The following is a 72,089-nucleotide window of genomic DNA, read 5'->3' as shown; positions in this document are numbered from 1 at the left end:
GCTGTCAACATGGAGTTGCTTTCATTTCATACTGACTTGCTAGCTGGAAGGGTTGGCTTCGGTCCAGCTGTTCACCAGGCTAACACAGGCTGCCATTAACTTGTGTTCTTTGGCTGAAACCAATGGAATAATTTCATGAGCAAATGCAGGTGACTGTTTATAAATGTGATTTTTATTTAAAGAAATAAGGAACCCCTATCCTCAACCCAATGCTTATTCATTCATCTATCTAAAGTTCCAAATCTTGGACAAGTCCGTTGGGGGAAGTGTATGTGGCTCAACAGAGTGTCCACCTACCATATAAGAGGTCCAAAGGTTTGATACGCAGGGCCTCCTGGCTCATGTGGTCAGCTGGCCCATGTGCAGTGCTGCTGCACGCAAGGAGTGCTAGCCCATGTAGGGGTACCCCCTCACAAGGAGTGGCCCTGTTCAAGGAGAGCCACCCCATGCATAACTGCAGCCTACCCAGGAGTGGTGCCACACACACAGAGAGCTGACACAGCAAGATGATGCAACAAAAAGAAACACACATCTCCAGTGCCACCTGATGAGAATACAAGAGAACACAGAAGAACAGACAGTGAATGGATACAGAGAACAGACAACAGAGAGAGGAGGAATAAATAAATAAATCTTTTTTTTTTAAAAAAAGAGTCCATTGGAAATATGGGAGAGGGAGAGGCATGGTTCTAGAAGTTAGGGCATCTAGATGTTAGTTCATTCTATACAGTGGGTTAAACATAGGATTTGGAGCAAATCATTGGAATTGGTGCCTCAGTTTCCTCACTTGACAAAACATCAGTACAAACACTAATATGGCCTGCCTCACAGCATTGTAAACATCCAATGAAACATTGGTTCAGTCAGGTAGAGCCTCCACTTTCACATACGGTGACTTTGAAATTAAAATCCCAACAGTCTAACCCCACTGCCTTGTTACAGGATACAAATCATACTACCTTGACCAACATCCTTACCAATATCCTTTCTGTCATCTTTATTAACAGAACCCTACTATTTATTTAACCTTATCCTCAGAAAGGCATGCTTGGCTCTGGGGAATGACTGGTAATTGCCCTGATATGATCATGTGGCCTCCCATCCTTGCTCATGATTCCTTTAAACACAAACATCATCTCTCCTGGCTTGGATGAGACCTGATTGGTTGTCTTCTCAAGGCTTCTAGGAAGGGTATTCCTTCATCTTAAAAAAGACATCTAGAAAGAAATTTATCTCATTCTGCAATCTATTGCCAACTGCAAAAGCTTCCTTACTTGATAGAAATCTTGCAAGCATAAGAGAACTGGGAGAAGGCAATTTGAAATCATGACAATGACATTCTTGTTCCTGGGATACAGAATCTTTACAAGAATGACAGAGTTGCCTAATTTTCTTCAAAGACTATCTATCATACTAGGTCACCAAACATGTTTTTATGAGTCATTTGTATCCCATTTTTGCTTTTATGCATTGTTTACACAAAACAACACTCAAGAGTACAGTGAAAACATTTTCTGGCTTGAGAGTTTCTAGGAAATTCAAGTTTCTAGAACAAAAATTGATAGGTGAAATAAGAAATGCGATCAGTAAAATACCTCATCAGGGCCAAGGAATCTAAAGAGTAGCTGTATTTCTCTAAGTAAATTCTTTTGCATGCTTGTTATATTAGGTACTAGTAAGTTTTCAACACATTAAAAGAGGTACATTCTCTCATAGAGTGGCAAGAATCCCCTGAGTACATGGGCAGTGGCTAGCAAAGGAGGAGAGACCATTATTCCAGACCCTTGATATTGATGGTTATACTTAGGAACCTTGTTCTTCTGAAATTGAAACATAGTCTAGTATTATATATTGCCTAAGAGTTACTTCCTGAAAGTCCCCTTGTTGTTTAAATGTGACTTCTTTCTAAGCCAAACTCAACTTACAAACATACTACCTTTCCCCTGGCATGGGACATGACTCCTGGGGATGAGCCTCCCTGGCACTGAGGGATTAATACCAAACATCAATGAGCAATGCATATAGAAAAAGACCTTGACCTAAAGGGGAAACTATTAAATACAAATGAGTTTTTATGACTAAGAGATTTCAAAGTGAGTCAGGAAGTCATTCCAGAGGTTTTGCTTATGCATGTGTCAGCAGGATCTCATTGACTGCCACAAAAAAACAGTGCCTGAAATAGTGGAGCTCTTGAGCGCTCTAGAGGAATCTAGATGTGATAAACAGGGTAGATAATCTCATTCAGCCTCCTGTCAATCGGCCCTACTTTGGAATATATGCTCTCCAATGTAACAGAGTTAAACTCATTTATAATTTCCCTACACATGACTCTTCTACTGCTTTTATTTGAATCTATAATTAGCATTATACTTGTTAAATATATGTCCCAGAAACTCAAATCTTTGGTCTTTTCACATGCCAGTTGAGCCCTGAATCTCAGGAGAGTTGCAACACCTACTCTTCAGTACATTGGACTCACCCAGAACAACTTACAAAAGGATGATGATGAACAACACCCATCCCAAATAACAGCATATTAATGACTGCAAGCAAAATAGTTCCATCCATCTGCCCCCTGGGGTCTAATCCTCCTCTCAATCATAAACAGTGGATTTAGGAGTGAACAAACATAACGGAGAGGGGTGGGGATGCAACTATGGACTAAATATTTATCCCAAGTAATGAAAGTACTTGCATCATTAATATAAAGACAGTGGCCACCAGAGGTTCTAAAGAGAGGGAGAGGTAAGAATATGTATAATATGGGGCATTTTGGGGACATTAGAATTGTCCTGCATGACATTTCAATGATGGATCCAGTCCATTATACATTTTGTCAAAACCTGCAAAATTGTGCAGTGCAAAGTATAAACTATAATGTAAACTATAGACCATGGTTAGCAGCAATTCTTTAATATGTGTTCATCAATTGCAACAAATGTACCATATTAATGAAAGATGTTGTTAATGTGAGAAAGTGGGGTGAGGGAATGGGATGTGAAAATACATATATATATATTTTTTAAGGTACTGGGGTCAGGGATTGAACTCAGAACCTCATATATGGGAAGCCAGTGCTCAACCACTGAGCCACATTGCTTCCTTTAATTGTTTTTTCATTTGTTTTGCTTGTTTGTTTTTGCTTCTTCAGGAAGCACTGGGAACCAAACCCAGAACCTCCCGTGTGGGAGGGGGGAGCTCAACTGCTTGAGCCCCATTTGTTCCCATCCCCTATATTTTTGATGTAACATTTATGTAATCTAAAGTTTCTTTAAAAATAAAAAAAAAATTAAAAGTTTAAAAAAGAGGTACATATGGAAATTGTAGCTTTAAAAAGTAAAAAGTTCATTTGATATTAGGGCTCTTATTATTGTTATTGATTTTATTGATTATTTAAACACAGAAATTCTCAGAGATTTTAAGATAAAAATGTGCATTTTATATGTCCAATAGGCAGGAACAATAAGCAATGTTTAACAATTTAATTTATTTTATTTCTGCATTTAACTTGATCATTTTACATTTGTAGTGCTCATCAGAAATATAAAATAAAAAGTACAAAACAATAAAAAAAAAAACTAACACAAATTGGGTACCGCTGTTTCCCAGATGTACAGATGACAATATAGCTTCAGTTTTACTAAACTCAAGTACAAGAGAGCCTATCACGTGGTCATCACATGGTCATGAAATGCCACTAAATGGCAGTGCCACAAGAGTGAAGACTTGTCTGCCTCATATTCCTGCTGTAACCCTAAGTGCCTAGAGCAGTGCCTGGTGTAGTAGGAGTGCAATGCATTTTCTTTGAATGAATGAATGATCAGCACAGATAGCTTCTTCTGCCCTGCCTTAAAACAAAGAACACCATTATAGAAATAAAGTAAATCTTTCAAGCAAAATATTAAGTATTCTTCATTGATGGTAAGAGCAGTGCCTGGCACATAGTAGGATTGCAATACATTCTCAATGAATGAATGAATGGTCAGCACAGATAGCCTTCTTCTGTGTTGCCTTAATACAAAGAACATGATTACAGAAACAGTAAATTTTCAAGCAAAATAATGAGTATTCTTGATTGATGGTGGAGATGAGTGTGAGGATGAAAAGTGATTTACCTACTTTGGATGATAGAAAAAAAGATATATTCTTAATAACTGGTTTATGAACCCGTATTAAAAAATAATTTCCTCGATGCTTGGTTTCATTTGGAACCATCACACCAAACATAGTAAATGAATTATGCTAAAAAATAAGTTCCAAACCAAATAAATGTACATACACCTGCAGGCATTCCAATTGGATTTTTTAAAATTCAAAAAGTAATTATGCCATTATCTATTACTGGACCTACTGAGCTGTGAAGAAATAGTGGAATTCATGTCTACTATTACTGAATCATTTTTTTTCCTGCTAAGAACTAATATGTCAGAAAAGTAGCCAAGAATGAAAAAAACATTAGAGATATTGAGATTAATAACTATCATGGCCATATAACAGAAATAAGGAATAAGATATATTGATAATAAGTAAAAATCTGCTATCAACTGTCACTTTTGTGCTCAGATCCTAAAAATTACCCTAACAGATATTAATATACTTATGAATTACATTTTGTTTGAGCATGTTAAATATGCACTGGCTACTAGCAGGATTAATGACATATGAGATTTAAAGGAAATAACTTTTTACTGGACTCCAAGGTGCTGATGTTATGATTGTCTTTTAAGGTTTCTGGCCATGGAAAAATATGTGAAAAATGTGCTAATTTGCCAGGGATTAAACAATTCCATTCACTTCATTTTTTTGTAAGAGTCTCCCTTTTAGAGTTAAAGAGTGGGAATAGGAAAGTGCAGGTGCAAGATGGCAGAGAAGGAAGTTTTACAAATAGTTCATTCCACTAGAAAAATGAAAGAGCTGGAAAAGAGACTAGAATTAACTAGGGGGTAACCCTTGAACCAGAATGGACATTTAGGAAAACTACAGGGGTGTAAGAGGAAGTGAGAGGCTGCCAGGAGTTTAGCTTCTGTAAGTGAAAGCATGAATCAATAACCAGACCCCATTGCTCAGCTGTGGAAGCGGCTGCAACTCAGGCAAGACAGCCCAGACTCTGGGAGTGGCCAGTTGGGACCAGAGCTGGCAGAGGAAATCACTGCCTATAAAATTGTGGTTATGGCTGAGGTCAGTTTGGGGGATCCATGAGGGACCAGTATGGAAACTGGCCTCAGTTTTCATCCTTTGGACAGCAGTGCTTCCAATTCCCCACTACCAACCACTTGTAGGTAAAGAGCTAGTGTTTTGTTGTTGTTTGGTTGATTTTGTTATTGTTGTTGTTTTTATCACTTCTGTTTTTGGGCATTCAGTGGTCTGGTAGCCCCTGAAGGCACAACATAGACACTGGCTTTGGTTTCAGTAACAGCTTCTGGCCCCACACTAACATCTACCAGGGCCTAAAGACCTAGTGCAATCTTCCCTGAGTAACTTTTTTCTCTTCCTTGTGTTGTTTGCTTTGTTGGATCCAGCACAGGTGGTTTGTTTTGGAAGCAGCATCTTCTATCCTTACACCAGAATCTACAGGGCCATTGCACCTCTTTCTTTTACTCATTTTAATTCCTTTTCTTTTGGTTTCATTCTCTGTTTTATATTTTTGGGACTGGTGAATCCCTGAAGGAGGAACAGAGATGCTGGCCTAGGTTTCAGCCTTGAAAACAACAGCTTCCTGCTTCCCAAAAGTACAAAAGACTTGGATAGGCAGTGCTATTCATTATGTTGTACATTATTTTTCTTGTTTTGTTTTTGTGCATGGAAAGGAAAACATGGATAAAGAGCCAAAGGAAATCAGGAAAACAACATACCAACAAAATGAGAATGAGATAGAAATTATAGAGAAGAACCAAATGTAAATTCTGTAAATCAAAAGTATGATAACCTGGGAAGCAGACTTGGCTCAACAAATAGAGAATCCGCCTACCACAGGGGAAGTCCACAGTTCAAACCCAGGGCCTCCTTGACCTGTGTGGAGCTGGCCCATGTGCAGTACCATGCCACACATGGGTAACCCCATATAGGGGAGCCCCACTTGCAAGGAGTGTGCCCCATAAGGAAAGCCACTCAGTGTAAAAGAAAGTTCAGCCTGCCCAGGAGTGGTGGCCGCACACACGGAGACCTGATGCAGCAAGATGCCACAACAAAAGAGACAGATTCCCAGTGCCACGACAAGAATGCAAGCAGTAACAGAAGAACACACAGCAAATGGACACAGAGAACAGACAACTGGGGATGGGTGGGAGGGGGGAAGGGGAGAGAAATAAATAAAAAGAAATTTTTAAAAAAGTATGATAACCTAAGTAAAAAAGTCAATATAGAAAGAATGGATTGGAGAAGGTAAAAGAAAGCATCAGTGAACTTGAAAGGAAAACAATTGAAGTTGTCTAGGTTGAGGGAAGAAAGAAAAAAGAATGCAAATTAATGAACAGAGACTTAGGAACTTGATGGGCACCATCAATAATTCTAATTTTTGCATCATAGGAGTCCCAGGAGGAAGAGAGAGAGACAAAGGTCCAGAAAAAATATTTGAAGATATAATGGCAGAAGTCTTTCCAAATCTGGTGAAAAACATGAACATACAATTTCAAGATATTCAACAAACAGCAAACAGAGTGAACCAAAACATTATGACCAAAATTTCCAATGCCAAGGAAAAACACAGATTCTTAAAAACAGCAAGAGAGAAGCAATGTGTCACATATTAGTCATTCTTAATAAGATTAACATCTGATTTCTCAAGAGAAACTGTGGAGGATAGAAGGCATTTGGAGGACATATTCAAAATGCTGAAAGAAAGAAAAAAAAAAAAAAAACTATTACCCAAGAATAATATACCAAGCAAAATTCTCCTTCAAAAATAAGGGAGAAATTAAGATATTTTCAGGCAAAAACTAAGGGAGGTCATTACCAACAGAACTGCCTTAAAGAAAATGCTAGTACTAGTCCTTCATGTTAAAAGGAAAGGACACTATACAATAGCTCAATGCTGGGTGAATAAATAAAGACCTCTAATATAAGTATGGGTAAATATATATGCCTGTATCATTCTATTTTGCATTTGTAATGCTATCTTTTATGTCTTTTAGGGCTGAAAATTCAATTGTAAAAAAAAAACAAGCATAAACCTTTGTGACTAGGCACACAATGCATAAAGATTTTATCTATTACATTAACAATAAAAAAGGAGGTAAGGAGGGATACTGGTACTATGTGTGTGTAGACTGTTAAAGTAATCCTGTGGCAACCATAAACTAAATATCTAAAGTATGTATACAATAGGAAGAATAAATGATTTAAAATGGATCATTATAAAAGATCATCTAAAGCAAAGGGAAGGGAAGCAGATGTGTCTCAACAGATAGCATGTCCACCTACCAAATAGGATGTCCAAGGGTTTGATACCCAGGGCCTCCTGGCTCATGTGGTGAGCTGGTCCATGTGCAGTGCTGCTGAACTCAAGGAGTGCTGGCCCACACAAAGATGCCCCCACGTAAGTGTGCCCCCTGCACAAGGAGTGGCCCCTGTGCAAGGAGAGCCACCACACATGAAACCACAGCCTGCCCAGGAGTGGTGTCACACACATGGAGAGCTGACACAGCAAGATGATGCAACAAAAAAAGACATAGATCCCCAGTGTTGCCTGATGAGAATACAAGTGGACACAGAAGAACACCCAGTGAATGGACACAGAGAGAAGACAAAAAGGAGAACGGGGTGGGGTGGGGAGAGAAATAAATAAATCTTAAAAAAAAAAAAAAAGCAAAGGGAAGACAGTAATGGTGGAAAGGAAGAACAAAAAAGTTATAAGACTTACAAAAGTGAATTAGCAAAGTGGCAGAAGTAAATCCTGTCTAATCAATAGAAAGCCCTGAGAAATCTACAACAAAGCTTCTAGAACTTTTAAGTGAATTCAGTAAAGTTGCAGGGTATAAGATCAATGTGCAAAATCAGTAGCATTTCTGTACACCAATAATGAGCAGTCTGAGGAGGAAATCAAGAAAAAAATTGCATTTACAATAGTAACTAAAAAATCAAATACCTAAGAATAAATTTCGCTGAAGATGTAAATGACTTATACACAGAAAACTACACAATACTGTTAAAAGAATTCAAAGAAGACTTAAATAAATGGAAGAATATTCCCTGATCATGGATAGGAAGACTAAATATCATTAAGATATCTATCCTACCCAAACTAATCTACAGATTTAATGTGATCCCAATAAAAATCAACACAAAAAGTTTTACTGAATTGGAAAAACTAAGAAATTTAATTGGAAGGGCAAGAGGACTGAAAAGCCAAAGACATATTGAGAAAGAAAAGTGAAATTGGAGGAATCACACTACTTGACTGAAAATATTCTACAAAGCTACAGTGGTCAAAACTGCATGGTATTGGCACAAGGATAGGCATAATGACAAATGGAACTGAACTGAGAGTTCTGATATAGATCCTCAAATATACAGTCATTTGATATTCAACAAGGCCACCAAGCCCATTCAACTGGGAGAGAATGCCCTCTTCAACAAATGGTGCTTGGAGAACTCGATATCCATATCCAAAAGAATGAGAGAGTAACATCATCTCACACCTTATATAAAAATCAACTCAAGATGGATCAAAGATCTAAATATAAGAGCCAAGACCATAAAAACCTTGGAAGATATTATAGGAAAGCATTTATTAAGACCTTGTAATAGGAAATGGATTCATGAACTTCATACCCACAGCACAAGCAGTGAAAAAAAAAATAGATAAATGGGACTTCCTCAAAATTAAAACCTTTCGCACTTTAAAGAAGTTTGTCAAGAAAGTGAAAAGGTAGCCTGTTCGATGGAGTTTGTCAAGAAAGTGAAAAGACAGCCTATTCAATGGAGGAAAATATTTGTTAACCATATATCTGATAGGAGCCTAATATCCAGCATATATAAAGAAATCCTATATCTTGAAAATAAAAAGACAAACAATGCATTTAGAAAGCGGGCTAGTGTTTTGAACAGGCACTTCTCTAAAGAAGAAATACACATGGCTGAAAAGCACATGAAAAGATGTTCAACATGACTAGCTATTAGGGAACTGCAAATCAAAACTACAATGAGATACCATCCTATACCCTTTAGACTGGTAGCCATTAAAAAAAACAGGACTACAAGTGTTGGAGAGGATGTGGAGGAATCAGAACCCTACCTCCACTGCTGGTGAGAATGTATAATGGTCCAGCCTTTGTGGAGGACAGTTTGGCGGTACTTCAAAAACTAACTATAGGTGGCGGACTTGGCCCAGTGATTAGGGCATCTGTCTACCGCATGGGAGGTCCGTGGTTCAAACCTTGGGCCTCCTTAACCAGTGTGGAGCTAACCTATGCGCAGTGCTGATGCGCGCAAGGAGTGCTGTGTCACGCAGAGGTGTCCCCCACATAGGGGAGCCCCAGGTGCAAGGAGTGCACCCTGTAAGGAGAGCCGCCCAGCGCGAAAGAAAGTGCAGCCTGCCCAGGAATGGCACTGCAAACACGGAGCGCTGACACAGCAAGATGACGCAACAAAAAGAGACACAGATCCCTGTGCCACTGACAACAACAGAAGCAGACAAAGAAGACGACGCAGCAAATAAACACAGAGAACAGACAACCGGGGTGGGGGGGAGGGGAGAGAAATAAATAAATAAATAAATGTTAAAAACAAAACAAAACAAAAAACTAACTATAGATCTGCTATATGACCCAGCAATTCCTCTGCTGGGTATATAACCAGAAGAATGGAAAGAAAGGCCGCAAACAGATACATGCACACCAATGTTCATAGCAGCATTATCACTCTTGTCAAAAGTTGGAATCAACCCAAATGCTCATAAATAGATGAATGGATAAATAAAATGTGGTATATACATACAATAGAATGTTACTCAGCTATACAAAGGAATACAATACTAACACATGGGATAACATGGATGAACCTTGAGGACCTTATGTTGAGTGAAGCAAGCCAGGCATTGAAGGACAAATATTGCATGACCTCTCTGATAAGAATTAAGTAAATCAAGCCAGCTCAGAGAGCTAGAGTCTGGAAGATATGTTTATAACAAATAGAAAGGGAGAAGAAGGTTGTGAGCCAATGCCCATGCAGGCAAAATCTATGATAAGGTGGAAGTGAATAATTGTACAGTGAAGGGATATGACAGGGGTGTAGAGATACCATTGGGTTGGGTGGTGCAAGCTTGACAGGGGGTAGGGTAGGGTGAGTGGGCTGGACTGTCCATAGAACTAGGGTAGGGTTGGGGGAGGGAGCAGGTAAACACTGGGATTGGTGGGTACATGGTTGAGAAAACTCTTTTGGCAATATAACAAGGAAGAGTTACTGGTTTAGGGTGTTGGGGGGAGGGGGGGGGCATTTGGGACAGAGCTCACCTGTGTAGTCTTCTAGAGAATGTGCAAGTGATCATTTTGTCAAAGTATGTTGTATCAGTGGGTGTGAGACCACATAATGAGCGGGAAGGAGTTGGACTCCCACACTGGGGAGGCCCGATATGTTCTCAAACAGAGGGGTGGGTGTCTCTCTAGAGCATGGGGGGTTCCTAATAGGGGAGGACAAACTAGTGTGTCAAGACCTCAGTGTTTGCAACTATCTATGTATCTTGTCCTTCATGGAGTGAAGCCTGTTGGTTGCTGTGGGCCCCAAGGGGAGGAGAAGGGAGGAATAAAGTAGAAGGAAGAGGGGGTATTTAGGGGGCAATGAAAGTGTTCTGCATGGTCTTACAATGATGGATACAGACCATGTTAAATTTCATTAAAAATTTATAAAAGTGTATGGTCTAAAATGTAAACCATAATGTGAACCATTGACCATGGTTGTTAGCTATGTTTCAATATTTGTACATCAGTTGTAACAAATGTGAAATACACATGTAAAAATATTATTAATAGGGAAGGGGGGGTAAAGGGGGAAGATGTTGGGTATGGGAGCCCCTATATTCTGTATGTGACTTTACCGTGACTTAAAACTTCCTTGGAAACAAAATGGAAAAAAAGACACTGGGAAAGAAATGGAAGAAAATGCCACTGTACATATAGGACAACAGACACCACAGTGATGAAAGCAAAACATCAAAAAATTTAAAAATATACATTTTTCATCTTTTTTAATGCCCCAATTCTTTTAACTTTATTTTAGTCTTAGTTTTTCTAAATTATTATGTATTTTATTTCTTATGTTTAAAGCTATCATTATTATTTCATTTTCCTATTAATCAAATTTGGAAATATTCTTGGCTCCATTTTTTAAGAAGTTTTGGATCACAGAAAGTTACAACTATGGCACGGAAGGATCATTGATGTGGGATGTCAGTGATGGTGGATACATGGGAGTAAGTTCACCTGGGCATACATATAAGGTATATAAATATGTTCAAATGTTCATGGGGCATTGTCACAGTGGGTAGAGATTCACTCAACAACCAAAAGAATATTGAATTCCCATCCTGGGGAGCTCTGCCACATTCTATATTGAACTGCAACAATCCCCCAAGTATAGGGGCAATGACTAGTGAAGAAGGATGGTCCTTTGATGGACCCTGATATTGATGACTATGCTTTTTAATTTTTGCTCTTAAATTTGCAACTTAGCCTAGTATTATAGGGTGCCTAAGAGTTACCTCCTGAAAACCTCCATGTTGCTCAAATGTTGCCTCTCTCTAAGCCAAACTTGGCATATAAATGCATTACCTTTCCCACAGCATAGGACATGACTCCTGGGGATGACCCTCCCTGGTACTTAGGGATACTACCAAGCCCCAGCCAGTGATGCCACTGAAAAAAGACCTTGAATAAAAGGGGGAGAAGGTAAAGGGAAATGAATTTATATGGCTAAGAGACCTCAAAGTGAGTCAGGAAGTCATCCCAGAGGTAATACTTGTGCACATCTTAGCAGGACCTCATAAATAACCAAAGTAGATAATACCACAAATAGTGGGACTCCTAAAGGCTCTGGAGACACCCACATCCTTTGGTCATGACAGATAGCTCTGGAATTTGATGCCCTGATAGTGGGCCCTACTTTGGAGTCTGTACACCCAAGTTGACAGAGTTGGACTCAGTTGCGAATTCTCTACATGTACCTCTTCTGTCCATTTTATTTGAACCAACAGTTGGTGCTGGAGTTGGTAGGTGTACATTCAAGAGACTGAATCTCTGGGCTGTCCATGTGCCAGCTGGGCTCTGAGCCTCAGCAGAGTTGCAACAACTACTGTGCAGTTCACTGGACTCACCCAGGACAACTGACAAGAGGTGAGGATGGTCAACCATCATGCCAAGGAACCGAGAGAGTCTACAGCTATAAGCAAGTCAGTCCCATCCATCAGCCACATGGAATCAAAGCTCCCTTTCAATTAGAGGTGGAGTGGGCATCACCTTCCAGAATCCTCAGGATTAGGGAATAAAATATGGAGTAGAGTGGACTTACTGGTATTCTACTATACATTTATTGTGATTCTAACAATGGAAGAAATTATATCGTTGATGTGGAGACAGTGGCCACTGGAGGTGCTGAAGTCAGGGCAAGGGAAAAAGAGGTGTAATATGGGGGCATTTTCAGGACTCAGAATTGATCTGAATAAAATTGCAATGACAGATACAAGCCATTATATATCCTGCCATAACCTCCAGAATTGAGTGGGAAAGAGTGTAAACTACAATGTAAACTATAATCCATGCTTAGTGGCAATGCTCCAAAATGTGTTCATCAATTGCAATGAATGTACCACACTAATGAAAGAAGTTATTAAGGTGGGGAAAAGTGGGAAGTGTGGGGAGTGGGGCAAATGGGAATCCCTTATGTATTTTTTATGGAACATTTTATGCAATCTAAGTATCTTTTAAAAATAAATAAATGTATATTTTTAAAAATCTGTTACAAGAGAAAAAGAAGAAATTTATCAACAAAAGATTTAATTCAATAAGAAGATTTAACAATCACAAAGATATATGCATCTAAGAGCAGAGCATCAAAATATATGAAGCAAACATTGACAGAATTGAAGGAAGAAATAGACAGTTCTGCAATATTAGTTGGAGATTTCAATATACTACTTTCAACACTGGATAAAACATCTAAATAGAATCTCAATGAGAGAGAAATAGAGGACCAGAATAATCCTATAAACCATCAAGATTCAACCAAGATATACAGAATGCTTCATCAAACAATGGCACATTCTTTCAAGTACACACAGATCATTCCCTAGGACAGGTCATATGTTAGGACACAAAAGAAGTCTAAATAAAATTTAAAATATTGAAATCATAAAAAGTGACATCTCTAATCACAATGAAATGAAACTAGAAATCAAACACAACAGAAAAACTGGAAAATTTGCAAATGTGGAAATTAAATAGCATACTCGTAAACAACCAATGGGCTAAAAAGGAAATTTCAAGGGAAATAAAATACTTAGAGACAAATGAAAACAAAGACACAGAATGCCTAAAATTATGGTATGCTACAAAGGCAGTGCTCAGGGGAAAATTTATAGGTATGAATACTTGTTTTAAAAAATAAAAAATATTTAAAATTGATAGCCTAACTTTACATCTTGAAGAATTAGAAAAGCAATTAAATTCAAAGTTAGCATAAGAAAGGAAAGTGGAGATAAATGAAATAAAGAGCAGAAAACAAGAGAATAAAATAAATAAATAGTTGGCTCCTTAAAAAAAATCAATAAAATTCCTTTAGCTAGACTAACAAAGGAAAAAGAAAAGATGCAAATAACTGAAATCGGAAAAGGAAAATGGTAATACCACTAATGACTTTTTAGAAATATAAAGTATTATAAGAAAATTTTATGAACAATTGGATAATCTAGAAGAAATGGAAAACTTCCTAGCAATACATCGATTACCCAAATTGACAGAAGAAGAAGTAGAAAATATTAGCAAAGCTATAACAAGTACTTATATTGAATCAGAATCAAAATACTTCCACCTAAGAAAGTTCAGGACTAGATGGCTTTACTGGTGAAATCTGCCAATCATTTAAATAATTAATACCAATCCTTCTGAAATTATTCCAAAGAATTTCATAGAAGGGAATGCTTCCTAATTCTTTCTATGTGGCATTTTACCAAAGCCTGGTAAAGACATAACAAGAAAAAAAAAATTATGGAAGAATGTCTCTTATGAATGTAGATGCAAAAGTCCTTAACAAAATGCTAGCAAACAAAATGAAATGGTGTAGTAAAAATATTATTCACTATGACCAAGTAGGATTCTTCCCAAGAATGCAAGTATGGTTCAACATATGAAAATCAACGTAATTCACTATGTAAATGGAATGAAGGTAAAGACAAATATCTGATTACCTGATGCAAACAAAAGCATTTAACAAAATCCTGCATCCTTTCTTGATAAAAACACTCAGAAAAGTAGGGAAAAAAAGGAACTTTTTCATCACAATGGAGGCCATTTATGAAAAATCCACAGCTAATATCCTACTCAATACTGAAAGAATAAAGTTTTCCCTCTAAGACCATGTACAAAACAAGGATGACTACTGTTACCATGCTATTTAATATTGTACTAGACGTTCTTGTCAGCTCAACTAGGCATGAAAAATAAATATAAGGTATCTAAATTGGAAAGGAAGATGTAAAACTATCTCTATTTGCAGATGACATGATCTTATATATAGAAAATTCAAAGGATTCTACATGAAAACTATCGGTACAAAAAATTAGTTCAGGAAAGTGTCAAGACCAACACACACAAAAAACAGTTGTAGTATTATACATTACCAGTGAACATTCTGTAAAGGAAATTAAGAAAACAAGTCCACTTATAAAATCATCTAAAATAATAAAATACATAGGAATAAATTTAACTAAGTTATAACTAAGGATGCAAAAGACTGCTGAAAAAGATTAAAGAAGACCTAAATAAATAGCAAGACATCCCAGGCTCATGGATTATATGAGTTAACATTGTTAATATGTTAATATTACCAAAGGTAATATGCAAATTCAATGCAATTCCTATTAAAATTCCAGCAACCATTTATATAGAAATGGAAAACAGATCCTCAAATGTATGTAGAACTGCAAGGGGCCCCAAATAACCAAAACAATCTTAAAGATGGAGAACAATGTTGGAGGACTCACACTTCCCAATTTCAAATTGTTCTACAAAGCAACAGTAATTAAGACAGTATGGTACTAGCACAAAGATAGACAAAAAGAGATTAGTAGGACAGAATTGAAAGTCCAGAAAGAGACCCACATATCTAGGACCAATTAATTTTTGGCAAGGGTGCTAAGTACAAACCTGAATTTATTGTGAGCCTATAAATTGCTTTGTAAAGTCAACTCATTGCTTGGTATTTGTCATAGCAGGCCAGCAAACAAAGATATCCAAGATGATGAAAACAGTATTGAAGAAACCAGGATTCAAATCTAGGCAGTAGGATCCATGGTCTTCAATGGAAGTACCTGGTTAATGGAAAGTCTTAATTACATGATCCCTTAGTTCCATGATTTCTAAGCTCTTCTAGTGAACACAAATGATTTCTAAACTCTTTTAGTGAAACCAAAAATAAAAGTTATATATTCCCCTATTCAGTGTTAAAGGGAAATAAAGTCAGGCAATGAATGAGCATGTAGTAGGGTGTCTGCTTTATGCAGCCAATTCTGAACCTGTTTGAAACCTGGCTTTGTACCATCAGTGATGCAAAATCTGAAGATGATCAAAGGCAGGAAGAGTTTACCATCTGATTCTTGAACCAACCAGAGACTAGAACTCAGAATTTATCTTATTTGCTGTGTTCCTCCTTTTTGCCCTTTATCTAATATTTTGATTTCTGTTAGGCGATCCAAACCAGCATGACATTTAGGCAAACAAAAACCTAACTTCACTTCAGTCACGCTTTGGTAGTCTGTATTTGTTTTAAGGACAGCTGTGAAAACCATTTATTATTGTACTCTTCCTAAAATCTTACTGGAATAGCTGAATAATTTTCAATGATGTGCTTAGAAGTCAGGTATTTGGAAATACTCTGGCATTAATACCTCTCCAGTTTAGCTATTCCTCTACTAGAGATGAAAATAGAGAGTCATGGCTGTACTTGATCATGAGCCAATTTTTCAAGCAATTCAGAACCGTCTTATAAGAGTAAGAATGGGAGAATGGATGCATAGCATAGGAAAGATCTGGGAAGCCCTTCTATAAAGAAGAAAACTGCCTATTTATTATAACCCACTGTTTCCAAATTGGAATTTATCATAGAACATCTTCTTCACAGAAAATCTATCAACAATATGCAGAACAGAGATTGGAAAAAATTCATTTAACATAAAATACACAGTCATGATACCATCCATGGGAAAATATTTTGAGAGAATCATGAGCTAAATAAATATTTCTGTTTTGATTATGAAACTTCTGTATAAAGTTGGAAACTGAGGAGGGTCACTGATTTTAACAAACTGGGGATGGTAAAGATTCTAATGGTCTAAAATAATGACTGTACTTCCCTAATATTAATTTATTTAATGTTTTAATACAATTATTAAGTTGTAATAAAATCCCTGGAAGGTTGCAATTCTATAAATAGTAAGTTGCCAATATGACTGAATGTCTTAGTTTGTTCTACTGCTATGACAAATATCATACAATAGGTTGGCTTACATAACTAGCATTGTTAGTTCACAGTTTTGGAAGCTAGAAGTCCAAAGTCAAGGTGCCATCACAGACATGCTTTCCCTGAATTCTGCAGCATTTCGATGCTGGCTTACTGTAATCCTTGGGATTCCTTGCCTTGTAGCTCTGCCTCTCATACATGGTGATCTCTCCCTTCTTTGTCTGCTTTTCTAGTTTCTGAAGATTTCTGGCTCCTGATTCCTCTGTATGGCTTTCTCTCTGACTTCTGACTTTTTATAAGTACTCCAATAATATGGATTAAGGCTCACCCTGATTCCATTGGGCCACACCTTAACTAATAATAATATCTTCAAAAGGTCCTATTGATAATAAAGATTAAGATTAAGAACATGCCTTTGGCGGGGGTGGGGAGGCACATAAGTCAATTTGCCATGCTGGTCAATAGTGACCATTTCTAGAAGACCCAGCTCATCTTTAAACAGGAATTTTCCCTCAGATGAGTGTATTGTCCACTTTAAAATAATTTCAACCTGGTTTAATACATTCTGGATGAGGTGATCTAGGACTTGGGGGCTACCAGAGCTGAAGGTCAGGCTTGAATATAGGTCCCTCAGCTAAAGAACTGCCCTAGAAGGGTTTCTTGTAAAGAAGTTAGATGTTCATTCTCTTCATGTCACTTATTTGTCTATAGACTTGGCTACCATAGATTTGTTGTACAGGAAGTTAGAACTCAAATAATTAATGTTTACAATGATTTGGATGAAAGAAATAGCTTCTAGGACTAGCTTTGAAAGGTATAGAGGTTAGGAACACAACTTTTGGGTCATATGTACCTAGGATAAAATCTAAGCTCTGACTTTTATTACCGTGACTTTGAGTCAATTGTTTCACCTCTAAGGAACATCAGCTGTTTGAAAAAAGGTTGCTATAAGCTCTAATTGAGATAGTATGTGCAACAGCTTACCTAACATTAATACCATTTCTATTGCTACCTCTATTAATTCTCATACTACTATTTTCTTAAATTTATACGAAAAAAGGGAGTCATTTAGTAGACCTGATGATATTGCTAATCTGCTAGTTACCAGGGCTGTACTAAATTTGAATGATGTAGTAAAGAGCAAGACATAGCCCCTATATTTAAGAGCTCAGTATCTTATGGAAAGGCAGACAAGTAAACCAAAAATTTAAATACACTCTAATAAGTATTCTAAGTGAGTGCACTCAAGCTATCTTGGGAACACCATGCAAGAAAACTCAGCAGAGTAGGGGTCAGGATGGTAGTCTGAGACAGAAGCACTCAAACCCAGTCTTCAAGGTAAGTAGACATTAGTCAGATGGGCAAAGCTAGAGATTGGTGGGAGGAGGAGAGGAAAAGAGCAGAACAGTCTGGCCAAAAGCCTGGAACATTTGAGAAATTGTAAGTCATTTTTGTAAAACCAAGATTACCCTGAAGGTGTCAACTGGGAAGAATATCAAGAGAAATGTTCACATACACAAGACAGCTGGACCTCTTTCATGCCCTTTATCATGTGAGCAGAGAGAAATGCTCTATTGCATGGTTCTAATCCAAAGGGTAAAAATTAGATTTGGGCAGATGAAGCAACAATCAGGGTTGGACGAAAGACCTAGTAGCCAGCCTCTGGAATAGTCTAGGTCAGACACTCTCAACATAACTGCAGTCAACTAGCAGTCCACTCATTCTTGGTGAAGTGAAATGACCAAGGTTGTAAAATAGTCCTTATATCCGTTCCTGTCTCTATAGGATGGAGGGCAGTTATTAGCATAGAAGGATGGAGAAATTAATGATGTCCATCTTTTTTCTTGGTTTTTGGCCCACCCTGCTCAGGACGGCCTTAGTTTAGGGTCTTGAACAGCTAGATTTTCCCATTGTAATAGAAGTAAGAACTTTTTTTCAGGGTTCTTAAGGAAGAGACCTTACCCACCAAGTGTGAGGTTGCATTTCTCACCAAATCCAAGTGAGAAGGAGAGGTTGGAGGGAGAAGGAGAAGCCCACTTTAATTTATTTAGTGAGTTAGTGGTAATCAAAATTTGTTATTGGTAGTCTAAAATTAGAAGATGATTAGTGTCTACAGGTTACTCTCATATTGTTGGCCTTCCACACCGCTGGAGCCTGCCAATGTTGCACAGAGCACATGGCGCATGTCTCTGAGTGTATAGTTGGAATTCTCAGGAAGGACATTCATTTGTAATTCATCATCAAAGCAGACTTGATTTGGCTGTGGTTTTCATTGTTCTTGTTCTTTGTTTTTAATGATAAATTATGGTTAATTTAATCATTATTGATAAAGTTTACTATGGATTGATTGGCTAAACCTAAAGAGTATAGTTTACATATTTACATTAAAAGTATTTTAGCCTATAATTTTTTCAATAGTCAGACTTACAACATGTATATATTCAAAGATAAATCACTCATACTGTTAAATAGTTATGTTGGATTGGTGATATGCCACTCATGCATTTGTGACACTTAAAATAACTTGCAACATGATACGAAAGTGAGTGTATATTTTTAAGTTTATACGACATTGGTTTCCAATTGTTGTATAAGCTTACATACCTAGGACATTGCATTTATGAATAAACTCATACTTTCTTATCAAGTAAATAATACCTGAATCACATATGTTGCTTGCAAAACTGTCCTGCCACTGTTTATTTAGTCCCTTTGAACTAACTTTTCATCAACAAGTTTATTTGCCATTGAAAGTTACCCTGGGGTAGGATTAGGGAATTGGATCATGATGCCCCTTGTCCCACCTAGAAATGGATTGTGATCTAAAAGGTTTGAGAACCACTAGCCTAAATATGATGTGAAGAGAGCTTGAAGAGAAGCAGGTAGTCTTCTGAAGAAGCGGTAAATTACATCATTACTGGGGGCCCAGAAGCTGTCAGCAAATATATTAACCTTTCAGGTTAACTTGCAGCCTAAGCAGAAAGGAAGAATGTAGGATAAAATTGGATAAGCTACTCAATATCACTCATTTAGTGTCCAACATTTTTTGTGTCTGGATTTAACGGACAATACCCTTTTCAATTTGTACCCTACTTCCCATATGCGCTTAACTTGTAATTACACTCTAGGTAATGTCCCTTTCATTTTCCCTTAAACATCTAAACATGATTTAAGGGCCAATAATATTAATAATCTATGGATCAGAAATGTCAGAACCTCAATCAAAAGTCATGCTGTAGATATAGTAGATATTAAATATGTTAGTATGTGTCTGGAAATTTTTTTTCTGGAGGGACATATACCAAATTATTAACAGTGGATAATTTGGGAAGAACAATTATTGGGAGCTTTCATTTTCTCTTCTATACATATGTTTAAGAATATTTTATTTTTTCAATAGAGAGCATCTTTTATTTATAATCTTGTTGTATGAAAATGTGTTTCTTTTTGTTTTATGTTTTAAGATATAGGTATAATTTTATCCTACCCCTCACAATTTTGAACAAATGGAAGGAAAAAAGATTGGACTATAATCTTTGATTTTTAAGCTACACCTGTTTCCAAACCATCTTAATGCTTTCTAACATATTCACTATCACTGGCACTATCATTTACTCACAACTTTAGCTTCATCCCAAACAGTAAAGTCTTGAACTCATGTGGTTTGGTATGTTAGTTTATTAAAATAAAAACCTGTTCTTTCAGATACCACTGCAATCATTTTGCACAATCTCATTTGGGAACTGAATTTTGGTGAATCTTGAATTCTATTCCTCCCAATATTCCTTTCAATCCCAAGATTTTACTAGACCAAGAAAGAAAGCAATAACCATCCTGGTGCTTTCTACTGCATTAACATTTTCTGCTTTCTAGGCTCTTTGTGTAGCATTTCGTTTTTCAAAGACTGTACTATTTTCCAGGCTCATTTTCTGATTCTTGTCTATTACATAGGGCAACATTAGGACATTTATTTCTGCAAAGGATCAGAGAGTGAATATATTATAGGTTTTGGGGGTCATATTCTGCATGTATTGTATGTTTTTCTCCTCTTCTTCCCCCTTCTTTGCCAACATGTAATAAAGTACAAACATCATTTTGAGCTCCTAGGCTGTTCAAAAGCAGACTATGGCTGGGTTTGGCCTTGGGGCTAGAGTTGCTGACCCCTGGGACATCTCATTGGTGTGCCCAGCAGAGGTTAGCAAAAAGTAGGGTATAAGTCATAGTTTTCATGCAATTGATATCTGTTAGTTTGATTTAGAGAGATAGTGGTATGCATACCTCCATTTTCTTCTCCTTGATGACAGCTTTAGAGGGGGTTTTGATGGTAGAGAATGGCTAAAATGAAATGGCTCAGTTTTCTATGGATTTTAGTTATCCATGTCATGTCTGTTCCCCTCTAATATGACAGGTTCCTCACAACTCTTTCTGGTTCATTGCTTCTGTTGGTGCCCAGAAGTTCAGAATTCCTTCATGAGGCCCACTGGGACGATGGAGGAGACACCTTTACAGAGGCCACATTTAGCTTTTAAAACACGCTTGAGTTTTAACATTTTCACATACATTTCTATTAATGATTGGGGAAGTGAAGCTTACTTTTTAGTCACCTTTCCTCTTCTATAAGAGCATCTGCATTTCACCTTTAAGGGAAGCTCTGGGCTTAGTGCTTCATCCCACATCAAAACCCACCTCTGGGATTTCTACCTTCAAACAACTGAAACAAATGCTTTCCTGCAGAGGGGCATGCTGTCAGAGAGGAGTGAATGTATCCAGATATCAGAACCATTCAGATAGCCTTGCCTCCTTAGAGGAAGTCAGTGGCTAATAGAAAATACGTTCAGTGGGGGACCACTTGGCACTCCCTCCCACGTGCTTCCAGTTTCTTTAGAGAGGAAGAAAAAAAAAGTCCCTTCCACATTACCTGACCCAAGAAAGGGTGTGATAGATGATACAACTCAGCATGTACTAAGCAATATGTTGTGATTACTTTTCTCTTAACCGTCCCAAATTAATGGCCTCTTTCCTACAAATCAGATACTTACTGGAATGAAGACTGCCTTCTTTCTAAACTTTTCCCATTTTAACAGTTACCTAGAAGAAAAAAATGGATGATAGATGCTTTGTGAGAAAGAATGAAAGAAGGAAAGAAAGAAGAAAGAAAAGAAAGAAAAGAGTAGTTCCATTAGTAACTTTAGTAAGAAATTGCTCCACATTGTTCCTCTGACAAGTAATTTTTCCCAGCATGTGTGCATCTTAAAAGTATTGCAAAACAATATCTTAAAATGAACTGATTAGTATGCATGCTCTGTGGTCACATTTAAGTTCTATTTATAAAATCTATTCTGTTCCAGGCTCAGACAAACAAAACTGAAATGCAGCTGTGTAACACATTGATAATTTTCATTAGTTCTAAAAGCCTCAATAGAATTTGCAATTTTATTCATTACATCTAAATAATCCTGAAAAATCCATTGTGATGGTGACCTTTCACTTTTTCCCCCCCTAGCCTTTGTGACTTGGCTGTGTCTGTGTGTGTGTATTTGTGTGTTTGTGTGTGTGTGAATTATGAAGGGCCCATTAGGAGAAAGAGACTTTTGCAAGAGTGAAGCACAAAACAGAACAAGAAATCAAGAAAGGCAAAGATGAAAAAACGAGGAAGAGGGAATCAAAATCACCCATGTAGAATCTGAAAGCTGTTCTAACTAGGGGCATCCTGTCATCATTTCCCAGATGTGTACAAGCTCAGATTTCTGAAACCACTGTGTGATATTGTGGGTAAATGTGGACTGTATTCTAATTCATTTGGGAGGCAGTTCTCTTTTTTTATCTGAAGAGATGAGGATTTTCCCAGAAAAGAGCCAAAGCACAGGCCTACGAGAAGTAAATAGTGCTGCTTCTTTCAACTCAAACTTGTTCTTGAAAAGTAAAACAATGCCAATTTAGGAGACGCCTTTTCTTACTGTGAACATTTGTGTGCATGGATTTTTTTAAAATAATTAAAACATGCACTTTCCAGAATGCTGGCCGTCAGCCATGAAACCACAAAGAAGTCTTTAGAAAATTAAGATAACAAAAATAAAATAAGAGGCATAACATGAAAGGTGAAAAACGAAACGACTTGCAATTTTGAAGCTACTGAGATGGTGCTTCAATAGTGACCTTACAATTAAAATGATAAAACTTCTTGTGTAGAGAATGTGAGACACCTGTCTTCAATAAATATATAGGCATAGATACAAATGCTCACACTCTAGAGTTTATCTGATAATTGCTAATTTGGGACTAAAGATAGTGACAGTTATAAATTGCCCATTATGTGCAAGTATAACCTTAAATATTCCATCCTCCTTGCTGAAGCTAGCCAATGTCTTAGCAGGGATTACTTTAACTCATGTCCTATTTTATAAAGGTGGAAGAGGAGAAGTGGTGGCAAGGTGAAAATCTGGTAAATGTGGTAAGCAAAGTTAAGCAGGTTTCTGTACTTTTACAACTTCTAATATAAAAATAGCCATTTTCTATCTCTAAGAAAGGTTGGAGTCTAAAGCATTTTCCTTACTGCTGGAATCACAAGTCTTTCCCATCCCCCCAACTCCCACCCCAACACACACACAGAGCATCTTGTGGAAATACTGTTCTGGGGAACATATTTTGGAAAATGCTGTTTATCTGAATAATTGCTTTACCAGTCATTGCCAAATACCGGGAATTAAGGTTCAGAGGGAACAAAGAACATTGTAGAATGATTATATTTGAGTGGGGAGGAAGAGATTCAAAGCATAGAGTATTGTACAGGCCAGCTGTGCACCTCCGAGAGGTAAATCTGGATTTTTAAGGGATTCAGTGTGACATACAGTGGGAGAAAGAGAGGGATGAGATGAGCAAAACTGCTCTTTACTTAAATTCACAATTTCTCCAATTTTAATCCTTAGACATGGCAATTTAAGGCAGAAATTTACCAACACACTTGAAAGATTCTTGAAGTGTCTTTGTCAGTTCTTAGGTAAACACACACCTTATCATTACTGCAGTCCAGGTGTACTAAAATCATGTAATTATATAAAAATGTGAAATCCTATCACCCTTCAAACTGACTGTATTGAATGTTTCCCAGGGTACTGGTCAGACTATATTGTTAGGTTTTTAGGCAATAGGCTGATAGCAGGTGTATTAGTCAGGGTTCTCCAGGGAAACAGAACCAACAGGATACACACACACACTGTAAATTTTATTAGATTTTTAAATAGGAATTGTTTCATGTAGCAGTAGGGATGGGCAAGGCCAAATTTCATAGGTCAGGCCTACCAAGCTGGGAACTCTGATGACATTTTCAGTGAATTCTCCAGAACGTGCTGGCTGGCTGACATAGAGATGGAAATTCTCTCTTCTCACTGCTGAAATCACTTCTCCTTTTAAAGCTTTTAACTGATGAATGAGTCTTCTCTCATTGTTGAAAGCATTCTCCTCAGTTGATTGTAGAGGTATTCAGTCATAGATGAAATCAACTGACAGATGATTTAAGTTCATGAAATATAGTAAAATCAGGCCAGTGCTTGCTTGACCAAACAACTGGACACCATAACCTGGCCAAGGTGACATATGAACTTAACTATCACACCAAGGGAATTTGTTGTACAGAGATCTCCCATCAATATTTGAGTGAGTAAGGAAAGAATATCTCACCAGGTATGTGTGCATCCATCCTTTAACACTAAGGGCTATAGAACTCAGTACTAGAGGGAGGTTTCACTGACACACCTACATATAAACGGAGAAGTAGAGGGGTCTTGAAACAAGACCAATAAAGTGGAAAATATATTGGAGACATAGCCATAGAACCAACCCATATGCTATAGTGGTTATAGCTTTCAAAACCTTAGGAATGTATGCCCAAGATCAAAGTTTCTAAGTGAAAAGTGACCAGATTCAAACTTAGGTTCCCAAGTCTAGAGCCTCTACTCTTAGTCATGCAATATATTACGACAGAGTAAAAACGTGAGTACCTGTGAGTTTGTCTCCATTGAACTCGCCTTCATTCAACAAAGCTTGTTTTTGATGTGTTTATAACACCAAAAAAAATTGTAAATTACTGTGCACACTGTTATTTCTTTAATTCCGTAAGAGGAAGATAATAAGGATAATGAGAACTGTTCCTTTGTAATTCCAGTGTGATATTTTTGTGGGTGTTTTTCAAAGCACATGGTATGCAATTAGAGATAATGTGGATAGGTCCTTGCTTTCCAGGCATGTGCCATCCACTGGGCATTTTCTGAAAGTGCTTGATGTGCATGCCACAGGAATTGATGTGGACATTTCATTTGCCTCTCAAGGTTGAGAGCCCTCAGGATTTTGGCAATGGCATATACCCTCAGATGCCTTCTAATGGAGATCTACAAGGAGGAGTCTCTACTACAGTTTAAACATTGTTTTTTCTTCTAACGGTATTTCTTCCTTTTCTTGGATATTTTCCCTGTACTTAAAATTGCCATAGTAATCAGGAAAGTGGCTCTTGAAATTGTGGCCTACCAGCTTTCTTTATTTTTGCCTGTGCTATGACTTTCATCACAGCATTTCAGAAGGTGCAACCAAAAAAGTTATTCTCCCTGCCAAGGCATCTAAACTCAGCAAATGTCCAAGAGTGTGATTTCTGCCCAAGTTTCACTGATATATTATTGAGGAAGCATCAAATCAGATTAGTGAAAAATTAAAGCCTCCCCCACAGCCTCTCTGCCTGATCAATGCAATGTACAGCAAACTTCCAACTCTAAGAACCCTTACCCTTGACCCATGTTGTATGGAAAAAACTTTTATCCAGTGTGCTGTTTAACAATGCTTTAGATTTTCATGTTTTCTAAAACTGCGCAATTTCTCCTTTCTTGTCTTTCCCATCCTACCTTCTAACTCCTATCCCTGCCAATGTAACCTGACATGTATCTTTCTAAACTTTTCTCCATAGCTGAAGTTTTACTCATTGTTTGCTTTACCCAAAATTAGGCCATATTTCACTCACTGGTCTTCATCTTGCTTTACTCAATTAACTAGAACTCTACTCACACATGAAGATGCTTGTTATTAAGCACCTCACACATCACCTGTTCTTGGGCCCTTTATTATAGATGTCCATTTCTTAAATAGGTGATGGACACTAATGGCAATAGTCTATAGATCAGAGTTTATTCATAACATTCAACTAGCCATTTTGGACTCAACTAATATTGACTGAGTGAGAAGGAGAAGATGAATAAGATAATGTATGTGTTCTTAAAGTGCATATAATATAATAGTTTATTCATTCATTCAGTCTTTACTATGTTCCTAGCACTTTTCTGCAGTTTGAAAATTAGAAAAGTTATCCTTTTATGGACTGTTTATTTTAGTAGTGTTGTAGAAGATCTGATTATAAAAAAGTAAACAAAGAAAGTGTCAGAGACTAATAGGTGCTCTTAGGAAAATAAAAACAATAATGTTACAGAGAGCAAAAAGGATAATCAGGGCGATGGACTTGGCCCAGTGGTTAGGGCATCCATCTACCACATGGGAGGTCCATGGTTCAAACCCCAGGCCTCCTTGACCCGTGTGGAGCTGGCCCATGCGCAGTGCTGATGCGCGCAAGGAGTGCCATGCCATGCAGGGTGTCCCCCATGTAGGGGAGCCCCACGTGCAAGGAGTGCGCCCCGTAAGGAAAGCTGCCCAGTGTGAAAGAAAGTGTAGCATTCCCAGGTATGGTGCCTCACACACGGAGAGCTGATACAACAAGATGACGCAACAAAATAGAAACACAGATTCCCGTGCTGCTGACAACAACAGAAGCGGACAAAGAAGACACAGCAAATAGAGACAGAGAACAGACAACCAGGGTGGGGGGGGGGGGGAAGGGGAGAGAAATAAATAAATACATAAAAATCTAAAAAAAAAAAAAAGGATAATCAGAGGAAGGAATATTTAACTAAGATATGTGTGATGAAAAAAAAGTCAGGCATGCAAAGTCTAGACTTGAAGAAGAGCATTAGCTCCAGAGGGAATTTCAAGGCCCTGAGACAGGAATGAGCCCAATGTATTTGAGAAACCAAACAGAGGCCAAAATAGAAGAAACTAAACAGGAGAAGGGATGGTACATGACATGAAATAGTTGAGAGGGGCAGAGGTCAGATGATGACAAGGTAAAAAAAAAAAAAAAATCCCAGAAAACTGATGTTTGTTAAATACTATGAAGATAGGGGAAATGGATGTGGCTCAAGTGATTGAGCTCCCCCTATTATGTGGGAGGTCCCTGGTTCAGTTTCCAGTGTCCCCTAAAGTAGACAGTAAGCTGGCATGATGGGCAGGCATGGCAAGCTGATGGAACAAGAGACTCAAGAACAAAAACACAACGAAAGACAGAGCAAAGCAGGGAACACAGGTGGCTCAAGTGACTATATGCCTCCCTCATATATTGGAGGTCCCAGGTTTGGTTTCTGGTGTCTTCTAAAGAAACAAAGACGACCAAGTGTAAACAAGGAAGGAGTGGGAAGAAATATTATAAATAAAAAAAATAAATAAATAAAAATAAATGCTATGAAGATAGTGCAAAATGCTATGGGAGAAAAAAAGGGTCATGTGTGTCTAAATAATACCCACCTTCATGGATGAAGCAATAATGAAATGGACTTTGAAAAATGGCTAGGATATATAGACAGATTGAAAGCAGATGTGGAAGGGGATGAATGGGCATTTCCAAAAGTGGGAAGAACCTGTGCTTGGGAAAATAGATGAGGGAGTATAAGCTGGTTTTGAAAATAGCAAGTGGTTCAGTGTAATTGCTTAAAGAACATTAGGGAATATGAAACTGAAATGGCTGGGAAGGGGTTGAATCCTAGAATAAGAAAAACATTAACCAAGAGCCATTGAATGTGTTGGAACATGGCAACGACATAATCAGATCTGTGATTGTAGAAGATTTCTCTGAAATCTGTTGAGTCGGGTTGAGTTAACGAGACTAGAAATTAAAGGTCTAGGTAAGAGGCTTTTTGAAAAGTTAAGAAGGGGCAAATGGCTTTAACTAAGAGATAACTGGGTAGAATGTAAAATGAAGGTGGTAAGAAAATTCTTAGACATGGATTTTGCTCCAGATTCAACAAAGAATTTCCTTTTCTGTGATACCCATCAGACAGGTACAGTTTCTCCAAGATACCTCAAACAACAGCAAAAGCTTTACCTCCTGGAGAAACCAGCACCGTATTGCACAAGTCCAGTAACTAAGGAGGATTTTCTCAGGTTGAATTGAAATCTGTTTCCCTGTAACTTCCACTCATGGATCCTAATTTTGTCTCCTGCAGGAAAACAGGCTATGTAGCTTCCTTCATTAATATATAAATCAATCTTTCATATATTTGAAACCAGCTATCATTTTTTAATCAGTTGTCATCTCCACATCGATACTCCTCCAGTTCCTTCAACCATATATTTTATATATAAGCATAGAAATTGTACTGTGTTTTAATAAGTAATTGACATTTAATGATTTTTTACATGCTATTAATGGGAACATTTTTTTTCCTGAAGTCTTTTTTGTTTGTTTGCTTTTGAAAAATTTTATTTTTAGAATATTTTCTCCTGTGTAAATAGTTGGTTCCTTGCTAGGCACAGAATATACAATGGGGAAACAAGAACACTTTAAAGCCTTTCACTATATAACTTTATTCTAGGCCAGGGGTCAGCAAACTACAGCCTTTGAACTAAGAATGGTTTTTACAGTTTTAACGGATTGGGAAAAGTTCAAAATTATAATAATATTTCTAGATGCATGAAAACTTTATGAAATTCTAATTTGTGTCCTTAAAGCTTTACTGGAACATGATTATCTGATTACCTATTGCCTACCACTGCTTTCATGCCACAGTGTTGTGATAGAAACTATATGACCCATAAAGCCTAAAATATTAGCCTTTGCAGAAAATCATTGACCTTTCACAGGAGTTGACTGACCTCCGTTGCTAGGCCGTTTTGTGTAGTCTGAGGAATACACACAGTCTGAGGCCTGTCTGCCTTGCCTTGGAATAAGTTAGAAATGTAGACTCTCTGACCCCACCCCAGACCTACTGAAAGAGAATCTGTACTTTAATGCAACGCCAGGGAATGTGCCTGCAAATTTTAGTTTGGTAAGAGTGCTAGAGCCTCGCTTCTCACAGTTAGTATGCCTAAGAATGGGAGCTTGATGGAGTAGGGCTTCCTGGGCTGTACCCTTGAAGTAGACTTGGAATGGGGTCTGAACTTCTGACAAGCTCCAAGGAGATGTTGACGCTGCTCTTCCTTGATCATACTTTGAGTATCAAGGCACCAGGGGGACTCTCTCACGTTTAACTCTTTTCTCATTTATAAGGTTTTCACTGACTTTTTGGGCCACAGCAACTTCATTGAACGCCTGTACTACAAACTGGGCTCATTTCACATTTATATAAAATCTTTGGCATTAGTAACTATCTCAACTGGAAAGGACTTTCTCTCTTACTAATTTAATGGCCTCTTGCTGTTCCCCAAAACTGCCAAACACATTGCCACCTCAGAGCTCTTGCATTTTGCTTCCTGCGCCTGGCAGGCACTTATCTGCTTCGCTTGCTCCTCAGGTCATTCCTGTCTTCTTAAATATCCCCTCTTGGGTGATGCATCTTCTGACCTCCCTTTCCAAAACAGCCTCCAATGCCCACCCTACCACTCTTCCCACATCTTTCTTTATTTTGCTTAAGACTTAATTGCACATGGCATTATGAGTTTATTCATTCAATGTCTGTTTCCACCAACAAGATTTTAAGCTCTGTGACTGTGGGGACTTTGTTTTCGTTCATTGAACAATGATTTATTGAACACCTATGTGCTGGGTATATTTTTAGGACTGGAAGACAAATGATAGGAAAATGTCTATCACTTACTTGGCACTTGATGAATAACTCTTGAATAAATAAGTGAGATCCCTTTTAAGCCACTTGGAGCAGAGACTGATTTGTACTTCTAAATATTTATATATTCTTTGTTGGACACCATAGTAAGTGTGCAAAAATATCTAATGAACATTAATGTTCATTGACTACTTATGTGACAAGCACTAGAAGTTGCTGTAACTTTTACTCTCATTTTAAATTTAGGAAAACTGAGGCCTATGGTGGTTATATAATTTTTTTAAAAAAGTTAGATATGTACATGAATCCATATAGTCTAATTCCAGAACCTAAAATTATAACCATAACAATATTCTCCATCCTCAAAATGAACCGTGATAGATTGGCAAGTTTGTGTGGCAACTGAGCAGTACTGTAAAATTGACTTCCATCATTTTAAAATAACCATTCACTGACTGCATCATTCCACAAAAGATTAAAGGTGGGTCTAACAAAGGCATACACACACAAATATATGATAAGTATTAATATAAATAATTAATTAGGCATATATAAAATATAATGATGAGCTAGTAAGTAAGGATGAAGGAAAAAACCACAGCTCTGGAAATCATAGTTGCTATCATTAAGCATCATAGTTAACCCTGAACTTCATGGTATCCAAAGCCAAAAGAGAGTATAGTCAGTCTCTCTCTCCTGCTCTTCATTAGAAAAATGAGGAAAAAAAGTAGGCAGGCATGACTTAAATAGGAAGGGGAAAATGATGATATGGAATATCACAACAAAAGACAGAATTATTCTAGGGAAAGGACACCTGTGCATTTGTTATTTAGTGGTGTAAAGAAAGAAAAAGAATTTGCTATGAGTTGGAAGAAGAAAGTCACTCTGGTATGGTAATTCCCTACCAGCTCCTTCAAGAGGCATTATAAAGCTATAGTGGGTGTGAGCTTCATTGAAGTGCCACCTGCCTAGTCACATGGGGCTTCTGGCTTAGAAGGGACTTATGTTTGGTCTCATGCTCTGCTGCTGCTATTGTGAAATGCTTAATAATTCCTTAACAAAGGGCTCTGCATTTTCATATCTCACTGGGCCCTGAAAATTATGTAGCTGACCCTGGCTCTAGTGGTAAAGACAGTGTTATTAGTACAGGAATTGACAAATAGACTAATGGAACAGTATATAGAGCCTAGCAATATATGACAGAGATAGTATTTCAGTTTAGTGGGGGAAAGGATGGACATTTCCATAAATGCTGCGGAGACAGTTGGTTATCCATATGGAAAAAGAGAAATAATTTGGAAGCCAAATTCAAACCATAGTAAAAAAAAAATCAATTCCAGGAACATTAAAAGACTTAAACTTGAAAGGCATAGATATAAAATTTAGAAGACAATATTTGAGAATATTTTAATGTTCTTGGGAATAGGAGAAGATTTCTTAAATAAGGTGTAAAAAGCAGAAGGCATAAAAGAAAATACTGACAAAATTTGCCTACTTTAAAGTGAAGTACTTTTTCTCCCTGTTCTCTATCTCCTTTGTGGGGCTCTGAGACTTTGACTAGTACCTGGGAATGACTGGAGCCCTGCCTTGGCCTGGCATCCCCAATACAGGCTCCTGTCCAAGTTAAGGCTTTCTGACTGGCCTTTTCTCCTTGTTCTTTCCCTTTTTTTGCTGTGCTTTTGATTTGGATGTTTGGAAGAGATAGGGTCTCAGTGTGCTGGAGTCCACCTTTATGTACTCAGCAAAGAGTTACATATTTAGGGGAGATAGATCTAATACGTAAATAGACAGGAACCAGATTTCTCACTGTTGCAGAATAGAATGACACACATGGAAAAAGGAAGGCTAGAATAAACTCTGTGTTGTTTGATTGCAGTGATTGATTTATTAATAGCATTGGGGATTATCACTGTAAACTCATGGCTTTTAACATAGCTATATATATAGAAACATATAGACTTATATAGGCTATATTTCCAGGTTGTGTTTGCTAGGAGGACCTAGAAGCAGTACTTATTTACCAGTAGTAGTAAGCCTACTAAATGTCCAGATATTAGTTTATAAATAGCATTCTCCACTAAAAAGTCCTGGTATCCTTAGAGAAATAGCTGACTTGGTAGCAGAAATACAAGATGAGCCTAGAACACCCAGTCAAGCCAGAAAATAAGGAAATGCCCAAGGAATGATTGTGGACCTGCCAAAAGGCACAGAAGCCAGCTTGAAGGCATTCCATTGGCTATGCCTTGGATAATTTGTACTTGAAAATAAGTAATGATAGTAAGGGCTTATAAACCACTGAATCAAAAAGGAATCCACAAGTCCATACTGATATAAATAAATAAATGGATTAAAATACTTAATTGATTATCAGAAAGGGAGGGAAAACACTATATTCTGGTAGAATCTAGATGGGACTTTTAAAAAACACCACTTGGCAAGCACCATTGACATACATGAGTCAGGCAAGATTCATCAACCAATGCTAAATCTGGTGAGTGAATGAAAACTGGGGATGGAGAACAATATATTTACATAGTCTCAAAGAATATCCTTACAAAATACTCATGAATCATTTATAGATTTAAGTACAACCTCCTAATTAATTGACTTTAGACTAGAGGGTCCTGCCAGACACCATCCTAACTAAGGGATAAAAGTTAACATCACCAGTAATGAGACAAATTGATATTGTGTGCCTCCTGGTGTAACATATTGAGAACAAAACATCACTTCTGCAGAGTTCCTATAAAAAAGCATATACCCAAGGAATCACCAGACCCCAAATTAAGGAATATTCCACAAAGTACTGGCCTGTAGTCTTCAAAATGACAAGATAAGAAGGGAGAGAAAGACAGAGGAACTGTTATAGATTGAAAAAGACTGAAGAGTCATGGAACTAAATGCTACCACATGTACCTAGACTGGCTCCGGTCTATAAATGATATTATTTGAACAACTGACAAAATCTGAATGAGGTCTGTGGATTAATGGCAATATAAGATCACTGTTAATTTTGATTCTTGATGATTTGTACTGTGGTTATATGGGAATGTTCTTTCACAAAGAAAATACAATGAAGGATTAAGACGTACTAGGATATCATGTCACAATTTATTCTCAAATGGTTCAGAATTGTTAATAAGTAATGATTCTGAGTAAAGGGTAAATGGGATCTCTGCATATCCTTTCTACAAATTTTATGTGTAAATTAAAACTTATTTCAAAAAAATTGGAAAACATTAAGTTCTTTTCTTACCATAGGACATTATTGCAGACACGGTTTGGGGGAAGACATTTACCACATAAAACTGAGAAAGCATTAATGACCAGAGAAGGAAGTCCTATGAATTAATAAGAAAAAGAATGATAGTGATACTCTATAGAAAGAGAATCTAATAGAAAGACAACAATACAATAGAAAAATAGGCAAAATGATTGATCAGGAACTTCAAAGAAGGTTTTTAAAAGTGGCCTATAACATAGGAAAAGACGTTCAACCTCATTAATAATCAGGAAAATGTAAATTCCAACAACATTAAGATATCATTTTGCCCCTATTAGACCTAACCTTATGTTGAGTGAAGCAAGCCAGGCATTGAAGGACAAATAATGCATGACCTCTCTGATATGAATTAAGCAAATCAAGCTGTCTCAGAGAGCTAAAGACTAGATGACAGGCTTACAGAAAATTGGGGCGGGGGGGAGGTGGAAGGTTATGAGTTGAAGCCTACAGGGGCAAAATCTATGATAAAGTGAAGGTAAGTAGTTGTTCAGGGAAGGGGTAAGAAGGGGGCATAAGGATACTATTGGGTGGGGATTTGCAGTCTTGAGGGGGGGTTAGGGTTGGGAGGATGGGTCATATGGTCCATGGAATTGGGGGGAGGGTTTTGGGGGAAGTAGGTGAACATGGGAGATTATCAGGAATGTGGGTGAAACTATAACATTGAGAAAACACTTTAGAAAATATAAGGAAAGGTTATTTGTTTAAGGTGCTTCATGGGGGCATCTGGCACAGGATGCACCTGGAACAGGCATCTAGGGAGTGTGTGAGTGCTCACCTTGTCATAATGTGTTATATCATTGGATGGAGACCCATACAATGAGCAGGAAGATTTTGTACCCCCATCCTGGGGAGGCTTAATGTTCTCAAACAGAGAGAATGGTGTCTCTTGAGAGCATTGGTGGCTCCCAATTGGGGAGGACAGTTTAGTGTGTCAAGCCCTCAGCACTGCTGCAAATATCTATGAATCTGGTCCTTCAAGCAGTGAACCTTGGCTGTCACTGTGGACCCCAAGGGAGGGGGAGAGAGGAATAGAATAGATGGAAGGGGGGGTAACTGGGGGGCAATGGAAGTACTCCACAAGATTGTACAATGACAGATATAGGCCATGTTAAATTTCACCAAAAATTTATAAAAGTCTATAGGCTAAAATGTAAACCATAATGTAACCAAAAGTTTAGAAAATTACGCAGTCTAAAATATAAACCATAATGTAAACAAAAATGGAACCATGGTTAGTAGCTATGTTTCAATATCTGTACATCAGTTGTAGCAAATATAATATCCACATGTAAAAAGATCATTGCTGGGGAAGGGGGAAAAGGGTTTGATGTTGAATATATGGGAGTCCCTATATTGTATATGTGACTTTACTATGATCTAAAACTTTTTTGAAGACAAAATTAAGAATTAAAAAAAAAAAAGGATGTAGACACTGAGGAAGGAATGGTAGAGATTGCCTTGCCACAGTATATACAGGGCAACACCTATTACAGTGATGAAAGGCAAAACATCAAAAACAAAGTTTTATGATATTTCTCATTTATAATATCTCAATTTATACTTTTAGTTTTTCTAGATTAGTATGTATTCTATTTCTAATCTTTAAACCAATCATTATTATTTCATTTTCCTACTAATTGAATTTAGCAATATATTAGGCTTCATTTTTGAAGAAGTTTTGAATCACAGAGGGGTTCAACTATGGCAGGGAAGGAACACTGGTGTGGGGTGTCATTGATGGGGGACACATGGTTGGGAGGGAGTTCTCCAGGGTATGTATATAGGGTATATAAAAATGTTTGGCTATTTGATGGTATTGTCTTAGAAGGTAGAGTTACACACAACAACTGAGGGAGTGCCGAGTTCCTAGCCAGGGGAGCTCTGTCACATTCCCCAATGGAACAGCAACAAACCCCCAAGTGCAAGGGCAAAGACCAGTGAAGAAGGGTGGTCCAATGATGGGCCCTTGATACTGATGACTATGCTTAAAACCCTGTGTGCCTGAAATTCCAACTAGGCCTAGGGCTGCAGGCTCCTGAGAGCCTCCATGTTCTCAAATGTGGTCACTCTCTAAGTCATACTCAACATGCAAATGCTTTACTTTTCCCCCAACATGGGACATGACTCCCAGGGACGAGCCTCCCTGGTGCCGAGGGATTACTATCTGTATTAGTCAGCCAAAGGGGTGCTGATGCAAAATAACAAAATTGGTTGGTTTTTATAAAGGGTATTTATTTGGGATAGGAGTTTATAGACACCAGGTGATAAAGCATAAGTTACTTCCCTCACTAAAGTCTATTTTCACATGTTGGAGCAAGATGGCTGCCAGCGATTGCAAGGATTCAGGATTCCTGGGTTCCTGTAGGCTCAGTTCTTCTGTTTTCTCCACAAGGTCAGCTGTAGACTGAGGCTCTCTAGGTTTTGCCTCTCTTCACAAGGTCAGCTGTAGACTATCAGGTAAATGGCTCTGTCTCTCTCCTGGGGCTCTAGCTTCAGCATCAAACTCAAACATCAAAATTCCAACAATAAAAGCCTTCAACTCTGTCCTTTGCCATGTCTTTTATCTGTGAGTCCCCTTCCACCAAGGGTATGGCCCAATCAAAACCCTAATCATAACTTAATCACACCCAGGTATAGACCAGATTACAAGCATAATCCAATATCTATTTTTTTAGAATTCATAACCATATCAAACTGCTACACTACCAATCACCAACTGGTGATGTAACTAGAAAAATACCTCGAATAAAAGGGGGAAATGGTAAAGATAAATGAGTTTATATGGCTAAGAGACTTCAAAATGTGTTGGGAGGTTATCAGAGGGGTCACACTTATGCACATCTCAGCAGGATCCCAGAGACAGCAAAGTAGATACAACCCCAGATACTGGTGCTTCTGAGGACTATGGAGACATGTAGGTTCTACAGTCATGACAGATGACTCTGGAGTTCAAAGGTTTGTCAGTGGGCCTGACTTTGGAATTTGTGCTCCTGAGTGTGATGGAGTTGGACTCAGATGTGACCTTTCTACACATGCCTCTTCTGTCGCTTTTACTGAACCTGTGATTGGTGCTGGGATTGGTGTATACTCAGGAGACTTGAATATCTGGACTGGCCATGTGCCAGCTGGGTCCTGAGCCTCAGCAGAGTTGCAATACCTACCCTCCGGTTCATTGGACTTACCCAGGTCAGCTAACAGGGAGGTGAGGTTGGTCAGCCAGCACACCAGGAAACCGAGAGTGTCTACAACTGCAAGCAGGAGAATCACATACATCAGCCATGAGGGATCTCAATTTAGAGGTGGAGTGGACATCACCATCCCAGCATCCACAGGATGGAGGAATAAAATATGGATTAGAATGGACTTGCCGGTATTCAACTATAGAACTATTGTGACTCTAGCAATGGAAGAAATTGTATCACTGATGTGGAGACAGTGGCCATGGAAGTTGCTGAGGGCGGGGGAGGGAGGAAGTGGTGTGATGTGGGGGCATTTTTGGGACTTGGAGTTGTCCTGAATGATATTGCAGGCACAGATGCAGGACGTTATATATCCTGCCATAAGCCACTGAATATACTGGGGGAGAGTGTAAACTACCATGTTAACTATAATCCATGTCATGTAGTAGTGCTCTAAAATGTATTCACCAAATGCAATGAAAGAGGTTGTTGATGTGGGAGGAATGGGGTGGGGTGAGGTGTGGGGTATATGGGAACCTCTTATATTTTTTAATGTAACATTTTTTGTGATCTATGTATCTTTAAAAAAAACAATTAAATTTCAAAAAAAATTTAAAAGAATATCACAACAGTAAAATAGTAAAAAAGGGAAAACTTGTGCAAGGCACAATGGTAGAGCATACAAATGATCCTGATAACATACAACCAGAAAAGAGCTAGTGATATTAATTAAGAATGAATGTCTTAAGATCTCTTGTTGAGAGCTGGCCAGATCATTTTGGTTGGTAGCTTGATTAGACTGTAATTTGGATAATAAATAGCAAGTCTGACTTAGAAATGAAATGCTACCAAGAATTTAAATGACTGGAAAGTGGTCCTAGATTGATTGATTATTTGGTTCTTCCATCCATCCATCCATCCATCCATCCATCCATCCATCCATCCAATCAGTTATTCCTTCATTTATTCATTTAGCCATTGATCAAACTTTATTTGAACACAGATGATAGTACAAACTTTGTGCTACACTCTGTGGATTCAAAAAATCTAGCAATGAATTGAGGCAAAGTACCTGCCTCCAAAGATTACATGGTTTAGCACAGGGTTTCTCAGCCTCAGCACTACTATCATTTTGGGCCAGATAATTCATTGTTGAGGGGGTTGTCCTGCGCAATGCAGGATGTTTAGCAGTATCTCTGACCTGTGCTCACTAGAAGCTAGTAGCAAGCAACCTCCCACCAGACATTTCCAAATGCATGTGGGGAGCAAAATCACCCCCAGGTGAGAACAACTGATATAGCAGAGGAGGTAAATGCATTCACAGATACTTGCAATATAGTCCAAAAAGTTCTGTAATTTAGTAGCATCCAATGAATTATGATTACACAAAGAAGAGAGGAGAGGCACACTGTATGAATACTTTTGCCTCCAGAAATTATGAGTGCATTCAGATGGCACTGCTGAGCAAGGTCTAAGAAAAAGAGTGGACTTACTCATTTTTTAGGAGAAGACATAGCTCTACTAACATGTGAAGATGCAGAGATTGCCTTCTCTATTCCAAGTTAACGCATTTCTAATTTTTTTAAACCTCCCATCATAAGGAGCCTATTTAGATTATGGGCAGCTACAACAAATACCACACAGTGTGTTGATTTAAACAATGCAATGGGAAATATTGGCTCATTTTGTAGTTTTGAGTCTAGAAGAATTCCAAATTTGAGGACTCAGGAAGATGATGCTTTCTTACTAAAGACTGTAGCGTTCTGGGGCTGGCTGACAGTGACCCTTGCTCCTTGGCTTTTCTGTCATATGGAAATGCACATGGCAGCCTCTCCTGGCTTCTTTCTCCATCTGAATTTCACTTTACCTATAAAGATTTCCAGTATCTTAGATTAAAGCCAACACCCGTAGCGTCATACTTTAACTCAAGTAACAGCTTGAAGAGATCTTATCTTTGGGTCCACACCCACCAGAATAAGGATCAAGACAAAGACTATGTCCAAACTGAGGTAAACAATTCAATCCACCACAGAGCCTGACATATTTGAATATTATTTTCTGGCAGCTAGTTTAGTGTCAATGAAATATTGTCAACTGGAAAGTGACAAACGCCTACTCATTCATTGAATCAACACTTACTGAGCACTGTTCTAGATATGGTACTAGGTCTGAGAACATGATGAAAATGATACAGTGCCTGCACTTGAGAATATGAAACTCTAATGGGAAATAAATTAATCAAAGCATGTTTTGCAATCCTTTACAAACTTGTTTTTTTGGCTAAATAGCATAAAATTCTACAAAGTTACTGCCTAATCTTTCACTAGATCACTTGTTAGCTGATTTTGTATATCAGTGTCTATAAATGAGCCAGATATGTAAACAAATAGTTATGAAATTCAGCATTAAGCTCTTTGGCTATGTACATAGAAACTGCAGGGAACTCTGTGGAAAAAGTAACTGTCTTTGTCTGGGGAAGTTGAAATTCTTTTAAAAGGAGTGACATTTGACCTGGCTTTAGAGGATGAGTAGGAGTTCATTATTTTCAGAAGAGGTAAGGGTATGGGAACAGCAAATGAGACGATATAAAGGAAGATAGAATGCACAGGAAATGGCATGAATTCACTCTAACTGGAACAATGGGGTTATAGGGTTATTATTAAAATAAATAGTATTTTAACTGTCTCATGATAGGTAGGAACAGGTAGCTTGGTTTAATAGACATTATTAGATAAATAACAATATTGGGGAAGTATAAGCTTGGTTTAATAGACATTATTAGATAAATAACAATATTGGGGAAGTATAATCGCCTCCCCCCTAATACAGTATGTCCATTCATTTGCTCTCTCCACACTTCTCCATCATATACACACATACCCACATGCACACACATTCCCATGGACAAAGAAATGCCACTGAGAATACCCTTCTGTTGAATCAAGGCAGCAGTGGATGACTATCAGGAGTTCCTTCCTAGACCAGAGTCCTCAGTATGAAGTCAGGGCCTCTCAGACTGACAAAAGCCAGACTGCAGAAGGAGCTTCTGATTTTTTTCTCCTCTGCTCTGTTTTATCTGGTCCACTGCTAACATACCACTCAGAAACAACAACAGTGATAGAAAAGAGGGTGCCTGTCTCACTTGATTAGAGCAAGTGACATCAGCTAGAGGGGCTTGGGAATACTTGCTAATACTCCCCATGCAAACAGTTTCAAGAAAATGAATGACACTGGCAATTTTCACACAGCCCTGTGGGCCACACAATCAACTCTTCAGAAGTTTCCTGTTTTACTGTCCCTGGAACAACCGATCCCACCATATATATATATACATATACGGAGGGGACTAATTAACAGGCATTCAGCATACCACACTGCATGTCACACAAGCAAAGAGAGACTCCCAGAGCTGTTGAGCACATTCACAATCAGAAGCCCAGGAGGCTGAGCCCTGTTGCTGGTTTCACCCTGCACATTCCACTTGGCCCAAGGTCTGCTGGATGCTCTCAGGCCCCAGAGGTTGTTGGAACCAAAATCTTGGGAATCCCACAAAAACTTGCCTGTTAAGAAAACAGAAGGACAAGAAAACAACCAGAACTAACTGGACTTTTAAAATGCAGAACTCAGAGTAGGCTGAGTGAGGATTGGAAGAGGGTAGCTGCCGCAAGAGGCCAATGATTCAAGATTAGAATAATCTTTGACTATGCTGATTCTATTAAAGAAATGAACACAATTCTCAGATGTGAAGAAATATCTATGGGGTGTGGATTGGACTAGCCCTTGTTCTTGGTAGAAGAACTGCAGGAGGAGCACAATCTTATGTTTATTCATCGCTGGCAGATGCTAATACATTTCTGGATCGACATTTGGCAGAAATATGAATAAACACAGAGAATTCACAATCAGATATCAGAGCTAGAAAGCTGAATACTACTGATGGATTGATTATGTTTTTGAGCTATTTAGATAATTGGACATACTAAGTACAGAGCTTTCTGCAATGATAATGGACCTGTCCCGTTGTGGTCTATTTAACAAACACTTGGACTATTTTTTTAAAGCTTGTTTACATTCCTGTACATCCTGGCTTTATTGATATTCTGTCCTTTGAATTACAGTGTCACCCTAGCAACACTCCAGAGAAAGTTGAGGAGGGTATTGTCATTGTTAACCCATGTTTTCAAAGCAAAAGAAAGCACAACCCCTCCAGGCTGAATCAGGCGCTGATTTTTCTTAATACCCTCAAATATGTGGTTCCCTTTGATCGTTAGTCAAAGATGGGGGGTGACTGGGAGGGGAGACATCCATATTTCTGATTTCTAAATAAATAAGTCTTTTGTGTAAAAATTTTACTATGGTCCTTTAGCCTGATATATTCTTGCCCAGATCTTTCCATGCCTCACTTCCTGTCATTCAGGTCTCAATGCAATTGCCCCCTCCTTAAAAAGTTTTCACTCTCTCTACTGTAGGACCCAGTGAGTATGCCCTTTAGATGATCTCTATAGCACTCATCTGCATTTCTATTTCTTGCACACTGCAACTAATTAGCGAAGGAATCGACATTTATTAGGCATGTATAATGATTCTAAAAGCCACAAACTAAGAATGATAAATTATCAATATAAAATGTAGTATTTGCTTATTTTATACTACAGTCTTTTGTTTTGTATATGCAGGGAAGTCATAGGGGTTATAAATTCAATTTGAGTAAAATTTAAAAATCATATATTTTATGATAAAGGGCCTTTGACTTAAGATGGCCAAAGCACTGATATATTTTTGCTGTAAAAAGAATTATGAGTTTTCTTTTTTTTAATATTAAAAGTTACTGAATAAAGACTTGTTTCCACTAAAAAAAAAAAATCTCCCATTGTGGTATAAAGTCTCTGAGAGCAGAGATCCTGGCTATCTTCCTCAACTCTATGTCCTCTGTGCCTAAAATTGTTCTGGGAACTAGTTGGTCTATAATTGTGTGAAAATTGCATGCATGTTTAGGAACCCAGACCCTTACTGATTATTTAAGACTGTGTTGTTTAATCCCCACATATTTGTGAATTTTCCCTTTTTCTGTCCGCTGTTGATTTCCAGCTTCATTCCACTAGGATCTCAGAAACTGCTTTATGTAATTTCTATCTTTTGAAATTTATCGAGAACAGTCTTGTGATCTCAACCTGCCATATGATGGCACTCTTTGGCGAACCTATTCACAGAGATAACCCTTTCACCATCCACTTGCTTGTGATTCTGATCTGGACAGAGCTGAGGAGAATCAAAGTGGGCTCTGCTGGACAAACTCACTGAAAAGAAACTATTCATTGCTCTTTGCCACATCCTCCTTCTTCCCAGGAAGGAAGATATCTGTTCCCTTCTCAGTTGGCTGCAGTGAACCACTGGTTTTACCCAGGCTGTTTGCCTTAAAAGTGGGTGATGAGCGCTGTTCCCAGCCAAAGAGGTTAGTAACTCACCCTAGTTTCTTCGTCTCTGTATCCCCCACCCTCCTGGGTGATGCACAGTACTCTCCTGGTCTGCAGATCCCCAAAGCATCTCCCTTGAAAAATTTTTACCCTTCCAAATTTTTTGTAAGAGAGTTGATCCTTGCATAGCTAGTTCAGAGTCATCTTCCTGGAAGTTTCCACTAGGCCAGATTCCTAAAGAAAACCAATCTTTTGTTGTTAAAATACAGCTCCATATTTGGTTCAGGTACCTTGTTAAATGAGTGATTTTAATTCCATTTGCAATATGACATCTGGTGCTTTCAGCACTGGGCTTGTGTTGGGCCAAACCATTTGGAAAGTGCATTTCTATATAGATATTTATGCCTACTCTGAGCAGATTTTTGTAGTTCCCATTAAAAATTCTATAGCTCTTCTAGCTTTCTAAAGTCTCCCTGATGACCATTTGGGTACATCTTGCTTGAAAAGGAACATTAACTTTGTTGATCACAGTTTTTAAAAGTGCAGTGCAATCTAGAGTTGATTTTGGCTATTTTAAGTTTTAATATCCCCATAGATTCATATCATCAGTTAATAACTAAAAATGTACTCCTTGAAATATAATTTAGGTAAAACATTTTTTCCTTCTCTCTGAAATGGTATCCAGGTACCCCATGCATTACAGAGATACTTACATGGGTGTTGTATGAAGAATAGTTAAAATTCTGGATTGGGGATATATAAATAGTATTATTTACTTAAAACTAGTCTTTAAAGACTGCTACTTCCAGTCTTTAAAGAAGTGAAAGATTTCATTTAATTATCAAATAGTCTAGGCAATTTTCTTTCCTGGTTTATTAACATAAGAGAAGAATTCAAATTCCAGGTGACTTCCCTATAAGTATTTGGCTTTTTTTATGGGCTTGATAATGACTTATAATTTATATTTTAGAGGTTGTTAACAATGCAAATAGTGGCATTATTCAGTCTCAATTTCTTTATTTATTTATGACCTTTATTTGGTTTTTGATCTCATGAAACTTTCAGGATGTTCCTCCTCCAAAGTAGCAGCATCATTAGCAGTTTCCTTATATAGCAGGGATGGAGGCACTGGCCTCACTGTATCAAATCCATTTTGAATTATTGGGCCTTGGGCAATTTCATAATTCAGTATATATTTCAAGTTAACTTACAAAAATAGTAAGAGAAGACAAGACACTGTGAATTTTGAAGTAATTTGCCAGATTCCCTGAGCATGGACTTCTGTTTTGTTGTTGCTGTTGTTTGTTTTAAAATAATCAATTTATGAAAACTGCCCCAGGTCTTGGAGTTGTGAGGTTGCCATCGCTTAATCCCTGAGCTCCTTAGAACTCAGACCAGTTGCTATAATTTGGGTCAGTCTTTCCTATAATGATAAGAAGTGAACGTCAGTATTTTTATTTATCTTTCCTTTGTTCTCAGTAGAAGAAAAAAGAGAAAAAGACTAAGATTCCCACTGTTTATTAAAACATCTTGGGAGCTGACCCTGCAGAAGATATGAAGTTTGTAGGTTATTTGGAAATGAGAAACTTTAGCCAGTGTCCTTTTTAGTGGTGGCTATATAATTTGAGTATGAGAAAGAATTAAGTTGATCGGAAGTTGGAGGAGGAGGTAGATGGGAGAACCTGGGAGGTTGTGACTTTTAAAGTAGTGCCCAATTAGAGAACAGATTGTTTATTACCTAGACTCTACATTTCTTTGAAGTGGCTTATTATATGCTTATTTCTTTTATAAATATATAGCATACTCATGTGCAAAATAGGGGTAGTAAGTGTACCCATCTTTCAATATTGATGTGAGGTTGAAAAATTGTGGAAAGTGTAAAATGCCTGGCACATAGTTAAGAATTCACAAAATATTATTATAATCAGTATATTATGAGAGACCCATCTGCAACCCTCAGACTACTGCTTAGCATTACAATGCACAATTGATCTGGTTACCCCTCCTTTATGATAGAATTTATTTGTTTTTTCTTGTACGTGTTTTCTGTAGATAAGTTGTTTCATATTGAAATGAAATGGAATCACATGTAGCAATTATGGATTTAATAATTGTTTTATTTTCTCTGTTTTATCCAGAGAAAAACTACCACTACAACAAAAATGGCAATGAAGACAAAACTCATAAGCCACACACCAAAGACTCTCCTCAAATGGCAATATCTGAGTTAAACTCTTGACTTATTTCATTTAATCAGGTTATTTGTTTTCTCTTTCCCCTAAACATTTGAACTTCACATTGGGTTTAAATATAAATCAATAAAAGATGAATGGAATATTAGTTTCATCTTTTCACCAAACTCAGTTAACAGTATTTTCAAAGAATCATTTCTAAAATTACATTTTTAAAGGCAATTTTCCACTCATATTGTGTTTTTTGAAGCCCATTGTTCTTGGGAGGCAAAAGATTCCAAATGCTATAAAGCAAAATGTCACACAGTAAGTTGTAGGCAAGTGTAATAAACTTGACTTTTGCTTGTAGTGCATTTCAATTAGGTACTCTGGTACCTGGGGCATAAGAATTACTGTTGGATTTCCATTTGTCAGTGGATGGTACAACTGTTGAATCGTGTATGAATGTGTATCAATTAATGATACACATAAACAAATATAAAAATGTGGTCTTCAGAAAAGTAGATTACATGGATGATTAATCTCTTAATCTAGATTCTGGCAGATGTATGAAAAATCCAAAATATAGAATTTCACCCACATAATTCTCTGTCACCCCATTGTGAAACTTAAATCTGCTTTATTTCACTATTATTATAGATGAGAAATAAGAAAGATTGTGGAATACTTGTATTAGTAAAGCCAGTTATCACACACAAACATGTTACTGATATTCTATTCATGAACTATTATGATTAGTAATGGAAGAAAATGTGGCACTGGTATGGAGAAAGTGGTCATGGTGGCTGCTGGGGGTAGGAAGGGGGAGGAAGAGATGAGATGTGGAGGCGTTTTCGGGACTTGGAGTTGTCCTAGGTGATGCTGCAGGGACAGTTACTGGACATTGTATGTCCTCCCATGGCCCACTGAGTGGACTGTGGGAGAGTGTGGGCTATGGTGTGGACCACTGACCATGAGGTGCAGCGGCGCTCAGAGATGTATTCATCAAATGCAATGAATGTCTCATGATGATGGAGGAGATTGTTGTTATGGGGGAGGAGTGGGGCAAGGGGGTGAGGGGTATATGGGGACCTCATATTTTTGTAATGTAATATTAAAAAATAAAGAAAAAATTTAAAAAAAAAGAAATTTAATATTGATATACAGCAAAAATAAATAAATAGTGGTTTATGAGTAATATTTACTCAGTGAAAATTTTGCTTTCAAACCAAAATATATCTGCTTACTAGAGGACATAATAGTCTGTTGGTCTGAAATCAGGTCATGAGAAAGAATCTTAAGAATCTATGAGACTTCCTTGTGGAATGATTACTTGTGACAATCAATGATACTCTGGACAGAGAACATGACTTCTTTAACAAATAAAATTAAACTGTTTAGAAACTAACTTGTAAAGCACAAAAGTCAATGAGCAAAGCAGTTTTAGTTGCAAATAAAAAAAAAAAAAGAAGCTCATTTTATGATTTGGGTGAGGGATTAATAATATTAATAAAAAAACCCAACTCTTCCCAAAAGATGAGATATCTGATGTAATTTTGTATCTCAGGATTATATGATAAAATACACAATGAAAATTCATCTAAAATTTGCTTACATAAGGCGATTCACAATCATATAATCCTTTCCAACCCATATAATTGCACCAGTGGAAATATAAAACTTACATGTCTCAATATTAAAATTATAGAAGATTCAGGGACCCACTTATACCTGTCTAGTAAATTACAGAAGATAAGCTCTTAAAGTTGCAGCAACTTTTAAAAACATACTTTATTGTGTGCAAATGAAAAGTAATATTTCAATTCTCTGGCCAAGCTACAAATCCTCAGTGACTTACTTTTGTCTTTAAATATAATAATGTATATATGCTTATCAAATTCTCCTTACCTGTATCTACAGGTTAAGTCAAGTTGACATATAATAAATTTAGTGAGCTCAATTTATGTGACCCTTTCTCAAAGCACTTTTTTTCCCAAAGCACTTGTACCATCTAATACAATTTCATTTCATCTTTATAAAACAATATTATAAAATAGCTGGCAGCATTAGCAGTACCACTTAAATGACCAAAGGAAATGAACCCCATAGATTAAGGAGACTTGTCCAAGTCCAGGAAACTGGCTTTTCATATGCAGGTTTTCAGATTATCACCAAATACTGGAAATATCCATATATATATATATATGTATATATATATATACAGATAATTTTAAAAGATGTATGATATTCCAATTTGAGCTCCTCCCTGCTTTGAGTCTCCATTTGGAATGTTGTTGCATTGATATACATGGGCAATTTAGAATGCTTGACTTTTATACTAAATTAATTTCTTTTTTTGTAAAACGTTCAATGAATATTGTATGAACCTGAGGCGAAGATGCAGAATCAGTTTTAGATTATTTTGCATAACATATTTGCACAATGTAAGTAATACTACCCAGAAGGGAAAAGAGCATTTGATAACATACTATGCTACCTTTCAGGATTTCAGCTTCTGCCTATTCTTGGTGCCATGTACAAGCAGTAAGGCCATCTTTTAAAAATTTAAATGCCTCATACACATTAGCTGAGGGAATGATGAATTCTATTTTGAAAAATGTACTGTGGGTTTCAAATGCCACTTCTGAGCCATTCCTTAATTGCCTATCTAAGAAAAGATTCAATTGAAAAATAAAGGATGAATTTAAAATTGAATAGATGGAGAATACTTAGATATGTAGGTGACACTGAATAGAAATATCTTTTTAAAAGTATAAATGTGTCTAATTGTATTAACCATGAGTATTTATGAAAAAAGAAAAGAAGAAGAAAAGGTTTATCAATTTTTGGCATCAAGAGAAAAATTTCCCTTGGGGCACTTTCCACCCTTCTTATGCAAAATAGAGGGGCTGAAGGGAGTCTGTAGGAGGTAGGTTTTCCTGTATGAGCCAGCCCATCAGTAATTTTTCCTTTCCTCTAAGGAATTTATGTTCATTACTGGAAGTCTCTATGTCTTATTACTAACATAAGGGAGGGCAAAGCAGTTAAATAACTGAATGGCTAGCCTAAGTTTTCAGAGCACTCTTACTTTATCTTCATAGAATGCAACACAATGTCCATGACATAAGTAGCTCTAATTCATCCCTTTTTAGCCAGACACTATATCTTTCCACAGTAGCCCCAGTAAAAAGCAGAGTACTGGACACACAGATGACACTCAAACATCTGTTAAATAAATGTTGTGAATCATTGTGGTGGGTGCTTACATAATATCTACTTTATTTTCCATTGAAATTTCTGTTTAATGTTCAACTCTCTTCTCCCAAACACCATCACCACCATTGACTATGTTTGCCCAGTCTTATTCTTTTCTATTCTAGCCCACAGTGAATATTTCTGAAGATGTGATTGATGAAAGGCCATTTCTTTCATCCCATAGAATCTAAATTTTCATCATGGATCCTTAAATTTGAGTGTTTAAAAATTCGCAAATTATCCTCCTCAAAGTTAGGGTTGATTTTTTTTTATCCTGAATTGTGTAGACATTTGACCAAACTCTGTACTTGTTGCCCCATGTAGGTCTGGTCTTAAAATAATCTTAGGCATCACCAGCCCCACCAAGAATAATCTTTAAAATTCTGTCCGGATCCCATAAGCTGATCTCAGGGGATATTACTTTCTAATTCCCATTCAGTACATTCCACACCCTTGAGTCTAACTTATGCCTAAAGTAAATTGTGCGCAAAGGAAACTTAAAAAGTGATTATTTCATTTTATGCACTTTCTCAATTACTATCCTCCCTGCTCAGTCTGTGGTTCAGTTCTCTGAACTGAAAATGGTTTATTGTCCACCATTTAGAAATCTGGTTGATGATAATTGTTAGAGCCTTGCAATAATTAACAAGCTGTAGCTCAATTTCCCTGATATGCACTGGGGAAAGGCTAACCCCATCACCCAAAGGCCTATGTGTCTAAGGGCATGGCACTTCCCCACAAGTTAAACAAAGAAACCACATAGAGATGGGAGTAAAGGGAAATGGAAACCTTCCCTACCTGCATATCAGAGGGAGATAAAATCCCAACAGATCAAAGAAACATCTCCTCCTGCAGCATTCCAAGGAACCATAACTCCCTAACCCCCTATCTTCTAGTCACTTTCAGGGAAAGTTTTCACCTCTAGGGCTTCCTATTGGTCCCTGCCCCTCACTCGGACCCTCAACCCCCTCCTACCAACTATCGTTTCCCTGCCTAGGAAAGTTCTGTATAAATTCAAGTCCTCCCCTTCCGGGAGTGGGCTGAAGTCTCTCTTCAGACCCCCACCATGCTGGTGGGGGGGCTGAAGTCTGTTCTTCAAATCCCCTCTGTTGGGAGAGCTTCCCAATAAATTTTTTCTCTGCCTGTGGTCATATCAGTCTCCGTGTCCTAGTAAATGCCATTTTTCTCCAACAATAATGTTGGATTGTATTGCCTTTCTCCGATTCAGGAGGAAAATCTCATTCTTTACTAGCTTGGCATGGATTCACATTCAGTGATATTGTCAAAGGTGCACATTAGCCTTTGGGGAATAAAAAGCCTTTGGATATTCATTTAACTCTACCTAGCACAGAATCTGGGGAGATTGACCTTGAAGTTGCTGTTAGTTAGTCAGGAATTTGGAACAATAATAATGCCTGGATGTTTGGAAGTTCAATTAAACACATGAGTAATAGCCCCAAGTGTTGAACTCCTACTGTGTGCCACTGATAAACTACATTTAATATCTTTTTCAATTTGATCCATTAAACAACCCTTAAGGGAAACATTATGAAGATTGGAGAAGTTAAATAAATTTCCTAGAACCACACAGAAAATGCCAATGTCAAGAGAGCTGGTATTAGATCCTGTATCTAAATTATCCTCAGACTTGTACTTCTTGCTACTCCAAACCTCTGCTCCACTCCCAACAGTGATTATTTCTACACACTCAAAAAAACAAACAAACAAACAAACAAACAAACAAAAAAAAAAAACACCTCACACAGCTGATTTAATAAGCATGGATAAATATCACTGTTACTTAATTCCTATAAAACAGAGCTCTTTAAACTACATTTCACTCTTTGCATCCTTAGGATCACAAGGAGAATGTTGCTTTAGGATTGGAAGGCGCTGTGGCCTGTGCAATACCTGTGGGTGGGAACTGGGTGGGTGGTATAGTACTGAAGGTGAATAGCAACAATAGTAGCTAGCATTTCTGGAGTACTTGCTGTGTGTCTGACACCATTATAAATACTTTTGTACAATAGTTCAATTCATTGGTAGTACAAATAAATCTGAAATATCAATGCATTCATTTACTAAGTTCTTTATTGAACAAAGATTTAGAGTACATGGGATATGTTCCAGGCACTCTTCTAAGTGTCAGGGAAACAGAGCTGATCAGAGCAGAAAGGGTCATTGCTTACTGTCCAGTTGCAGGGGACAGAAAACAAACAAGTAGACAAATGAAACAGAATTTAAAACAGTGATATGTGCTCTAAAAGAAATTAAACAAGGTGATACACCAGGGAACCCTTTAGATGGATGGTCAGGGAAAGGTCTTTCTGTGGTGACATCTCAGCTGAGACCAGAAAGTTATAAAGAGCCAGGCATGGGAAGAAGAGAACAGAGTGTCCACACAGAACGACATGGGGAAAAGGCCATTATGGTGTTAGAAATCAGAAGGGAAGCTGGTGAGATTGCAGCTGGGTTAGGAAAGGAGAGAAGGGCATTAGGGCCATATCATTCTGCATCCCTGTAGACTTAGATTAGGGATTAACAGCTTATTCTGAGTAAATGGAAGTCATCAGAGAGTCTTGCACAGGTAAGTGACTTGATCTGATTTATCTTTTCAAAAGATCATCTGGCTGCTCAGTAGTGTCAAGGGAGCAAACATGAAAGAGGGGAATCTGAGACAAAGAGTCCAGTGAGATGATGATAGTTATTTGTATTAGGGCATGCTTTAGTTTGCTGAAGGTTGCCAGAAGCAATACTCAAGAAATGGGTTGGCTTTACAATGGGTATTCATTAATTTGTAAGCTTATAGTTCTGAGGCCTTGAAAAGGTCCAAATCAGGGCTTCATCAGGCAATGCTTTTCTCCCCAGTACCTGACCATTGGTGATCCTGGACTCCTCTATCACATGGGAAGGCACATGACAGCATCTGCTGCCCTCTGCCTTCTCCTCTGGGCCTCCTTGCTTTCAGCTTCTGGCTCCTTCTGGCTTCCTCTCTGCTCCTGTGGCTTTCTCTCAGGTTCTACTGATATCAGTTTCTTGCTCTCATGGTTTTTCTCTCAGCTTCTCTTGGGTTCTCTTTGAGCTCCTGTGTATCTGTGAGTCTCTCTCCATACTTATCCCATTTATAAAAGACTCCAGTAATAGGATTAAGACCCACCCTGGATCATGCCTTACTAATGTAATCTAATCAAAAGACCCTTAACTGAACTGACCTAATCAAAAGGTCCCACCTACAATAGGTTCATACACACAGGAATGGTTTAACTCTAAGGATGGGATTTTCTGGGGTCCATCCAGCATCATACCATCACAGAGTTGTAACTTGAAATTCTGTACAATTAGTATGTCTATTTTATAGAGGAGGAAACTGAGTCATAGGGTGATTAAGACTTGCCTGAAATCCCATAGCTATGGAGTTGAGGAACTGAGATTAGATCCCAATCAGTCTGGCTCTAGAACCAGTCTGGCTCCAGCTCTTACCTGCTATACTGTCTCCAATAGAAGAGAAGAGAAAGAGGTATTGCTGTTTTTTGGATTCCATATTTGCTGAGAATCCCATCAAACCACAGCAAAGAGAGTGTGTCTATAGCATTAGTTTTAACATCAGTCAAGTGATAGATGATACTACTATTAAAACACTATCCCCATTTACTGGTTAATGAGTCAAAAAAATTTTCAATTGCACAGAAATTGCTTGATTTATTCCTCTTTCATAGAAGCTTCTCTTTGTCAGAGACAAAAGCTAGCCTGATCTTTTAGATCAGCACATACATTTGTTCTTCTGATATATTGACCATTATGATGACTAGAAAGTGGGGTCTTGTACATGTATCACCAGCACAACTATAGAGAAAGTTGACTAAGATGACTCTGAAAAGTCTTAAGTGTATTGGGGGGAAAAAGATTTACTTCTAAAAATAAAAAATAAAAAAGCTCCTCTTTCTACATGACCCAACTCTCATCACTCACTCTGATGGCTTATAACCTCCAGATTCATATTCTTCATTTCCTGTGCAGTGGTCCTTCAGTCTTCCAGCCTCTAGGTCTTCAGGGTCACACCCTCTTAAACCTCAGTATCCAGAGTTGGCTGAATAAACCATTGACCTATATGGTTCTCTTAACCAATCTCTCTATCATTCTCCTAAGTGAATGGCTATTTTCCACAAATACAGTGCTTTTTCTAAGCCCCAAAGAAACAGTTAATGTTGGTGATTAATTCCCCTTTTCCTATACACTCATTTCAAAGACACACACACTTAGTGGTTTATCTCTTCTTTTGAGGCTAGCTAAGTTTAGTTTGCTTTAAGATAATAGTTTTAGCCCTTGCATATTAGCATAGAAACTCAAGTTTGAAACACATTAGGGCAAATACCATAAAAAATAATCAAGGATGGGAGTTATAGTATTCCTAACTCTATTTCAATACATTGTCTGAACCAGGGAGCACTTATTGAAGGCCTACTGTATGCTAATTATAGTGAAAGGTATGAAATGCATAATAATCTTTGCTCTTTTTTTTTCAATCTAGTTTAGAGTTGAGATTTAAGATACATATTTTAATTGGCAATTAAATGCAGAACAGAGTTAGTGCCAAATGATGGGTATAAACAATTGCTGAAATCATCAGGGAGAGTGCTTAATGGAGTTGTGGCCTGATTGGGACCAGGAAGACAGGGAGTGGGCAGGCACTATCAAAGTTTTCCATTTAGAAATAGAACTTACAGTTAGATTCTGTATTTTCCTAAAGCTAAGTATGACCATATAACTATATTTTGACACTGAGAAGTGAGCAGAAATGATGTTTGCCACTCCAGAATCAAGTTTTTAAAAAGGTTATTTTTCCTCCTCTGTCTCTCTCTCCATCCACAGGGTTGGAAGGTGGACTTGGTACTGATACACCACTGTGACCCTGAAGAAGATAACACCTTAGGGGTGGGATGGCCACAAGGTGGAAATAAACTAGGCCTAGAATGAATAATCTTGCCGAGGAACAACTACATGGATCACTCACCTATCTCCAACATGCTACTTGAGAGAGAACTGGAACTTCTGTGCTGTTAGAGCCACTGCATTTGAGTGACTCAGTTTTAAAGTGACTTAGTCTATACCAATAACTAATAAAGGGATACAGGGATAAAGCCCTCAGCTAATGCTCACTGGTTCGCATTTAGATAACCAAAGAAGAAGAGGTAAGTACAGTGAATTGAATTAGGAAAACTCAAACTGAAGTACAAACCAAATAGCCTAAGAAGTTATTAAATAGGGAAAATGAATCAGCCAGAGGAGCCATGGTATCTATCTTACAAGGCAAAGCAAGAGAAAGAATAAGTAGAAAAAAGGAGGGGGAGAATTATTTTTAAAACTCTGTGTACACTTTATTTTGTTTATAGCCATCTGAATTTGTAATGGAGGATTTACTGGATTAAGACCAAACAGGGAAGGATAGAATCATTATTACTTGATCATTCTCCAAGGAAACTAGTTAGCATCAAACCATCTTCCATGTAGTAAGGAAGGAATTCTGGCAAGCAGAAGTACCTCTTTCTTGTCTGCTTTGGCCTGTGGAATGATGATTAAGAGTTTCTTGTCCTTTCTCGGAGAAGAAATGAGCTTGCAAGCAAAGGTTTAGATGTCAGGAAAGGGACATGGGCCTCTATAAAAAATGAGAAGCTCTGGAAGAATATCTTGATTTAGGATTGGCAGAATCAGAGCAATTTCTTAGAGTGGTTTATTAATCTAACAAATCTTTATTGAAGTTTAGCTACATGGCAAGCATGTTGAGATTAATCTGATTGTGGTCATACAGAATGGAAACAAACGTTTCCATTGAAATCATCCTTACGTCAAAAGAGAAGGAATGGGCATCCATGGATTGTGAGGCCCTGGTAATTTTTAAATTAAAATGACAAAAAGTAATTTTAAAAGTAGTCATATTTATTTTAACCTAAAATATTTTTTTAGTAACTTACAATTGAAATCAATGGATATTCCAATAAGATATATCATGCTTATAGAGTGGACTTCCAATCTGCGCTTGGCTCAACTTCCTGGGTCCTATGAAACATTGAGACCAGCTTCTACAACAAGCAGCAAATGGGAAAAGCAGAGAAGCCTTCGGTAGGGGCAAACAGAGGACCTTTACAAAGAAGGCATGTAGATACTACTTTCTGTGCCTCTTAGTTTCATTTCCACATTATTATTACACATGCTTTTTTGCTGTGTGGTCTCTATAATCATCAGAACATCATTTTCCTAATTCTCCTGGTAGGCATTTTAGGAAAGAGACATTTAGATGTGTTGAAAAAGGGATTGGCCGAGGTGCTCCCTGGATAGTTCAGTCCTTACCAGAGAGGTGCTTCAGATATGAGGTAGTGAGGGCTTGGATAGTATATCAGGAATGGAAAGATAGGGACTACATCCAAAAAAGGCCAAATTCATTTTAAATAAAAAATAATAAAAATAAGAATTGCTGCGTTATTAAATTGGGGGTAGGAGAGAGAAAGAAGCAAAAAATGTAATGGTGGGACTGAGACATAATTCTGAATTGGGAATTATAAAGTCACCTTTAAGATTTGGAGCCTCCTTTTCTGCAGAGAATGTAGAAGGGAGCACATTGCATAAGTGTGGAAATGGGCCCCTTCTGAGCTTCGAGGTTCCGCTGGGGCTTCTGAGGGCTCTTTTTGACGGTTCCTCTAGCTTTGTTTTAAACTGATCTTAAAGCTGAGGGTCTTTCAGAAGGCTCAGGTAGACATTTTCTTATGAACTTTGTAAGGCTTCCACATATATAAAAGAGGGTAAATGAAAAAATACTCTTTTAAATAGTAGTGGTTACTTTTTAATATTTTACTTAATAGTCTCTGTATTTGTACAACTGCGTATGAAGAAAACATCAAACTTCCATACATGAGGTCTGTAAGAATGTGAGCTCCAGGGTAAATGATCCTCCTGCTGTGAGCCATTGGCTTACCTCTTTCCATCCCACATGGACTCTGTTAAAGACCTTTCTCTCTAAGTAAAGCTAGAGGCAAGGTGGCTACTCTTTATGTGGACAAAACTGGCTACTTTTTTCTGGGTCACCTTCTAGAACTGGAACTCAGATGGCCATTACAGATCAAGAATTTTATTTTTCAAATGGCTCAGCTTGATCAAACACCAAAAATTTGTTTTGCTGCCAAAAAGTGACAGCAATATTTTCCAAGGATGAAAATGTGCTTTTAGCAAACAGCTGAATGGAAACCTGCATTAGCAGATAAAGTACTAATCATCTCAACTCTAGGACAGCTGTTTTTGTCAAAGACAAATACCTAAATAAACAGAGTTCAGTGGTGTACTCAGAAATAGTCTCTTCATATAAGAAAACCAATCCCGAGAGATCATTCAGGAAAATTGGCAGTGTCTGGCTAAGCGAGCTCCAGGCCTCTGCCTACCTGCAAAGTGAATCATTTGTTATCCCCGGAGAAGGTACAATCTTCAGCTCAGGGCAAGGGTCAATAGCAGTACCGGGTGACGGAGGCACGCATTTATGGTTATATGCACTCTCTACCTGCTCTAGGAATAAAAAGACAGAGCTACCTCAGCATTATCATTCTCCTGACCTTCATGAGTGGAGCCATCCCAGCAGGGGAAAAAAACAGTGGGGGAAGAAAAGGGAAAATTAAAATGTTAAAAACTATATTATAGCTCATTTGTGACCTTTAAAAAAATTAGACTTGAGAATATTAGGCTGGACTGGCTACAACGAATCTGACAGCTGTAAAGTTATAGATTTTTTTTTTTCCTGAGTGGCTTTTGACCAAAATCTTAAACAATACGCAGACCCTGCATGTTTCTTGCTGGCTGCCAGCCAGAGAAAATCCAGGATTTTGATCAGAGCTTAACTATTGAAAGAAATTTGCTCTGAATTTCAGAGCGTTCCCCTGTTCTGTAAGCTATGCGTGGGGCTTGTCAAAGAGTCAGTTCCTATGACTAAGGTGATACAAAATGAGGCAAATCGAGAATTATGCAACAATATTTTCTCCCTTTAAACTTCCAGGTTAGTTGGTTTGCTAGGTGAATGTGGCCTGACAAGCAAACAGTTGAAGCCACCTGGAGTTATCGTAAGAATACTTCAAGAGAATGTTTTAGAAGTAATGGCAAGTGTCAATATATTTCAACTACCTAGAGCATTCAAATTCTAAAATCAAAATATAATTGTTAGAGGAGTGTGCCGAACCCTGAAGACAGGCTGCTGCTATATAAAAGATGAAAGTATTTTATTGTCCCTGAGACAAGGAGCCCTTAGGTTTTCTAGGTGTTTTCATCCTTGACAATAAATAAACAAGCAAACAAACAAATCCACCTGGGATTTTATAGCAATTAAGTAGCTTTTCTCCTCTAAACAGAATGATTTTTTTTTTTTTTTGGTGGAGGGGAAATGAAAAACCGAAAAAAAGCTTTTTATTCACTTTCTTTGACATTTTTGGGTAATCAACGTTTGGTTCATGCTGCTTACTTTGAATCTCAAACATTTTATTATCTCTCTTTACTCTGTGAAGGGTGTTTTATTAGGGTACTGGTAGATATTGTTAAACAGTCACTTAATTTCTACATTTTCTAAAGTATGGACAATCACAAACAAATCAGACTTAAAATCAAGATAAAGGTAATTTAAAAATAATATTTTGGGTGTTGTGACCACACATAAGAAACATCATTAAAGGTCATCGAATTAATATGGAGATTACTAAGTATCAGAAGTTATTTTGCACAAGCTATAGTATGTGTTCGCAATCTGATTTTGTACAATATCTATTACAAATGATAAAAAAAGAAAAAGAAAACCTCAGTGGTTTTTGCAGAAGCCCATTTTCTTAATAGGAAATAGATGAATGACAGCATCTGGCAGGAAGAAAAAAGCATATGGTCTAACTAACTGTTTCTATAGAGGTTAAAAACAGCTTTGGAATTTCTCTGGTTGCCATTATGATTGACAGAACATCAAATAAATCATTCACTTTTCTTCCCCTCTCCATTGGTCCCATGTACTGATAAAGACACAGGGGGAAATCAGCAGTGTGGTGCATGAGAAATTAGACATGCAATGCCCATTAACACAAATAGATTTTTTTGCACCTAATTCCCTACACACTATGCAAAAATCTACCCGCAGGACATGGAGTATGCATGTTTTCTTGTTCTTTCTATTTATAATTTTTAATTATTAATTTCATATATAATTGGTTTCTTTAGAGAATGAAATGCCTAGTAGGTTATCTAAAACACTGTTTTGGAGTCTTGGGGCTTGATGCTGCAAAAAGATGGGCTGATACTGAAAGATGTTATGGTATGTAATACAAACAATGAAAATTAGGCTGAGAGGTCTTGAATGAAGTTAGGCTAATTAAACAATTCTCAGTGTTTAAATTCTTGCAACCTTCTCAGGGGTAGACTGCCAATCATCTCATCTTGGGGGATTGCTCTGATTTGCCCTCATCTCCAGGCTCACTTAATAAATGTAACCCTCAAATAACTTATCACATATTTTTACTATAAAACTGAACACCGTTCAACTGTTTTGGTGTTTTCAACTCAGTCTCTTTCTCTTTCTCTCTCTCTCTCCTTTTCCCAAATTCAGTTTTAAAACTAATAAAAGTATTAAAAGGGATCTCCCCTTCCTCATTTTGCCCAGTTTCAGTCTAGGCTATGCACACTTGCAGTAACCAGAAGCTTACCACTTCATGAAGAACTTATTCAGTCACTGGGTGATGCTGTTATAAAGTTTCTACTCCTATCTTGTGGTGGTGGACCTCCCAGACAGCCTCCTGGAATTTACATTCTCCTGTAGTCCACCCCTCTTCCCTTTACATTGAACATGGCTTACCTCTGTAACCAACAGTATATTGTGGAAGTGATGATGGGTGTCTTCCAAGCCTAAGTGACAAAAGATATTACAGTTTCCGGCTTGCTATCTTTTGGATCACTGCCCTTGGGCATGCCAGGTTTCCTGGCTTGAGAACATTCAAGAAGCCCTGTGGAGAGGCACTTAGGTGGAGAATCACATGTGGGGAGAGGCTGAAGCCACCCACCAACAGTCAGCAGCCACTTGACAGCTATGTGGGTTTGCCACATTGAAAGTGGATCATCCAGCCTGATCAAGCCCTAAAATGATTACAACCTTTGCCAAGTTCTAGCCAACTACTTCAAGCTAGAACTACCTATGTAAGCCACTCTTGAATCCTTGATTGACAGAAACTGTGAGATAATAGATGATTATTTCTTTAAACTACTAAGTTTGGGACAATTTTTTATGTAGCATATTTTATGTAGTGTATGTGGAAAACTAATACAGATTGCATTTAAGTCTTTTTGTTGTTCCTAGCTTACTCAATAAAGATTTTGAAAAACTAATTAAATGCCTACTTTATATGATTGCAAATTCCATATGGTTTTAAGTTCTTCTCTTCTCCAGGTAAAATGTTCTCAATCTCTTCAGTCACTTGGTCTTCTGCACTGCTTTCTCACTCTAGATCTTCTTTTTGGGTCATCTCACACACAAATACAGCTATTCAAAAGTATTTATTGGTCCTTTTTCTACAGTATGCCAGTACCTACTTCAGTTGTATTTAACAAAACAGACCAAATCCCTGTCCTCAAGAAGTTTATGTTCTCATGGGGAACACAGACAGCAGACAAATGTAGTTATAAATTTATATCAGATGGCAATAAGTGCCTACAAAAATTAAATCAAGATAATGAAGTTAGGAAGTGCATGTGTGAATGAAGGTGGGTGGTTATAATTTTATATATGGTGACTGGAGAGGCTACTTTGATAAGGTGACTTTTGAGCAGAGACCTGAGGAAAGGAGTGGCTAGCTCTGTGTACCTAGGGCAAGAGTATCCTAAGTAGAGGGTACAAGCACAGGAAAACTGAGGCTGGAGAATAGTTGAAGCACTGGATGAATATCAGAATCCTCTGTGGCTAGAACAGAGGGAGTGAGGGGGAAAGAAGGACATAGTCAGAGAGATATCATGGGAGAGATCCTGCAGGGTCTTGTACATTTGATATTTAAGCTGTGTAAGGTGGGAAGTCAAAAGAAGTTTTGAACAGAGCAGAGACATGACTCAGCTTGTTGAGTATAGACTGAGGGACCAGGGCTGATTACTCCTTTCAATAGCTTTTCTGGTTAATTGATCAAAAATACCAGTTAGATAATTACTTATTATCAAGGATATCAGGTCAACCTATACACCATTCTCAGAGTGTATTGTAGTTGGTATTTGTTCTTTTTCTTAAGTGTCATATTTTAAGTCACGCAAGTTTAATCTGATAAGCATAATGAAAAGAGATGCATATTCCAACATATTTTAATAACTGAATCCTGTAGAATTTTGGGGGGGTCAGCCACAGGGAATTATTATTTTAGTTAATGAATACACCTTCCCCATATTCCTATACTTGAGTTATTTGGGGAAAGAATCTGTAGAGAAGCTTACATTTACCTCTGTCAAGTTTATCTTATTTGATTTATAACCAGATAATGAGGTCATATAATGTTCCAGTTCAATTTTAAAAAATACATAATGAGCATATAAGATAAGCCAGCTTATCTGCTATTGGAGCCAGAGAAGTTTGACAGGGTATATCAGATCTCTCACCAAGATGGCCTCATAGGTGTTCTTTATTTTTGTTTTCTATATTTCTAATTTTTTAACATCTCTTTGAGTTGTTTTAAAACAAATAGGAGGCTGACTTACATTTTATAAATTACATGGCTGGTCTTGCATTCTTTCCACTATCCTGTTTTGTGTCCAAGGCAATGAACATTTTCTCTACCTGGGACTAATCTTAGGATGCCGTAGTGGCATAGCAGATGTTGTCAGTGCTCCATTCATGTCCTTTCCCTTTGTTCCTTTCCTGCACAAACACCCCAGATGTGACTTCACTACCAGTAGTCAGTATCTACAACTCTTGTAAGAAGTACCTGAGAATTTACCTCCACTCTCCAGACCCCAACAACACAGACTGATTCAACAGTGACCTTCTGGTCCAGAGGTATAAAACAGCTTCATTTTCCCTGGTAGGGACAACTCTGAGCATTGCCCACCCTCTTTGCTAAGATCCCTTTGAGACTGAGCCAATGTACACCAAGGCATTGCTCAATGTCTGAACCATTCTAGACTTCCTCCCCTTCCTAGACCCATTTTTCCACTTTCCAGCTAGCTTTTTACAGGGACTAAATCCCAAACTGATATAAAGTGATGGAGGCACATGTCTCCTTCCCCTGCCCTTCTCTCTGTTATTCCAATTGACTTATTATACAGATTTACTTTATTAACACTTCTTTTCATCATGCCACATGTAATCCACCTTGCATTCAGTCCTTATTTCTCTATCTAGTACTCATGAATGCTGTAAGAGTTTCATTGATGATTTGGCCTGGTCCAGATTCACTGTATCTTCTATTCTAGTTACTCTAAGAAAGAAATTTAACTTAGTCTGATATTACAAGTTCTTAAGGAGACAGTGCTGAGCTTAAGTTGATTTTACTACCTTTTGTAATTACTGAAAGCAAATTTCTAGAATTTTCAACCGTAAACTCACTCATCTGTAGCTGGGGTAGAGAAACTGCCTTTCCATCTTTGAAAGTCAGAATTACATTTTTCGCCTACTCTATGTGTTGGAAGTTCCCCCTTTCCCAGTTCTCTCTATCCTTTTGAAATTTGGCCAATGACAGAATATCAGAGAGTCAATAAATCCAGTCCCTGGCTTTAGCTCTGTCATGCCCAAAGGATGCAAACCTAGACAGGAGACATTGTTTCCCTGGGCCCCAATTCTACTACCTAAATGATGAAAGACTAGATCAGATGCCCAAATGTCTGAGAGTAACTGGACGGCTTAGAGTCATATAATATAATCACTCAGCGGGGAACTGTTCATATATAATTTTTGTTGTATTATGTATTCCCAGACTAGTTTCAATAATGTTTGAGGCTATGTAGGCATAAAAACATGAATAATAAACAACATGGAGATGTAAGTGGCACACAATTGAACACACATTTTGATTACAATCATACATTATTTGTTAATCACATAAATGAAGATTAGAAAGGAGCATGAAACACTGAAAATAGATGCTTAGAGTGGTAGGATAGCATAGTGGATTGAATGGTGTACCCTGATTTGGACATGTTCTTGGTCTTGCCCTGCATTCTGGTGCGTGTGGGCCCATTGTAAATAAGATCTTTTCAAGATGTTACTTCAATTAAAGTGTGGCCCAACTAAATCAGGTTGGGCTTTCCTGGATGAGTGTAACCCTTTATAAGCAGAGTGAAAGACAGAGGGGAGAAGCCGCTGGGAGTAGCCAGAACCTGAAAGTCAACAGAACCTAGAGGAGAACAGAGAACCCTGCCAGGTGCATTGAATTGCCATGTGACAAAAAAGCCAAAGACCAAGAATCACAGCTAGCTCCAGAATGCAGCAGACTTCAGGGAGAAAGTATCACCTTGCTAACACCTCAACTTTGAATTTCTCCTTGCCTCAAAACCAAGAGCCAACAAGATATTTAAGCCAACCCATCATCTAGCCTTTGTTTTAACAGCCAGAAAATTAAAACAGCTAGTGTTATTTTAAAATTCTTAGTAAGTTTTGTGAAGGTTTTAGAATTTTTATATTATATGTAATACATTAATATAAAATTAAAAATAAAAGTACTTTAAAACAAGTTTCTCTTCAACTGCTAAATCTTACTCTTACTGTGTATGCTTCAAGGTCATTTTTTATACCTGTCGGTACATACAGATAGATATAGATCTGTTGGTATATGTTATAGTTACTTTTTGTTTTTAAACAAAGAAAGAATCACTTGGTATGTAATTTTTGCTATGATATTCCTTGTCAATATGTTTTCCTCATTCTTTTTTGTCCCAGCAGAGAATTCTTGTTATGATCAACTCCAATCCACCACACTGATGAAGGAAGGATCCCCCCACCCTAAATCATACCTGATCATGAGCATGTAATACCTGACACTGGACAGATGAAGTGTATTAGTCACATATACTCACAGAAAAGGACAAGAGGATACCACATACTATAAAGGGCCACGTGGGGGTTGTACTTAGAAGCAGAGTGACCCAGCAGGGGCTGTTAGAGGCTTTGTAGTGACCAAAGGGTGGGGTGACCCTTATTTCCCATGGGAGGATGTGATTGGTTTGTCTGAATAATTTCACAAGGTGGAAGGATGGTTAAACCATTAGGCCATGGATCGGGTAGACTGAAGCTGGTCTGCAGCTAATACGGGAAACAGCCAGGTAGGGAGCCAGGTAGGGTGTGGGGGGCATATCTGACAAGAGTAGAGGAACTAATGGCTAGGCCTTGGGGCTCCATGAAACTCCAAGTTGTCAAAGTGGTACATATAATCAGACCTTCCAATACAGTTCTATAGTGTGGCTATTTCATAGACTATTCAGTTATCCCCTAATCCAGTAGGACTGCCTATGCTGTTTAACTAATTGTGAGCTTTTTGTTATTGTAAATTGTGTAGTCACATCTTTTATCCAATTTTTCTATTGGATTGTCCTTTTCTCATTGGAACTAACATAAATTCTGGATATTAATTTTTTGTCACATATGTTGCAAATATCTTCAATGTGTTTCTCACCTTTTAATGTTTTGATACTCTAGTCCATCATATAGAAGTTAAAAATATATATAGGCAGAGTGATGTCAACACTGGCAGAGTAGGCAGCTCCAAGGGACCATCCTTCCACAGAGACATAAAAGAAATACTTGGAGTTGTCCTAAATGATATTGTAGGGACAGATACAGGACAATATACATCCTGCCATAACCACTGAATGGACTGGGAGAGAGTGTAAACTACAACATAAGCTATAATCCATGCTGTGTAGCAGTGCTACAAAATGTACTCATCAAATGCAATAAATGTACCACACTAATGAAAGAAGTTGTCAATGTGGGAGGAGTGGGGTTGTGGGGAGTGGGGTATATGGGAGCCTCTTGTATTTTTTAATATACCATTTTGTATGATCTATGTATTTTTTTTTAGGATAACTTTTTTTGTCTTTATTTTTTTAATGTTACATTCAAAAAATGTGAGGTCCCTATGTACCTCCACCCTCCTCACGCACTCCTCCCGTAACAACAATCTCCTCCATCATCATGAGACATTCATTGCACTTGGTGAATACATCTCTGAGCACTGCTGCACCACATGGTCAATGGTCCCCATTATAGTTTACACTCTCCCCCAGTCCACCCAGTGGGCCATGGAGGACATAAAATGTCCAGTAACTGTCCCTGCAGTACCACCCAGGACAACTCCAAGTCCTGAAAATGCCTCTACATCATATCTCTTCTTCCCACTCCCTACCCTCAGCAGCTACCATGGCCACTTTCTCCACATCAATGCTACATTTTCTTCCATAACTAATCACAATAGTTCCAGAACACAATATCAGTAAGTCCACTCTAATCCATATCTATTCCTCAATTCTGTGGGCCCTGGGATGGTTATGTCCACTCTACCTCCATATTGAGAGGGTGCTTTAGATTCGACTTGGATGATGGATGCAATTCTCCTGCTTGCAGTTATAGGCACTCTTGGCTCCCTGGTGTGGTGGTTGACCTTCTTCACCTCCTTGTTAGCTGGCTGGGGTAAGTCCAATAAACCAGAGGGTAGGAGTTGCAAGTCTGTTGAGGCTCAGGGCCTGGCTATCATGGACAATTCAGAGATTCAGGTCCCCTGAGTATACACTAAACCCCAGTGCCAACCACAGGTCCAGTAAAAGTAACAGGAGAGGCTTGTGAACAAAGATCACATCTAAGTCCAACTCCATCACACTCAGGAACACAAACTCCAAAGTAGGGCCACTGACATGGCACTGAACTCCATCTGCCATGACTGTAGAACCTGTGGGTCTCTGTAGCCCTTAGAAGAACCAATACCTGGGTTGTATCTACTTTAGCTTTCTCTGGGACTTTGCTGGTGTGCATAAGGATGACCCCTCTGATGACTTCTGGCTCTTTTTCGGAGACTCATAGCCATATAAACTCATTTGTCCTTTCCATTTCCCCCTTTTACTCAAGGTCAAAAAGCATTTTTAACTCCTGATCTTACATGTAGGCTGAGATATTCTGCTGGTCTGAGCTGACCCTTTTATTCAAGGTCATTTCCTAGTTACATCATCAGCTGGTACTTGGTAGTAATCTCTCAGTACCAGGGAGGCTCATCCCCCGGAGTCATGTCCCATGCTGGGGGGAAGGCAATGCATTTACATGCTGAGTTTGGCTTTGAGACTGGCCACATTTGAGCAACATGAAGGTTCTCAGGAGGAAACACTTAGGCACCCTGCAGCTCTAGGCCTAGTGCTTATTTCAGGTGCGTAGGCTCAGAAGTATAGTCATTAGTATCAAGGGCTCATAATAAACACAGGGCATAGAATTGCTATATCAAATAAATAAAAATAAATATAAAAAAATAAACAAAAACTGTCAGAATCAACTTTGTCAGAATTCTGGGAAACAGTCAACAAGTTACACTAAATGAGCAAATTCTGAATCAAGATAAAGGCAACTTAAAAATAGTAGGAAAGCTTTGTAGTTTTTATTTGCCCTTAATCCACTCCCTTTCCATCTCAGTGACAGACAGAGATGGCAGCCCCATAGTCCTTGGTCTGGAGGGAGAAAAGCATATGTCATTCAAAAATTATGTTTGTCTGTTCTAACCTTTCTTAGGGTTCCCTGAAGGACTGAGACAAGGTACTTACCTTGGTTTCACCCAACTTGGAACTCACTAGGGCAAAAAGTGGCAGGTATTCCTCAAAAATATTGTAAGATAAATAAGCAGCACATAGTTTACTGGAGCAAAATATTATAGTTGAGGCATACATTTGAACTAAAAATAAAATTCCTCCCAAAATCAGTGGAGGAAAAGTTGGGGAGTTTCTATGGGAAACCATGGCATTCAAAAGTGTATGTGCCTAATTTAGAAAGCCATACACATGTCCAGGACAGGATACATGCTGAGAAAAAAAACTGAATAGGCTCTGTGTGTTTACCTCTAGCTGATCTCTAGATTCAGTGAAGCAGAAAGTGAAGGCTAAGGCAAAGTTGTAAATGGTCTGGTTGTGGATTGAAAGAATACCTAAGCACAGAGCCAATTTGCAAACAAAGACCTGAAGAGTTTTCCCTTATTTTTTTTCTTCTTTTATCTATTTCTCTCCTTGTTTCTTTCTCTCTCCATCTCTTTCATTCTCTGGGCTCCTGGCATTCAAGGAAATCAATGCCAAAACACCAGCTGAACTCAATCTAAAGGAACAGAGAATTCAGGAACCACACATGAAGAATAACAAAGACTTTACAAAAAATAGTTTAGAAAAGTCACTAAACAAACAAACATCTACAGCCTGCAGCTGTAGCAACCAAAGCAAACCCTTATGAGAGGGAAGAATCTTATTTCCAGAGTTACTACATAATAGTATTCAAACATCCAGTTTTCCACAAAAATTATGAAGCATTCAAAAAATAAAAAATAAAAGTGTGACCCATTCACAAAAGAAATGAACAGAAACTGTTCCTGTGGAACAGACATTGGATTTACTAGAGAAGGACTGTAAATCAATTGTGTTAAATAGGCTTAAAGAGTTTAAAGAAACTATAGACAAAGAGCTAAAGGAAACCAGAAAAATTATGTCTGAACAAATAAAGAATATCAATAAATATATATCAATTATAAAACAGAACCAAACAGAAATTTGGGGCAGAAAAGCACAATAACTGAAATGAAAAACTCACTAGAGGCCTTCAATAGCAGATTTGAACAGGAATAACAACAAATCACAAAACTTGAAGATAGTTCAATGGCAATTATGCAGTCTGAGAAACAGCAAACAGAATAAATAAAAAGTATCAAATCATAAGAGCCATGTATTCTAACATACATAGTGGGAATTCCATAAGGAGAGGGAAGAGAGAGGAAGGAAAGAAAGTATATTTGAAGCAATGAAGACTGAAAATTTCCAAAATTTGATAAAAGACATGAATCTATACATTCAAGAAGCTTAACAAACTCTATGAATAATAAAGACAAAAAGATTCACACCACTTTTTTGTCCTGAGCTCTAATAATTATTTTATTTTAATAAAATTGCCAGAAGCCAAGGACAAAGAGAGAATATTGAAAGCAACAAGGAAGAAGTAGTTCATCATATACATGGGGCATTGAAGATTAACAGTAGATTTTTCACCATATATCATGGAGACCAGGAAGGAGTAAGAAGACATCTGTAAAATACTGAAAGAAAGAAAGAAAGAAAAAAAACTATCGACCAAGAATTCTACATCCAGAAAACTATCCTTCAAAAATGATGGAGAAATTTAGGCAGTTTCAGATAAATAAAAGCTAAGAGAGTTTGTTTCTAGCAGATAAGCACTATAAGAAATTCTAAGGGGAGTCCATCAAGTAGAAATTAATGGATACTAGACTATAATTCACAACGATACTAAGAAATAAAGAACTCTGGTAAAGGTCATAATATAGATCCCAAATTTCTGGAAATATGGCTGGACCAGATGGTCATGAAGATATCTAATATATGTCATTCTAAAAATTCTTCTTTCTCCCCAAGCCTACACACCCCATGGTAAAGAGAATCTAGTACTTTATGTTGCTTATTCCAGGTAACTACAAAAACTTCTAGATTTTATACCCAACAAATAGCTACTTTTCTACCCTTTACTATTATAAGAATACTTGGTCTTGAATAACAGAATAAAAATATAAGAGCAGCCTACATTGACTGGCTAAAAACTTCCATAGCTGAATCCAATGTAAGCATTGTAAATGTATGTTTTTTTAAAAATGATGAAAATATTATGGGAAAAGTATGTATAATCATATCAATTTTTCTTTAATAGTCCCTATAATTTGTGTAGGGTAGCCATTATTACTCCAAAATTATAAAAACAGTTTAATACATTTCCTTCTAATATATTTATGCTTTTGTTTTTCTTATGTTTAGTTTCCATAAACTGTAGTAATTTAATTATGTCATCATGTGAATGAGCAAACATTTTCCTCCAATTTTATAGCTATTATACCAATATGATTTACTGATGAGTTTCCATTCCCTCTACCTGCAAGTTAAAATGGTTTAAAATGCCATCTTGAATGTATTTAAATTTTCACAAGTACATGGATCCATTTCTGGACTCTCTATTCTACCATTTTAAAGTGTCTGTTTTTATTTTAATTACTATAGTTTTTATCATATATTTTGCCATTTTACACATCATTCACCTTCTCTTCTTTAATCATTTTCTGTATATTCCTGAACATTTCTTTTTTTAATAAATCTTCAAATCACCTTGTCAAATTCCATTGAAATATGGATATAATTGATATATTGATTGGAACTGCACTGGATTTACAGATTCCTATCAAAATTGAGTATTCATATTTGGAAATATAATACGTCTATTTATTTAAAAGTTAGTGGTGAAGAATACAGCTCTCTTCTTTTCTTCTTAAGTGGCTATTTACTTAACCACTCACTCTGTGGGGTGAGAATTCAATAATTTAATTAATTATGTGATTTAATTAAGATCCACAGCAAGGCTCCAACTCAAATGTAGAACTAGCCAATGCCTGAGCATGTCTCTTACTCCTACATACATGCAAGCAAAGCTTAGAGAACAGGAGCCCTGCATGCACCATTCCAGAAATGGACATTATGGTTCCTAGTAGAGAAAGTAATTGGTCACAGACTCAATTCTTCTCCCTGTTTCATTTTTTATTAACAATGTTGTATTGGAAATTTTTTAAAGACTTTAGAAAAATACCTAGCACATTACCAATACCTTGTTAGTCTTTGAGTTTTAGCCCTGCAATAGTAATTAACATAATTTCTTTTCCTAAAAAATATACCTTGCAATGTCTTTGTGAGAATTAAATATAATAAAATAACCTAATAAGAATATGTACCAGGCACTCAGCATGTGCCATACACCTTAGACATTTATGATTTATTATCACAATTATCCATTGCATTATGTTCTGTCGCTGCCCATTTTACTGTTGAGGAAATCAAGGCAAAGAGAGGTTAAGAGGCAATCTTTAAGGTACAAAGTACTCTCAGTCTAACCTCAATAGCACGGGTTCTTAAACTTTTTTGTTCCATGGACCTCTTTGCCAGTCAGGTGAAAACCACGGACCCCTTACTAAATCCATACTATACTGTGTAGTATTTAATAACTATGCCACAACCATACCAAAACATCCCCCCAAGAATGTTTTTTTTAAATTCAAATTCAAGCTCACAGACCCTTTGTTAAGAAGTCCTGTTTTAAAGCTTTTCATTGTCCACAGAAAGCACCTGGTAAAACATAGGTGCTTAACAAGTGATAGAGCTCTGTTTATCTTGCTTTTGGTTATTTTATTATTATTTGTAATGGCCTCAGCCCTGAGGGAAATTAAATATATAACGAAGAGAAACAAAACTGAATGAGAGGGAGACATTGTTTCATATGTAACCATGTACGTTTGCAGCAGATTGCATTGTCCTTTTTTAACTGATTTCTGGCTGAAAAAAAAGTAACTGGGAAAATGGCCAAGGTGACTAATTCCTAAGTCATTGGGCTTATGAACTCTGTCGCTGTGGGCTCTGTCTTTTAAAGACACATTTATGACTACTTCAGGAAGATACCAGTATTTTTAGTCTGTGACAGAATCCATTTACAAGTTTGAAAAACTCTCAATTGAAAAAAATAATCTAACTATACAACATAGGTCTGTTACATCGTTGGTATTTTTAGTTTCCTGTTGCCATAGTAGCTATACTTAGAAGCAAGGACATTAGTGCTTACTACTTCAGGCTATAATCTACCATAAATGTGAGATTTGATTACACTTAGTACTGTATCAACTGGCATGATTACTAGTATTATTCATGGTTTTAGGATTACAACCTCATTAAAAATAAAGCTACATAATTTATCATATTGGCCTCTAACAGTACATATTTTTTTACCCATGAAAAGGCTCTGGGTTGACAGCCTGTAATGTAAAGTCATTTTCTCTTTATAATAGAGCAAGACTGTGGGTGCTCCATGCCAAATATGCCAAATGAGTCAGAGAAACTCATTCAATTATCCGAATGTTACATCAACAAAATCTTCAGATACGCAACTAAATTTTCTATTACTTCATCTCAGTGCTTGTGCACAATTTAGACACTTACCTGAGAGTAGGAATTATTAAAAACAAAATCAAAACCTTTAAACATGACTCTTGCAATATTGTTCAATTTGATTCTTACTTGGACTACGGGCAATTTTATTAGAGGTTCTGTTTATAGACAAACTCAAATTTACACAATGGAAAAAGTTGAAATCACTCAAACCATTGGTGAATAAAATATTTTAAATCTTAAAAAGAAGAAAAGAAAAAAGAAACTAGTCCATAAGAATTAAGAAAAAAAAATTTTTTTTTTCCATTAAGAAATACATTATACAAAATAAGGGGTAATCACTCTAAGTATTTCTGGCCGAGAAAGTGAAGCAGAGTTGAACATTAATGGATACCTTTTACTTATAAAGTTGGATTTTCTGACCAGAAAATCAAAGCTTCAGAAAATGTAGTTCTATTTTTCTTTTTTTTCAATTAAAGTATAAGGGTCTTTTGTTTGAAATAGCACTCTGTTTTTACGTGCTGTGGCAATGTGACCGGTATATTATGCCTTACCAAGTTTAAATATCAGAGGCAAATTCTAAACTTTTCCTTTTGTCTACAAGCCCATACACTTATAAAAACTAAATATACATCATCTTAAGCTACTAAATATACATCATCTTAAGCTAAACTGAAGCAACTGGAATGGGATACACTATTCCAGATATTGAAGTTGGCCATTCTTCGATCATGTCATTAATTTATAATATTTTAAGTATTTTCTATCCCTTTCTTAATGCACACAACGTCTTATTTCTGGCTTTAACTGCTGACATTTACAGGGTATAAAGTCCAAAGAGCCACAGTAGACAGGATGACTCCTAAACATTTTTCCTTAAAGGAGCTTTCAAAATCAAAAGACCATCAGAACACAGAAGAGTTTCAAGAATATTTTTGCCAATATCCATTATTTTTCACTTATTCTAGGTTACATTTTATGTTCTATCCAATTCTCTAAAGTGCTTACATGCAGCTGGAATTTTTCCAGAATTCCAAACTTTCCATCAGCCAAAATAACTTAGTAGAGTGAGCCAATCTCACTTGCTAACTCTCTTTGGCCTCTTTCAAGAACGCAATGACGAATGAAAAGAAAACTATTTCCTATTTCCTATCTCCTGACTCTGTCCCACTTCTGCCCCACTTTTCCAGGACTAAACCTGAATACTTTTATTTTTAAATATTTGGAAAAAACATTAAAAATGTGTTTATGCTTGAAGGTTAACCTCACCAACCAGCACTCATCTATACCTCTGAAAATTATATATGGATTATAGACACTTTCTATTACGTCCTCTGCACGGGTCTTCAGAAGCCCATTGAGCAAAGTTCATGATTCACGTCATCTTTTTCTCTCCAAATGTGTGGCCGATGATCATTGCAAAATTAGTACACATTATTTTTTTGTTAAATGTCACCGTATTTGGAGGTTAATGTATAGATTTTAGATTCAGTGAGCTTCACTTTGTATCCTGGATCTGCCACTTATTTGGGCAAATCACTTAACTTGGTTGCCTTGGTATGAAATCGGAAAAATAATACTTAATGCATAAAGTTTTTATGAAAATGAAATGTCATGATCTATGCACCTCACTTGGCATCTGTAACATAGTTTAAAATGTTAGCTATCATTCTTACTAATTCTAAAAAGTTTAGGAAAAGCATCTCATTGTAGTGAATGTATGAAAGATGGATGAGTGTCTACACTTGATCCATGGCTTGAAATCAAGTCACCTGAATAAATATGGTTTGGGTCACATTATTAACATGCAACTATAGTTTCCTTTAAGGTAGGAACAACAGCTCATTCATACCTAATTCTATCCCTAGGCTCCACTACAAATAGATTAAATTCAGTTGCAGATAAGATATTCTATTGAAATGATAGTGTCTCTTTACATATGGAATAAATTCCAAAGGCTTTAAGATGGCATTTAAGGCCCTCATTGCTAAGACTATGTAGATGCTTCCCCAGCATCTTAGTTCATGTCCCCACGTGGATAGTGGTTTGGCCACTTGGTAGGCTTGGCTCCGCCCCCAACTCTAGGGAGCAGGCTCTTTTGACTTAACCAATCAGTGAAATTCTATCTCTCGTCACACACTTTTGATTTAGGGATAGGAGTGTTAATCAGGCCTAAGCCAATAAGAATGGAATTCCCTCACTATTGTGATAATTTCAAGTATGACTATGTGATATAAGTTGGAAGAACCAAAATAAATCTCATGACTTTGTTTGAGCACTTGATCTGTTGATAGGCAAAATGAGAAAACATTCTGAGAACTCTGTTGCTCTTGAGAGCCATTCTTTAAAGAAGAGAAGAGCTCACACTAGGGACATAGATATCCTAGAAGGCAGAGCAGAGAGATGGACAGCATCTGGTTTATTTTTATTTTTATTATTTTTTAAGATTTTAAATTTCTTTCTCTCCCCTTGTCACCCCCTTCCCCACCCCTCATCGTCTGCTCTCTATGTCCATTTGCTATGTGTTCGTCTTTGTCTGCTTGCATTCTTGTCAGTGGCACCAGGAATCTGTGTCTCTTTTCATTGCATCATCTTGCTGTGTCAACTCTGTGTGTGTGTGGCCCCACTCCTGGGCAGGTTATACTTTTTTCACGCAGGGTGGCTCTCCTTGAAGGGTGTACTCCTAGCATGTGGGGCTCCCCTATGCGGGGGACACCCCTGTGTGGCAGGGCACTCCTTGCACACATCAGCACTGTGTGTGGGCCAGCTCACCACATGGGTCAAGAAGGCCCTGGATTTGATCCCTGGACCTCCTATGTGGTAGGCAGACACTCTATCAGTTGAGCCAAATCCACTTCCCGCATCTGGTTTATTATTGCTGTTGTTTTTCTAAATTGATATTGCTGAACTACTGGTTTACCCCTTACCTATAGTTTCTTTAGTCATATACTTTTCAGTTATATATGCCAATATATTTCTTAAATTCTTTAGCCAATTTAAGTGTCTTTTTAGTTGTAATCAAAAGTTTGTGAATTCATATAAGCACCAATCAGTTTTCTAGAGTAATATCTTACTGGATCATTCATAAACAGCATGGACCAGGTATACTGGGTAGTTTGCCATTTCCTAGAAAGCCACCATATTTTACTGCCACTGTATGTTTTTTTGAAATAGCTCTCTCCACAGAAATGATTTCCTCTTTTATTCTGATCATTCTTCTAGTTCCAGCTCAAGTATGACTCTACCCCTATCTTTACATAAATTCTTGGGATTATACCACAATTATAATTATTTATTTTTATCTCTATCTCCCCTTCTTGCCATCTGTAGATGCTCAGTCACTTACAGCAGAGCCAATGCCTTGTTGACTTTTGTGTCTCACCACTGTACCTAGTACAATGCTTGTGTTTAGGAAACCCACTGACCTTGATCAAACAAACCTTTATGGCTACCTTTTTAGTAAAAAGTATATCAACAATTGATCTATTTAATTACTGATGGTGAAGAGTTAATATTTTTTGGACATCCATGCCTTAGCACTATGTTATAGGTCCTCACATACTTGTGCAATTTCTCATTTAGTTTTTACCACAGCCTTGGGATTCTTATTCCTATTTTACAAAGAGGAAACTGGGTCTCAGAAAGATAATTAATTTTCCCTGAAATCAACAAAATTAGAAAGTGGGAGAATCAGAATTATAAGTCAAAATTTGCACTGGGATAGGCTATTGACTCAGTGGGAATATACATAATTATATATCTCACAAAACTTTCAAATGTGGCTAAATTCATCCCTTTTGTCCAGAAGTCAGTACGGAAAAAAATGCTTAGCACTATACAGTCCTCTGTAGAATAAGTGCACCCACTTTAAATAACTGAAGGGTTAAGGCAGGCAATTCATTAGAGCAACTGTGTTAATTGGCCTAAAGGAAGAATATAGGCTGAACTTCTATTGCTGTTTTGGTCAGAAACATTCCATGCCTTTTACATGCCAAGCCAGGTTATAGGTGCTCAGATATATAACTACATACACATATGTAAAATAATTTGATCTTATATTGTTGGGTGTG

Source organism: Dasypus novemcinctus, chromosome 2 (genome assembly GCF_030445035.2).
Source record: "Dasypus novemcinctus isolate mDasNov1 chromosome 2, mDasNov1.1.hap2, whole genome shotgun sequence".
NCBI lineage: Eukaryota > Metazoa > Chordata > Mammalia > Cingulata > Dasypodidae > Dasypus > Dasypus novemcinctus.
Note: the sequence above shows the minus strand (reverse complement) of the source record.